This window comes from Perca flavescens, chromosome 1 (genome assembly GCF_004354835.1).
Source record: "Perca flavescens isolate YP-PL-M2 chromosome 1, PFLA_1.0, whole genome shotgun sequence".
Taxonomy (NCBI): Eukaryota; Metazoa; Chordata; class Actinopteri; order Perciformes; family Percidae; genus Perca; species Perca flavescens.
In genome coordinates this window covers 28,829,947-28,890,894 of record NC_041331.1, presented here as the reverse complement: position 1 = coordinate 28,890,894, position 60,948 = coordinate 28,829,947, and the positions used below count along the sequence as shown (strand labels likewise).

Below are 60,948 nucleotides of genomic sequence, written 5' to 3'. Positions count from 1 at the left end.
CTGTCTTCTATTGTGTATTAATAAATTATTGATTGCCTTGGACCTTGTCTCTGAACATCACCTGTCCAGAGACTTGTGTTGTGGTTCCTGTGGAAGTAAGTTGGTAATATTACCAAAACCCTGCCCATTCAAATTAAATAGAAATAATTCATGTTTTGTTAATAAAGTAAAGTAAACACTGACGGTGCTCGTAAGTTTGCCAAATAATGATACATCCATGTCTTTTAACAGATCACAGAAGACTGCAGGTTGATATTTTTTAAACTTGTACAGTTATAAATAATATCGCCTAAATGATGTATGATAGATTTTTAATTATTTTTGTGTTTGCTAAATTATTATCTGTAAAAGTAAGATGTTAATAGTTTTATTTGTGGGAAGACTTTTTGTCGGTTTGTTTGTTAAGTCTGTTTAGGCACATACAGCGTACACTAGTATTACATTGGAACATATTTAAAAACATTTAATATCTTTTTTTTATATATAAGTGAAGATACCATTTTATTACATTGTTTCATGGGGTTGGGTATAGCCATAGGATATTTTATTTATTAAAGGTTATTTTTGCTTTAAATCATCATTCCCTTACAGAGCCACTAAAAATGATGGGATAAGGAGACCCACTTACATCTCATCACTTACATCCCATTAAGATTATATTTCATAGCTTGTACCAGATCACATTTCCTCATTCAGCTTAACATACTGACATTTTCATAAAATATTCACTTTAACCCTTGTGTCCCAGTGACCCGAAGGACAACACAAGGGTTAAACACTGTTTTTGTCTCACAACTGTGTTTCCATGCAGTATGTCAGGCTGTCAGTAGGTGGCGTTGATGCTTCATGCTTTGAGTTACAGCCAGGCTCAGAAGTGTTCACTGCTCAGGTTAGTGGGATCAATGTTCAATCCATCATACCAAAATAAAACTTCTTGGTAATGATGTGAGGAATGTGTATTCAGCTGTTGGTAGGTTGTGTTGACTGTGCACTGAGCTTCTCCTGCAACTAGACTCTTCACATTGTCCCATCTGCTGGCACATAGACGGGTCATGGCCAAGCAGTAAATGAATGCAATTGATTGATTTATCATCCCTTTTAAGTATTTGTTGCTCTTGTGGGGCAGGTTGAGAGTCTATCAAGATAAATTGAGTATGTGTCATTCAACCTATTTAGATATTTAAATCATCAGCTGTATGTTTGATGTGTTCTAAAAGTGATTTAAAAGCAGTACAGGCACAAGAGGCACAGCCATGCTGTAAAATACAACTGAATAAAACTGAAATATATCTTGTGAATTATGCTCTCCCTTTAGACATGTTTATGTGTGTTCATTCTTGACCTTTGGTGGCCGTATTTGATAGGTTTTAAGCCTTTTGATTTTAGATTATTTTCACCATATTCCTTTGGACAGTGTAATCTCTCTGTGATCAGTAACTAATATCTCTTTTCTTAATGTATCGTTCTACTTAAAACTAAACAGTGGGTCAACCCCTCCAGTCGAGGCAGCAGTTGTTCTTCATAGGACAGCCCAGCTGGCTCGTGCAGCTCACCAGGTGCTGCTCAGCCCTGCGTGGGTTTCCAATTCCAGCTCCATGTGCTGCAGCTCCCCCGGCTTTTCTCTGTATCTACCCCGGGCTATTTGAGGAATTACAGGAACTAAGGTTCTGATCCTTTTTTGGCCTTACACAACAAAATATGATCATCCTTGCTTGTCACTTGAAAAGACATCACACAAAGCTTTATTTGTTCATAAGATAATAAAATAAGTCCATTAAGACTTAAGAAAAGAAGGCTGAGTCCTTGGCAGCGGCCCAGGTTTGAGTCCAACCCTTTGCTGCGTGTCATCCCCCAATCTCTCTCTCACCCCTCACCCCCTTTCCTGTCATTCTCCAGCTTGTTTATGATATAAAGGTAATAAAATGATATTATATTAGAATAACAATTCTTTTTATATAAATGACTGGGTATAAGAGATATCCCACCACTGTTCTATGAAAAAGAGAGCCCAACAATCTCACTGATCAGAGGTCATGCTCACAGTTCTGCCTCTCTGTAGTGAAATACTGCCCAGCTCTTGTTATTCCTCTCAGCAGCAGAACCCCTTCTACTACAAATTACATTAAAATGGCTTTTTAACTTTAGGAGATATTTGGATTGTGTTTGAGCAGGTTTCAGGAGATTATCAGGAGTTTTGCTTACCCTCATCAGGAGCATTAGAAAGCAGTACACGGTGCTCAGCACGGAACTAATAAATAATAAATAAAACATAATACAATTAGGCTAAACAGGAAGAAGAATGTGTCCTGACACTTCATGGGATTAAATCACACCAGTTGTACTTCTTATTAAAGGATATGTCCACGTTTTTACCAGTCTGTCTCAAAGCAAAAAATGTTTAAATGTACATTTGAACATCTGACTATTGTTAGACTAAACTTGAAAAAAAATATATCCCTAAAGCACCTTTACCTGTCAAATTACAATATCCTCAATATCAGCGGTACCAGTATGCTCAGACTTTCTTCACTGTAACACCTGACTTCTCTCCAAAATCTCCAACAAGCCTCCTGTCTGTGCTGTACTGTACACGCACCACAGAAGCCTCAGTCGTTGAGCACACTGACAAACTAAAAAAGGTAGGAGACTTGTGTACAGCAAGTGTATTGGTTCCAGTGATTGAATGCCGAGCCTTGTGCTATTCTTACACTTTCTCTGTCACTCTGACCCTCTGTGCTCCCATGAGAGAGACAGCGCGAGAGTGTGGTGACTGAAATAAAAATCTCACTGAGCAGGTAGCAAGGTAGGCGACTGAGCATGCTTTTACAAAAAAAAACAAAAAAAACATCCATTTGTCTATACCTGTCTACTAATTTACTGGCTAAAATAAACAATATACAAAAAAAAGGGTACTTCTAAAAAGCACTAATATAAAAAATATGCTCCTTGTCCAAAGTCTCTTCTTCAACTGGCTGGACACATATCTTCTGACAAACTAAACTCATCTTTTCTGCCACCTGCTGCACACACCCTTTCACCTCCCTCTTTCTCCTCCTCTTCCCCAAGTACACTTTCCAGGAGACTTCCTGGGCTCTCCGACCTCCCCTCCCCTCCCCTCCCCTCCCCTCTGTCTTTCACTCCCTGACAACTGCCAGCCCCTTTACATTTTAGGTGTTTCACAGGCCCTCGGATCTGAAATGGTTCACAACAAGTGCATAAAAGTAGCTCTACCTTGCTCTGCAGCCCCCTCCCACAACACACGCACGCAAGCATGCACAGAAACAGCATTCCCTGAAGACTTGCAGGGCCAATTAAGGCAACTTTAAATGATGGAACTTTACTAATTAAAATAAGTATCGGATTCATAAAGATTTCACTTTCTTTGCTTACCATTAACTTTTCTCTCCGTTACCATGAATTTGTGTTTACACTGTATGTTATATGCAAACACTTGCAAACCATACTGAAGCTTTCTGTTGCTGCTATAAAGAGAAGCCAGGTCAGGAAAGGTTACATGTTAACATTTCTCTTCTCCCACATGAATCCAGCTTTAGGTTATGATTTGAGAGCAGAATAATAAGTCATGTGTTTGTACCAACAATTATGACCTGCACTTATTTATTCATAATTCTATAATTGCTTTCCCTCTTATAGAATATCTTAATTTTTTTGGACAAAAATGTTGTGGATCTCTTGTTATGTACATGAAGTTCCAGAGATACTAATCCACATTGATTTGATCTTCTTTTTTACTTTGTGTCAACACATGGCATTAGCTGCTGCTGGCAAGGAATCCCCAGTTGTTCCCAGGTGTCATTAGAGTTGTTTCTCTTAGGTGCCTCTGCTCCTTCAATTGAACAAATCAAGCCTATTTGTCTCTCTACCTCTTTAAATGTATTTATGTTTCTTTTACTCTACGCTTCTCGCTGTTACCCTGTCATTCCTTACTTCCTTTGAGTTTATTATAAGCTCCTTGGCATCTCCTCTTCCACTCCTTCTGATGCCTCATGCCACAACACACAAACATACATGTGCATGCATGGCCACACACTCCATTGCTCACTCCCACATGCATACACACACACATGCAATAGCCCCCCTCCTTCAGTAGAGTTATAATTATTCCAACTGCTCCTGTGACAGAGCAGAGTAACTCCTGCAGATACAGTTTCAGCTGTTGGTTGTTCCAGGGGTTCTCTCCTTATTTATTCAATAAGACTCTGACAGACGTGTGAATATCAGGCCATGTGGTCTGCAGAACAGTATGTTTGAATTAAACCAACTGTTAATGTCTCTTAGGTGTGCAAGTGTTGCATAATTAAGAAAAGGGAGTCCAGTTTGCAATATTGCATATACAGTATAATGATTTTTAGCATAACATGTTGTACATCCATATAAGGCTGAAGAGACAAATACACTTACAATGTGTGAATGCAAAAATGCCTCCATTTTTTTACTCATGACTCCATATTGGGCACAACTTTATGCAAGCTGGAGTCAATCAGCCTGCAGCATATAATGCAATAATTACAAATAATCTATTTAAAATGTTATGGCTGAAATGGTATGATTGGAATGATGAAGCAGCACTTATTTAACAGTTCACACACCAAATATGCATCCTCAGCTTTTTTCAAATTATTTTCTGCTATCTTGTGAGTTGAACTCTTAATTGGCGCTTTCAGGTTGCAGCACAGTTTCTGGTTGATCTGTCAGTCAGTAGTTTGGGTCCTGGCTCTCACTGCGGTCTAAATCTGTTCAGATGAGGACAGCATTTTCCCATTTTAAGGGTGGATGAGGCCTACTTGACACAAATCTATAACCCTGGTTGGTAGCAACTGGCGTCTCCCCTAGAAAACCCCCACTGAACCACGCGCACCTTATACGGACCTCGAGGTGGGCTCGCGAGGCTCGATGGGAGGTCAAAGCGACAGTTCCATATATGGCGCGCGCTCTCTCCTCGTCGGGGGCGCGCAGCGTCAGACCGGACCCTCTCCTCAAACCTAATGGATGGAGCCCCCTCCTTGCTGCAACCCCACCCACTCCTCACCCTCGGCCTGTCAGCATCCTAATATGGCAGAGGGCAGGGATGGGGGGGCAGTGCTGAGGTTTGTGAATGGTGGAGGTTGGGTATATAAGGTGGACGGGCAGTAGAGAGGATTGTAGCTGGTTCAGCAACAGCATTGGTTGGGTCTTTCTCTCAAAGCCGCAGACACCCCCCCTAAGGTAAGACCCTGCTGGGACTCTGAAGCAACACATCCAGGTTGGGACACCAGACTAGGCCTAGAACAGCACTGGAGCAGAACTACCGGAGAGGAACTTAGGGAGGACTTCCAGGGACAGGACGCCTAGGACCAGATACCACTGGAGGCACAACTCCACTGGAGGATAGGATAGACTGTAGGAGAGGCCTGGTGCTGAAGGAGAAGGAAAAGATTCGTCAATAGTTGTAAACAGTAGGCTGAGAGGAAATCATAGAAATACAGTGCTGGACAGGAGAAGCTCTTATCTGAACTTTCAGGATCTGGAAATTATGGATAGATACATTGATTGATAGATAGATAAAGTAGATTGACTGACTTCAGCATCTTAATAGGTGTAACACTGAATCCTGAAAATGTGCTGATGCAGCAAGAGCAAACCTTCAAAACAATTAAAAAGTATGAATATATTTTACCTGAGAAGGGTTAATCATCACCCTTCTCAGAGAATGCTTTGTAGATTTACCTGAATTTTAGCACACCTTAGGTCTTTGCTTTAGCTTAAGGAAAATTTAGAATAATATAGGCCTAGAGGACATATCCTCAGTCGAGATTCATGCGATTCAGATTCATATCTGAAGGAAAACAGGAGTGTAGTTCCATTTTGTTCAGTTTTGATGTGATTGTATAGGTTTGTACAGGCGTATACGCCATGCGTAATGGCCTGGTGTCAGTGTGCCATGGGAACGTTTAGCGCAAGGCATATGCCTGATAATGATCATGCTCTAATAAATGTTACAACTATTTTCCAGTAATTTTCTTAGTCTTTACAATTAAGACACCTGGAGTGAGCTTGCAGGAAAGAAAAGGGTGAAACAAAGTTTTAGTAAGGGAGTCCTTTCTGTCACTCAGTTTTTATCGCCATGTGGATTTGATTTAGTGGGCTGAGCTCTTTTTCTTCCCCTCCTCTCTTACAGAAGCCAACATGTGTGACGACGAGGAAACTACCGCCCTTGTGTGCGACAACGGCTCCGGTCTTGTAAAGGCTGGCTTCGCCGGAGACGATGCCCCCAGGGCCGTCTTCCCCTCCATCGTTGGCCGCCCCCGTCACCAGGTAAACAGCAGAGAAAATCTCCACACAACAACAGGACATACTAACTGCTGCTGAGAAAAAAAAATCACAAATATTGTACAGAGAAATACATTTCACCTTACAGTAATTTTTACAAAAAAAGTTGTACAATCGTACACTATTTTGGCAGAAAAATCCTACTGGAGTGAATAACATTTAACTGAGATTTTATTATTTTAGTGTTAAAATGTAGTTGTTTTTGCAGTTATAAAATATTAGGCGAATATAACAGCGTGGCATTATGTATCTGAGCTAAATGCGCCATGTAAATGTGACTCCTTTTGCCACCAGCAATGTGGCCTATGATTCTTTGAGACTAAATTAGTCACAGATGAACTGTCACACAATTGCTCTCTGTCTGTCTCTGTGACCCACGCCGTTATTTGGCACATTTACGCAATGGTCAACATGCCTTTTGCATCACACAGTAAATACTTTAATCAAGCCAGAAGGTCATGCCTCTGTTTGGATTATTTGACGTAACCATTCCATTATCTTGCCCTCTCCTCCCCCTTTAGGGTGTCATGGTCGGTATGGGTCAGAAGGATTCCTACGTCGGCGACGAGGCCCAGAGCAAGAGGGGTATCCTGACTCTGAAGTACCCCATCGAGCACGGTATCATCACTAACTGGGACGACATGGAGAAGATCTGGCACCACACCTTCTACAACGAGCTGAGAGTTGCCCCCGAGGAGCACCCCACCCTGCTCACTGAAGCCCCCCTGAACCCCAAGGCCAACAGAGAGAAGATGACCCAGATCATGTTTGAGACCTTCAACGTCCCCGCCATGTATGTGGCCATCCAGGCTGTCCTGTCCCTGTACGCTTCCGGCCGTACCACCGGTAAGACTGACAACAACCAACAGCGGCTACTCATCACACAGACGCAGCTTCCTGAACATACATAATACAAAGAGACAGACGCATTGTTTTTCAAAATATAATGTAATTGATAAATATAACTGATAGAATTATATAAAAATTGCAACACATAATATTAACTAAACCATTAATGCGCCAATTCCCCATTGTGTCCATTTTGAGCACAACTTTTACGCACAGTCGACAAGCTACTCTGGGACTGTTTCTGTTTGTTTTTTTGTCCTTATGAAATATACAATCACTGTGTACTTGTACATCATCCTTCAATCGCCCACATTTGCCATAATTTACGCACGAAACTGGAATGTTTGAGGACTTTTTGTCGCCCGGACTTTACTAATCTCTCGCATTGCCTCTCTCCAGGTATTGTGCTGGATGCTGGTGATGGTGTGACCCACAACGTCCCAGTCTATGAGGGTTACGCCCTGCCCCACGCTATCATGCGTCTGGACCTGGCTGGTCGCGATCTGACCGACTACCTGATGAAGATCCTGACTGAGCGTGGCTACTCCTTCGTGACCACCGGTGAGGAACTTGGCCTACTCCAATAACAAATCATCTGAAAGAAAGACGCAGACCATTACTCCGGCTTTTAGGAAGCTAGAGACATAAAGTAGAATCTAGATGATTATCACAAGTTCATATTTTATTTTACCAGTTTTTGAACTTGTTGTTTGCTGTACATAACAACTTAATCTGACCAGCAACAACAACAAAAAAAGAAAAATTAGGCATACTATTTTAAATTATTAAAATGTATTAACAGACACAGATAAATGTAATGTAGCTGTTTGTTCAAGAAAAGCAAACAATTATTTTCAGCTTCAGACATTTCTGTAACTTTCGTTGTTCAGCCCACTTAATTAGTCTGTCATTACGCGCATGGTGTCTGTCTCCGCGATGTGTCACTCTGGACAAAATCTCATCAACTTGTCCCCCCACAGCTGAGCGTGAGATCGTGCGCGACATCAAGGAGAAGCTTTGCTATGTGGCTCTGGACTTCGAGAATGAGATGGCTACCGCTGCCTCCTCCTCCTCCCTGGAGAAGAGCTACGAGCTTCCCGACGGTCAGGTCATCACCATCGGAAACGAGAGGTTCCGTTGCCCCGAGACCCTCTTCCAGCCTTCCTTCATTGGTACGTCAGATAATCATTCATTTTCTCTCATTACGAACAGCACTACAGATATTGTGCAAAACTAGGTACCCCACCCCCTCCTCTTAACACTTGTCTCTCTCACCTGACCAGGTATGGAGTCTGCTGGTATTCATGAGACCGCCTACAACAGCATCATGAAGTGCGACATTGACATCCGTAAGGATCTGTACGCCAACAATGTGCTCTCCGGTGGTACCACCATGTACCCTGGTATTGCTGACCGTATGCAGAAGGAGATCACTGCTCTGGCCCCCAGCACCATGAAGATCAAGGTATACATTATGACAACAACAAAATCACAACATATCCCCAAACTTAAATATTTTACCATACATTTATAATTACCCACAGGGATCTACTGAACAAATGATGAAGTATTGGCACTTATACTGATCCTTTTTGTCTCCCTCTCTCTCCCCCAGATCATTGCCCCTCCCGAGAGGAAGTACTCCGTCTGGATCGGTGGCTCTATCCTGGCTTCCCTGTCTACCTTCCAGCAGATGTGGATCTCCAAGCAGGAGTACGACGAGGCAGGCCCCAGCATTGTCCACAGGAAGTGCTTCTAAATTCTCCATCTTTATCTCCAGCTTCTCCATCAGTTACACCACCAGCTATCTGGAGATCAAGCAACAAGGAGAATCAGCATCTGCGGCACTGCAACACTCTGCTGTCAATGGACTGTCTGCGCTGTTGACATATGCATTTTTTTTTTAATAATTTTAAAATGTGCATATTTTGTAGTTTGTTGTCTGTGTTGCACGGAGAAAGGCTGTGAATCCACCACTGAACCATGCATCCACCCAAAAAACCTTTAATAAAAAAAATAAGAACAACATGTTGCCCAACACATGTGAATGTAAGTGTATATACATATTGATAATTTATTAAAGTCCATTATTTGGTATATTTGACCCTGGCCTTGTTTTTCTATTAGAAAAGGTAGTTTTGGGGAAAATTACAAAAGAAATACTAGAATATGGACGATTTCAAGCATAATGGTATAACACGAAAATTAATATGCCAACCATATAAACATCATCTTAAAATGCAATATTAAGTAATCCCAACAAGTTATTGGGGGAGAATTAACCAAATCAAGCCCGGAAGAGACTTAATTGACTCAGCAATTAAGCATAGGCCTACCTATATGATTATGACACACAATAGGCCTATAATAAACCAATCAGCTGATCAGGTGCCAGGGGAAGTTCGGCTGTTGGCACGGCTCCCTGGATCATAGTTGGATGGGTGAGAGAGGGAGACAGGATGTCTCTCTCTGTCCCATCAGCCACTGCTGCTGGGGGCTGCTTGGTGACAGAGGTAGTGAAAGACGACGCCTGAAAGCTCCGACACTGGGAGTTTGACTTTCCAGGAATGTGCCTGGGCAGCAGCAGCAGCTCCGCTTAGACTGAGCAGATCAGTAGCATGGGACACCCGACACCCGGCTCTGAATCCCGTTGAGCTGCCTGCCTGCCCCGTCCATATGCGCAGCCCCGGCCCCCAGACCATCTTTAGGCAAAACCAGACCCCGTGTAGCCTACAGTGGGCTATGTCCGCAGCCCTACCTTATATGCATGGAAGCTCATCAGGTTATATGGGGGTGGGTGTGGGTCTGTGCTAAAAGCACAATGGTGTGTGCTGGTTGCGGCAGGCGCCCAACACCCTGGGCCCACAACATTTAGGATACATCACCCCATTGACCTATCATAGCCTTACACCCAGATTTTCATTTCTTAACCTCTTGACTACATGTAGGCTACAGGTAGGCCTATATAAGACAAACTTGTGTGCATAGGCCCACATAAATATTCAGCTGGGTAAGGTAGCCTACTTTTTGGGGCCATACGTAGCCTAATTTAACAAGCAACAATTGCTCAATAAAATCGTGTTGAATCTGTGCAAATAGTCTAAATACAATAAAACTAATTGTATTTTCATCCTCTTTTAGCCTACCATGTGACAGTAATCATTAGCCAATCGTTCATTACCGCCCCGACCGCATTCCTGGCATCTCGACCCGGGCCACCTGTTGCGGGTGTGTTTGGCTTTTTAAAAACGTCCTCAAGCGGGCGGAGCTAAGAGACGCAGCCTGTGATTAGCAGCACCGTGAAGGCCATCTGTTCTGCACTGCTTCCGTGAAATCCGACACCAGCGTAAGTATATTTACTGTAGGCCTACATATATTTAGACTCTTCAGCCCTGAATTTCTGCTGTCAAGCCTTGCACTGTTATAGATGAGAGTCGATGGATTGTCAGTGAGATTTCACGTTTAGGCTATTTTCTGCGAGCGCTGACAGGCGATTATCGGTGCTCCATGTTACCATATGATCAACAGACATCTATAAATAACAGGAGACAATATGGAGCAACGGGCAAATGTTTAACCAGTAGCCAGATATTGACACTAATACGGTGTTATAGGCTCATGTCCTAGACGACGATTTAATACACGCTTATTTTAAAGCCTTTGAATCCAAAAATATCGTATTTCAGCAATAAGGAAATCGGGTTCTGGTGATTTGTAGCACAACAGGTTATAAAACTTGAAGTGCTTTCATACAGTGATTACGGCTAACCTTTAATTTGGAATATTCAACAGTCGTGCCTGGAGTCAATCAGATGACGAGATGTCACCTACGTCATCACGTTCAAGAAACGTCTGCTTTTAGCGGCCGAATTCAAAATTCATTCAGCCAATTTTTTTTTTTTTTAATAGTAAAACGCCGATTGAATTTACAGAACGAACGTCCCAGTTTGTAAGTTTCTCAAAACTAGACTTTAATGTCCACCCTCAGCCCAGCAAGGCGAACTGAGTGAACTCTCCCCGGGATGAGGAGGAAGTAGGCGGGTTCTTTAGCCGGGGGAAGCCTCTAGCTTCTCTGCCATTGGCTTTAACTGTCTCCACGTTATGGTTTAAATGTCTGGCGGTGATACCAAAACCTCAAAGAAGTTAAGACTTACGTGTGTTGAAAACCTCGTAGCTAGCTAGCTAGCTAACTTACTACGTGCGAGGGCTTTGTTTAGGCCTATAACAGTATTTTTTTCTCCGATGTATATTACATATCTCATTAGCCTATGATTCGTGTGTAACAACGCTAGCTTTTTAGTGTTTTTCAGCTTGCCCTCTTTTGATTTCAGTTCAACATGGCGATCAAGAGGATCCGCTCGGAGTACATGAAGAAATTCAAAGACCCCAAATGGGAAACCTACACGAAGTGTTATGAGGAGATGCTGAAGTACAGGCTGACCCGCAGGCTGCTGGAGCAAACACACAACCCCTGGTTCTGGAGTGGCCCCGACAGTGATTCAGAGTCTGGAGAAAGAAGCCCCCCTCCTCCCAGCAAGAACCAGGTAGGGTCCGAGACCAGCAGAGACAGGATGGAGCCGGAGCTGGAGGAGTGTGAGGGGGCGAGGGTGGACAGACAGCAGGAGCAGCAGCAGCAGCAGCAGGGCAGAGCCATGCGGTCGGTACCCAGGCTTCCCCTCCAAGAAGAGGATGTGTCTGCTCGACAGTCTGCAGTCCATGGTAAAAATGAGCTATACATACGTTTTAATGACTGTAAAACATATCGGGATGTATGCTTGTTACTCTACTGTACCATATGATGACATTCACTCCTCAGGCGCACAGGTTGAAGGTGCCAAAGAGACAGGAGTACTAGAGGAGGAGAGAGAAGAGCAGACTCACAGGGAACAAGACAGAGGTAATTCAAAGTTGAAAGCATAGTTAGTGTGCACATTCCTCAGTGTCTTTCAAATATGCATAAGTACTGAGATGGAGTCAGAATCATGATCAACATTAAAAGAAAGGAGAAAAAAAATGGATGTGATGGGCAGGAGGATGATGACAGAAACGATGGCTTCCCCCAGTGGAGATGAAAAGCTAAAACATAGTATAGCGAAGAGTATAGCAAAATGACTAAAGCTTAAGCTCATTTTAAGCTAAAAGGTTCCTGGCTTCATAGTGATTAGGACTGGGTGTTAATATAATACATCCATAGGACTGGGTAGGTCACTGCGATACATCAGCCAATGTGTCCCTGAGCAAGACAATTAATCCCTAGTTGCTCCCGAGACGTGCAGCCTCTGACATATAAAGCAATTGTAAGTCGCTTTGGATAAAAGCGTCAGCTAAATGACATGTAATGTAAAATGAATATCTTTGAGTTGTTACTAAAAAAAATAGTTTCAGCCCTAGTTATATACCTCCAAGTAAAAAGTCATTATAGTATCTATACTGAAACTCTGGTATTTTTGATGTGATAACATTTTTGACTGGTATTTACATAAAATTATATAGGGTGAGGTTACAAGTTGATGGATCGCCAATAAAGTAAATTAATATAATTACAAATGTACTTGCATTGATCAATATAAAACTAGCGATAAAACTCAGGTATTTTTATCAGTACTAGTATCATCGAAATTCAAACGATACTTAGCCCTAGCTAAGAACACTTCAAGTTCAGACTCATGCACATTAACAAATAAAACCGACATCAAGGCAAATTGATACAGCTGATAAAAATAAACATAACCACATTCATGAAATTCATCACAAACTTATGAAATGTCATGGATGTTTGACTAAACTGCTCCCTTATTATATAGAAATGTCACAAAATGTTGTGAAAAAGGACATTGCTAATAATGATCATATCACATTGTGAACCAAGTACCATAAAGTACAAAGTACATCACATTGTACAGGACAGCCTCACTACAAATGTATTCATAAATGTTGACAGCAACTTTATCTCTGCATTGCTTAGTTTCTTGATAATCTTTCTCCAAGGAACTTACTGTATGCACATTTGAATGTACCAGTATTATCAGGGATTTTGGCGCTGCTATTTTAACCTGTATGTCTTATCTAATTTGTAGCGAGAGACACTGGAGGATCCCGACTACAGCAAAGTAAACCCTCCAAATCCTCAAAGCAAACATGGCGCTCCCAGCGGGTCAGACCTGCACCCGCACGGCAGCCCGGGGACGACGGTAAGCAGAGCAGACATCCGTTCGCTCTGTACGCTTCAGGAGAGAAGAATTCAAACATGGCAAGCAAGAAGACACACAATGTTGGCCCTGCAGCTTCGACTACTCAGGTAATTATTCTGTCGTTCTGTGGATCTACACGTGACAAGCTGTGTTGTGACTGAGCACAACACTGACAGTTTATTATAATGTTTATTTTCCCGGTAGATCCATGAGTCGGCTCTTCGTGCAAAGACCAGGCGGGAGGTGGAGCACCAGATCCAGACCCAGAAGACCGAGCGCCGGAGAGCCAAGTCTGCCGATCTGGACAAGGCCAGAAAGTTGGTCCAACCAGAATTCAACCCCTGGCTCACTGAGTACATGCGCTCCTTCTCAGCTCGCTCCCGATAGGACACACACACACACACACACACACACACACACACACACACACACACACACACACACACACACACACACACTCACTCACACTCAGCAGAAATACTTACATCAGGTGTGATTCCGGACAAAACATAAGGCCATTATTGCCTTCCACCCCTGAAGTTTAAATACCCATAGATGTAAAATAGAGCACGGGGTGGATTGATTTATACAAACGCTCCAAAATTTGTCACTATCACATTCAGGGTGTAAACTGATACAACTTTGAAATACACTGTGTGGCTTATTCCCCCAGATGTGTACTGTCATGTTTTTAATACATACAATAAGAATCATTTTACAGGGTATAAGATACTCTTGAAAGTAAATGTAGAATAAATAGATTCATCTACCACATACAGATATTTAGACTAGAATGAAGAAGCATTTTACAGCCATACTTTGATGCAGTCCCTTTAAACATACAGCTATGTAAAATGTGTCCATGTTTTTTTATACAGGGATATCAAACCACAGTGGACTCACACAGGAGTTATGAAAACACATGGCAGCATGTCTGATTCGACCCACCCACATTTCTCAAAACACATGAAATGTGAGACCACAAACATAAAGAATACACTTATTGTATTCACATATTAACAAAACCAAACAGTCAAAATGTTTGTATTCCACAAAGGTCTGCTAAGCACAGCAAGATGGCTCAACCAACTGAAAGTTTTTTTTAAATGTATGCAGCTTTACAGTACAAAGTATTGATTGTCTTACAGAAATATCTCTGTCTGTTTATTTAAGATTTTTACAGCTTTTTGATTTTCAGATCACTTAGCGCTCTGAACTGGTTCTTGTAGATTGAATGGTTTGTTGAACGGTTAATGGATTGAGCCTCACTGACTTGGTTTAGATGAAGAGGGACTCACACTCTGTACACACAGTCAAACTTAACACATCTCTGTCTAAAATCACAGTTGTGTGATGTGGCACATTTTCCGCAACGAGGGCTCAGATGAACAGCCAGACACCGACTGGCAAGTGAACAGACGTTTATTTCACCCCAAAGTACTTCTCAAAAAAATGTTTGTGTTAATGTGCGTATACAGTAATCAATTGACCTGCTGACATTGCAGTGTGAAAATAGATGTGTGTGTGTGTGTGTGTGTGTGTGTGTGTGTGTGTGTGTGTGTGTGTGTGTGTGTGTGTGTGTGTGTGTGTGTGTGTGTGTGTGTGTGTGTGTGTGTGTGTGTGTGTGTGTGTGTGTGTGTGTGTGTGTGTGTGTGTGTGTGTGTGTGTGTGTGTGTGTGTGTGTGTGTGTGTGTGTGTGTGTGTGTGTGTGACTTTTAAAGCCATTGGATGACTGTGAAATGTGTTATGACGTACAGCTAATGTAGGTTCTTTTGTTGAGGTAAATATTTGTTTATCATTACTGTCACTGAATATGCTTTAGAACCAAAAGAGGAACCATAACAACAATGGACATTAAGCTGATGCCTAAATGAAATACATGAGTACATATTGCTGATTTACTGCTTACTTGTTAAAGTAGCATACACTCTGAAGCAGGACCAAATCAATATGCACTTTGATAATTAGTCACCTTTCTGAAATAATATTTGACCAGAATACCTGGCTACCGCTTTAGGTTTTCATGTAATTTGTTTATTTTTCGAATCTGTGTATATTTGTTTGTATGTGTGTAGTTGTATGTTTGTAATGTCACACATTGTTATTTGTAATTACACAAGAAGACAAAAATGGACTTTGAATCCTTTGTGCAATGGATCTGCCTGTCTTTTCATCATCCAAACCAAGATCAATCAGATCCCTCTTGGGTTCCTTGTGTCAGTTATGATAAAATCATCTCTGTGCCATGAAGACTTGAGAAGTTTTTTTTTTCACCTTTGCACAACTATAGTTATTGATGTTATTGATTTAAATAATTTGCAGAAAAAAAGGATGGGAGGCCTGTGCTTTACATTTGTTCATTTAACATTTTCTCAAAATCTTGGTTTTTGTTGTTGCAACTTTGAGTTCAGTATTTCTTACTATTGTAATGATTTAGTTTTTTCAGGTTTTTTTTTAAGTTAAACTTTAATATAGTTCAGACAAAAGTGTTAAACTGAGTGCAATATTATAATTCTGTGTTGAACTATTATAAGGTATCATATTTTGTCGAACAATGATTTGTTAGCGTTTTCTGGATACAACTCTTAAAAAAAGAAAAGAATTCTGCAAACCTCAAAAGTATATGTCAAATAAAAATTAAAATCTAAAAATGAAAGTCAACTCTAGGCTGGAACACCATGCTGATGTGGCTGGGTATTAAACCTCAATCAGTTTTACTACCTGAAACCCACCCAGTATGAAAAGCTGTCACTTACTGAAAGTTGGCATCAAATGTTCAGTCAGATTCCAGTCTTGTTTACTCTCTTTAATCAGATATTTACTGACTACTGATGCCAATTTTAGACAAGGTATAGTATTATATTTAATACTATACTTATACGTGTTTCTCTAGGTTTACTTAGTAATGTATCCATGAGATCCATCAAGCCTAAATATATATATATATATGTATGTATATATATATATATATATATATATGTGTATATATATGTATGTATATATATATATATATATATATATATATATATATGTTTGTATATATATATATATATATATATATATATATATATATATATATATATATATATATATATATATATATATATATATATATATATATATATATGTATGTATATATATATATGTATATATATATATATATATATATATATATATATATATATATATATATGTATATATATATATGTATATATATATATATATATATATATATATATATATATATGTGTATATATATATATATATATATATAGGCTTTATATATAATATATATTTATATTTATGTTCCTCACATATCACATTTAATTCAATTTAATTGACCTAATTTACTGATGACATAAGGGGTGTAACAATTACAAAATACTGTTGAGGTTAAATATTGTGGTGCAAAGTAGGGGTGGGGGGACAAATCAATACAGCATAGTATCGTGATATTTTCCGTGGCAATACTGTATCGATACACAGACGCCAAGTATCGATCTATTATATACTGTATGTGTTGGTCAGTTTGTCTGCTTGACGGTCCCATTTTGCGACGATAAAATTGAAGTGAGATTAACAAACGGAGAAATTTAACTTTTTAGATAAAACAGATATGGACAAAGTTTCCTTTTGGGGACATAATTTTACATTGGGACAAATTTGAAGTTTAAAAAAGGTAAATTGTGATATAGCGCAGAATATTGCAATATGTTTAAAATCGCAGTATCATATCGTGACATTAGTATTGTGATATCGCATCGTGAGGCCTCTGGTGATTCCCACCTCTAGTGCAAAGCTTTTAATAAATTACTTTTCCACCGGTCTGTTCCCTGTTATCTGTTCATCTCTACCAAACGACACGTATTATTCAGATCATTCAATTCAGATTCAATTAAATCTCTTTGAAGAAAGACATCAATTCACAAAAACTGTTTTTCAAAGACAATGCTATATTTGTTGTAGTTTTTTTTTTATTTTAAAAACATAGGCTTTTATCATACACAATAAATTAAAAATCCATGATATTCATAATGACAAGAGAAAAACAAACGTCCATAAATAAACAAAGGACGTGATGACATAAACACAACACGGCAGCCTGACGTGAAGCAGCCAAAGCCACTTTCAGATGAATTCTAATATGAAGTTTGAAGTGTGCTTGATTTCAAAGTTGGATGCATAATTGTCAAGGGGCAAACATGTAAAAAACAAACATGTTGCAACATGATGCTTGAATATACCTATGTAAAACACACCTCTAAATCTAAATATTTGAAAAATTCCCAAGTTGTAGTGTTTATTTTTGTCGAGAGCTTCATGTGGCTGAACGGAACATAAAAGTATCTTTGGAGACCAAACTCAAACACACATCAGATAGTTTCATACCATTTCTAAAACTTGAAATGCGTTAAGTTAGTATTACCCCACAGCTGGCAGAAGTCAGTGAGGTATTCATGTAAACAGGCATCATTTACAAATGAGAGGGATCAGTCATAACTGGAATCCTTTGGATCCTTTGGATTCAGGATTCATTTAACTGAATGGTGAACGCTGAATGTGCCATTGTAAATTAAAAGTTGACATGCAACTTTCAAACTCCAAATTATTTAAATTAAACATAACAGAAAGCAAAATGTATGCTCTAAATATTTCTTCTTTTTCAATCTATAAGCTTGAACATTAATAAAACAGAATTTTCCCACATAAACTTGTTAGTCTATAATGGTCTCCATATCAGCTTGTCCCATTTACAAATTAACATAACTGCTGCAAACAGTACTCCCCTTCTATATTGCTTACAAGTTGCCAGTGTATTGTAGCTTAACATGATAATAATACAGTGGAGCATGAAACAGATGCGGATATCTACTTTAATATACATATATCTCTTCATAATGTTCTCAGTTACTCTGATATTCTGTTGAGAAAACATGCGACAGTCTATGTACAGAAACACTGTACAGGGTATAAGATGCTGTAGGGAGATTCAGAGAGGCAGAGAGCTGTGTAAAGAGACAGGCAGGTAGGTAGACAGGTAAGCAGATGTGTAAGAAGGCAACAGAGAGAATGATGGGATGTAAACACCGGGTTGGATAGGTAGGAATTTGGTAGCTACATTGCCTGGGGCACTTTACTGGGAGAGAACGTGTGTAAGAACGTATACATGGAGTGCAAAATGCATGCGTAGTCGGTAGCCTGTTAGTGGTGTGAAACAGGTGAGCAGGAAGTTAACAGGCAATCAGAGCAGGTGGGTGGAGAGAGGGGGGGGATAGAGGATATATAGAGATGTGTAGAGAAAACTAAAATGTACTAAGTTGTGAGGTAAGCTGGTATGAGGGCAGATAAGTAGAAAGGTAGGAGAGGGAAGTTACATACATGTCAGTAATTCACATACTGATTGAAGGGCTGGGGAAGGTTTGGTCCAATAGTAGAGCAGAATGTTGCAGGGTGGGCGGTCTCTGGTTACTTTGGAGATGGTCAGAGAGGTCTGAGTGGGGGCGTGGCTGGGAGGTCTTTTGAGCTCTCTGCAGGTGCAGTCATGACAACAAAGGTTCAAAAGGTTCCGAAGGTTTTCCGTGCGAAAGGTCAAAAGGTCAGAGAGGAGTCACCAGCATAGCAACCTGAACCCTGGGTCCCCCGCGGCTGTTCTTCTCCTGGTCTTCACAAACCCGCCTGAAACACACACAAAGAGAGACATAAAACATTATAACATCGCTGTAAGCAGCCATGTTTGGGGAATGAGCAGAGGCGTATCAACAATTTGGAAGTATTGACCCAATAACAAACTCACAACTCTTATCATATTGGGGGAAGAATTGGAGAGGCACGACCTACTTCCGGTTTGCAAGCAAAAGGCAGGCTGAACCAATATCACGTAAGTGAAGTCAACTTCAATAAAGAGTAATTCTGGTGATGTTCTATATTTTTATTGTCAATAAATCCCGTAAAAAAGACCAGAAATAACAATGAATTGATCCAACTAACAAGTATCACAAGTGTAACCAAGGCCTGATATACTGTAGATTATTGCTCTCTCCGCAGACTTCCATTGTTGTTCAAAAACTATTAAAGCACACAAGTAAGCCACAGCGTTGCACTGGGTGTCAAAAATCTTCATAATGATGGAAACGGGCATTGTAGTTTACCTTGAGTCAATCCCACATTCATCCTGCTGCCGGAAATGCACATTTACTCCTGTTTGAGTAACGTTTCCTAAAAACTACAGTGCTCGCTGTTTTAGGAAATTATTCTGCCTTTTTTAATATGTGTGAAACTTATGTCTTTATGTCTAAAACAGCAAAAATATAATGTTATGATGCACACACAGTACAAACCCACTGGCTCTTTCACCTTGTCGGTGTACTGTGTGTTACTGGGTGCGTCCACTAGCAGCCACACTCCTGGGTGCCCTGCGCCTGAGCACGACGAGGCGAACGGAGCTGTCGTAACGCAGCGTCGCCATACTGGATACCTGAACCCATCCTCTCTGGATCCAGCTCACCTGAAAATAAGAGAGAAGATGTGAGAGAGTGGGCTTCATGTTGGGATCTCCACCAACTATGAAAACATGGCACTTTTTTTTATTGATTTTTAGCATTAAATTTGAAAGTTAACAACACGGTGCCCTTTGCATTTTCAGAAATAACAAACAATACAATAAATAAATAATAAAAGACACCATCTGTGCTAAAATAAGCTTGCATAGCCCATGGCTGTCACCTTACCTTTTTTGCTGAATCCCAAAATCCTGCCTCTGTATCCCTTTACTGCCCAAACATACCACCAAATATGAAGGGGCCTGCCCTGGATATATTTCTTACCCAATTCCTGTGCTATATTACTCCCAACACTTTGACATCCAGGACACTCCCAGAAATGTTGTCCCAACGTCTCTCTTACATTTAATACAAAGAGGAGAGGTCTGGTTATTCATTTTATCAAGTATAAATAGCATTATGTGGGATCTGTGGAGTATTTTAAATTGAGTATTTAATTGTTTTTTAATAATTAAGTTAAGTTGTTTCTGACTTTAACTATGACAATTCTCCATGAGACCTGTGACAGTGCTGGGTCTGGAGTCTTAACTAAGCCTTCCTTGTTGATCCTGTCAGGAAACGAAGCGATTTAGAGTCGGGGGTTAGGGTTATAAGAGAGGGTCGCAGTTCCTACCTGACTCTATCTTGTTGAGGATTTTCCGAGCGCACTGGACAAAGGCCTCTTCAACGTTCTCCCCAGTTAGAGCACTTGTCTCCAGGAACATCAGCTCTGACACACACACACACACACACACACACACACACACACACACACACACACACACACACACACACACACACACACACACACACACACACACACACACACACACACACACACACACACACACACACACACACACACACACACACACACACACACACACACACACACGTTATTTTAGCCCTTAGTCTTAACAATGCAATACATTTACTTTGAGCAGCATACTTCTTATCGGAACCCAAGTAAATGCTATCATTTCATAAAATTTCAAATTTAGGTGTTAATGACACGCCAAAAAAGTCCTTCCTCTAACAATAATAGGTCAATGCCTGGAGCTCTGTTCTAATGAGAGATACATTCCCCAACTATTATTAAGAGGTTATGAGTAGAACTATCAAAGCATCCCACTATATGACAAACTGTTGAGCCTACCATTCTCCTGAGCGAAGCGGGAAGCCTCCAGAAACGTGACCTCTCTGTCTGCGTCCAGGTCCTTCTTGTTTCCACATAGAATGATGACGATATTCTGACTGGCCAGCATCCTGGCATCACTCAGCCACGTGGTCAGAGCGTTGTATGTCTCTCGACTGCAGTGTACAGAGACAGACAGGTTACATTTTTAAAAAGAGAGGCGAATTTAAATCTTGTTTTGCGATTGGCTGATTTACCTGGTGATATCATAGACCAGCAGAGCTCCTGCAGCTCCTCTGTAGTAACTCCTGGTCACAGACCTGACACACACACACACACACACACACACACACACACACACACACACACACACACACACACACACACACACACACACACACACACACACACACACACACACACACACACACACACACACACACACACACACACACACACACACACACAAATTGATTATAAATTTGTTGAAAAAAAGAACCTGCAGAGGTCTTGTTAATAGTTAGTCCACCCTTGCTTTTGGGATAAAAACAAACATCGGTAATAACAGCACAAAACCTCACAGGAAATCAATGCGATCTGCCATCTTGCTACTACTGTTTACTTACGTTGTGCATACAAACTGTTGAAAAATCTGACTTAGATTCAAACACTATGCATGTGGTAGAAATAAATGACATATGAGCACAGGGTCCAAAATGTGTTGAGAAAGAGGGTGAGGGGATTACATTTGCCCTTAACCATAGGCAGTTATTTTGGGATTTTTCCCTACCTGAACCTTTCTTGTCCTGCAGTGTCCCAAATCTGCAGTTTGACCATTTTATTGACAACATTGATGATCTTGGAGCCAAACTCCACTCCAATCGTGTGGTTGGATTCATCCTTAACTGGAAAACAAAATAAAAAAGGGGTTCATAATTAGATAATTGCAACACATAGTGATGGTCTACATTGTATCTTTTCAGTGAAGAAAATGCACTGTACAAGACAAAGACTAAAATCATCTGGACTTTCTCTGACCTACATTTAAAAAAGCTGATCAAATTTTCACATGCTTATATGTGTTGATTTTTCATTACAACTACATTGCTGTTCATTAGAGGTCAGAGCAACTGTCTGTTAACAGTAAACAATGAACAGTATGTTGAATATTTATGACTTACATCTCTTCTCTATGAACTGGTGCAGCAGACAGGATTTGCCCGTTCCAGCATTTCCAATAACCAGGAATTTAAACAGGAAATCTGATGTAAGAAAACACAGAAATAGTGGTGCATACCAAACAAGCAAGCATGATTGTCATAACTAGAGCCAAAGCTGTGCCGATATTATCATACAATATTAGCTCATCACAGTTATATTGGTATCAACATAATAAATGCCATTTGATATCTTAAGAAGTTGCAGGACAGAAATGTCAAATATATGTTTTGCGATCATTTAGTGTAACTCACTATACACCATCATATAGTTTGTCTAAGAGAGGAATTGCCAGTTATTTGTAACTGTAAAATTTTCTGCTCAGTACACATCTTAGTCGCTTTAATAATTTTGTTTAATTGTATGCGTTTGTGTTAAATTACAAATAGCAGCAAACAATCATGATTTGATACCTCTTAAATATTGATATCAGTATTGCATACACACAGGAACAGAATACAGCATAGTAGTATATAACTTTGGGGTTTACAGAACACAGCACAGCTATCTATGCTTTACACATATAGCAGTAGTCTATGAGTAGCACTCACGTATGTGGTGAGACTATGTAACATCACAGTAGTATCCCAGCTCCACTTCAAAATCTTGATCATCCTAATGTAAAATGGTGAAGCTAGGACATCAATCCCTCACAAACATGGTTGTCACCTAAATAGGTATCCCATACAATCATTGTATTGTGTCTATTGTACATGATACACAGCTCAGTCAAGTCTTCAGACCAGCTCCATCACCCTAGCCCTGTCCCCCCTGGCGTCAGCTTCCTGTCCATTCCGCTAACCTCTGTGTGGATTTGTAACCTCACAACCTCAATACATTTTGCTCGCACAGCCACAGTAAAATACACTGTATAACCTCTGTGCCATTGTGTACGCTGACATGGCATTTTTAAGGCCAGCAGCCTTCGGTTAGCCTGTCAGCTATCTCTGTTTACGATGAGAAAAAAGCTCCCTCGGCACACCTGCCTCATCCTATCTCTGTGCCTAGCTACGTGAAGATGCTAACGGTGGCTACTTGTCAAAACAGCCTCCTTACCGTATGACTCAGACATCGCCTGTGTGGAGTTTTGACAGCAAAAAGGAAGGAAAGGAGAAATAGAAGTTGGATAGGGATAGCTAGCTAAGTAGTGAAAAATAGTCCTGCTGATGTTTTCCGCGGATTTCAGCTGATTTCCCCTCCGACTTCCCGTACGTGGCTTGTTGTTTTTTCAAAATAAAAGCAATCCAAACGGGCCGAGCATTGTAACTGCTTAAGACTGCCGTAGGGCGGTGCTGTTTAACCAGCTATCGTTACCGTAACAGTGTTTAGAGGCTTTTGAGACAGACTTTTTTGAAGATCATTTATAGCCTTAGCTAACATAATATTTAAATTACCAAATAATATAATTATTGTGTATAGAATTGAAACACCAATCCCAGTTAAGATGAAGCGAGAAAATAGCTAGTCCATTCACAACCTACCCTCTAGCCCAGGAGGTGGCGGACCTTAATGTTTGCCAACTGCCTGGCTGCCACAAAACTGTACAAGAAGAAGAAAACGAAGAAGCGGCTAGTGAGCTAGCCTAGCTGCAGGCTTGATTTAGAGAAATATGGCGGCTGTGCTTCCCGTCAGACCGCCCTGCGACAGCAACCCCGCTACTCCTGGAGCACAATCGATAAAGGTGAAATTTATATTCCGCACGAACAACACGAATAATAAATAACGTTAGCTCTGTCCGCGGAGCTCTGCACTCTTGCTTGCTCAGCTAACGGCTAGCTAGCTATCCAACGGCTACCTGCGTCCATGAATGACAACTGATGGCGATGTTAGCATCACCCCTTTGTTTTCAAGTGTGTGCTGAATGTTAGTGATGGTTTATATCTTCTGTGTCGTGCCACAAAACGTGTTATATGATTTATGTCCATATAAGAATTATAACGTCAAATTCTATTGATATGAGTGGTATGACAGCGATAACGCCAGCCCTTCTATGCGCCTCTGTTATCACTTTGCCAATACATGAATTACATGGTGTTTGTGCGCAATAAATGTCTCCTTGTGGAAAGACAGATATCCCCTCATTCTGCTGTAAAAGGACCACACTAGGACAGCACCTAACGTTAAATCTCCAAAAGTGAACACATTAATATAGACTATATAGCTTATAGTTATTTTTGAGTTTTCTTTTTCCCCTTTCCTCCTCGCAGACGAAGTATAAGGTAACTAGATTTTAAATGCACAATGTGGTTTTAGGAATGATGCCATTATGATGACAGAAGTGATGCTGAGGTTAAAAATGTACACACTTAGAGTAGTGTACAAATGTGTGCAACTGTGACAAACACCACCAACTGTACAGTATGTTCCTGTCAATTGTTTGGGTGATAATTATTTAGGAATCAAGGGCTGTGCTTGGATGGGTTGTAGGTCGAAATGATAAAGATTTTTAAGAGACACAAGCCAGATTTTGTTAAAGAAATAAATCAATGTGTCCGCTCAGAAGGAGCTACAGCGACATTAACATTATCCTGGGTTTATTAATAAACTCCCTGTGAACCCAGTTGCCCAAATGAAAACAAAGTGATTTTCTATACCTGTGGAAATGTCGAACCACAAATTAGATAGCTAAATACAAAGTGCCCCCTAAAGAGCAGTAGGTATTTATGTGAGTAAACACAGGCATGCTCTGTGGAATTTGCCAACATCATCACATTATATAATTGTTAAAGTCATAAACTGTGTTTTTATTTTCCTCTGTAGGAGGATGTTATAGAAGAAGAGTCCAATGATGGCAGCCAGCCTCCCAAGAGAAGGAGAATGGGTTCAGGGGACAGCTCTCGAAGTTGCGACACCTTCATTCAAGACCTTGGGTAGGTTGGCTTGATGCTTGGCATGGAGCAACGAATTAGCATTGCCAGGATTTGTTTAGGCAGTCTTGATAACTTAAGGGCTGACAAGGTTTTGGTTATAATTTAATATATTTGATGATGTATAATGTATTTTTACTGTTAACATGTATGTGATCCAACTGAAATACATAACTGTATCCCTCTTCAGTTTCATGTGTTCCCCCTCTACATACTTTATTTTAAAATACAATTTCCACATTATCTACATTGTGGTTTTTGGTTGAATTTGCCATGCTAGCTGGGAACCTGTTAGTCTCACCCATCTCCCTTTTTATATTCTCCATGCTTGTTAAGCAAAACCACCAAAGACTGATCTTTTATTTTTATTTTTTTTAAGAGTTTTAAATATCATCTCCTGTTGTCCCTCCAATCCCCTTCCAGCCCGACATATTTCCCAGCAGAGAACCTGACAGAGTACAAGTGGCCTCCAGATGACACAGGAGAGTATTATATGCTGCAGGAGCAGGTCAGCGAGTATCTGGGAGTCACCTCATTCAAAAGGAAGTACCCTGGTAAGACTGAAGTAAAAATATAAAACAGTACTGTACCTTTTTTAAAGGTAAAGTGTTCAAGGATAAAGTGGTGCTCTTTTTCTTAAAAATATTATTTATTCTATACTATAATACCATTTATTTGCTAGTACTTGTAAAAATACAAGTATAGGCATTGACTAGTAGCTGTGCTTAGTTGTTTGTCTGCTGTCATACAGCTGTAATGACACTTTTTTACATATGTTCTGACCTGAATGAAGAAGGAAGCTGTTCCTCGACCAGTGATGTTGTTGCTTTTTCACGCTGTAGATATGGAGAGAAGAGACTTGTCCCACAAAGAGAAGCTTTACCTGCGTGAACAGAACGTCATTACTGAAACACAGTGCACTCTGGGTAGGAGCCACACCTGACACTCTCAGACCAGAGAGAATTGTTTCACTTTGTTGAAATCCTAATGTTCTCTTAATACAGTGCATTTGGAGCGCAAATATCCTGGTGCCTTGTTTATGAGACTTACTCTGGAAATAATATTTTTTCTGTGCAAGTCATCCGTGTGCTTGATGCAGTCCAAGTGTGCACAGAGTGTGTCTTTTGTTTGTTTCCAGGTCTGACAGCTCTGCGGAGTGACGAGGTGATAGATCTGATGATAAAGGAGTATCCCACCAAACATTCAGAGTATTCAGTCATACTGCAGGAGAGAGAGCGGCAGAGAATAGCTAAAGAGTACTCTGTAAGTATACAAACAAGTAAAAAAAGAAATATCCTGGGGCTGATGGTTACTGTCTTTTTTTATTTTGGAGTAATGCATTTAATGAAAGTCCTCCACTGCTGTAAATATGTTACAATTGTAACATTGTTTTCCTGCCTGAAGATGTATATGCGTGAACCAACCTGAACCAATCCTCCTGTCTATTCTTATTCTTTATTTATAAAGGACAACACACATTAATCAACATTTCTGTAAATGTGCCAGTGTTAGCCAGCCGGCTAATTTTCAACTGTAGTCCTTTGGCCAGATGATTTTAGACCAGAGCAGCAGGAAGCAGCAAGACATTAGTACAGGTTAAACTATACAGATAGCAGTCAACAAGACACTATAAAGACCACTAAAACAACAGATAAGCTTTCTCAGTTGGCCATGCAGAGCTACAGGAAGCAGCAAAACATTAGCATAGCTACACATCAAAAGGTATCCACATTCAGTATAAGAAGCCATGCAAGCATCAGAACACAGCCAAGCAACATAGACCTAAGCCTTCTTCTAGCACTGTTCAACCATGCAAAGCAGTAACAAGCAATAATGAAAAGATGAAATAGGCTGCATCACTCGTGAGGGATGCGTTAATATAGCACAGGTTAATAAGAAGGTAAAATAGTTAAAATACAAATTAATTATTCATACATACCCAAGAAATGCAGGAGCCTGTCTCTTATCTTTCTATTCTCACGGCATCTAAGTGAATGGAGTGATTGTTAGAAAATGTATCCTTGTGTGTCTCATTAAACCTTTAGAACACTGTGAACTGAACACTGCTTTGTGTCACTTTGTTCTCCGAGCTCGCCAAGCCAGTAGGCGATAGGATACGAACCACAAAACAATCATGATTGTATTGTTTCCTAACATCCCTGTCCATATATGTACATATCTCTTACTGTACAGTCTTTGTCTGTTGTCTCTTGTAGCAAATGCAGCAGCAGAACCCTCAGAAGGTGGAGGCCAGCAAGGTCCCTGAGTACATTAAGAAGGCAGCTAAAAAAGCTGCAGAGTTCAATAGCAATTTCAACAGGGAGCGTATGGAAGAGAGGAGAGCGTACTTTGACCTTCAAACACATGTGAGTCCAAAGCGGTGCTTCAGCTAACTTGGTGAGATTCTACAGGGATTTAGAAAAAGAGCTTTGTGTTTTTGTGTGTTTTCTCAGATTATCCAGGTGCCCCAGGGCAGGTTCAAGGTGCTGGCTCCAGACCTGACGAGGACAGGGCCTTACCCTGTGGCTCTCATACCAGGACAGTTCCAAGAATACTACAAAAGGTACACACTTGGATAATTGCTTTGCTTACAATTGGCCTCTATGTATTTAAGATAATAAACTCAAAATGATGTTACCTTTTCCTGAGTGAAACTGTGTTTTCTGGATAGGCTTTCAGCTTGCATTATTTATCGCTGTGCTGAACGTTTTACCCTGATGCATCATTGTGTTGTGAACGACAGGTACTCTCCCAATGAGCTGCGATACTTGCCACTGAACACAGCTCTGTTTGAGCCTCCACTGGATCCAGAGCTCCCTGCGCTGGACTCAGAACCAGACTCAGACGACGCAGAGGATGGCAAGGGTGATAAAAAGAACAAGTCATCTGTAAGACATTAGGCTGTATACAACTACTCTAGTAACCTATCCGTTTCAGATCAACCGTCCATCCTAGATTAGTGGTACAGATGCTTTGTGGTAGAAGGTTATTATGCTGATGTGCAAGCAACTGCATGGTATATTCTAGGTCCCATGTCAGAATCATTTACCTTTTTACTAAACTTGACTCAGATAATTAAATACATTATTACACATCACTCTTAACCCCTTTGTCCTTCACTCTTCCTCCCTCCTCTTCTCTTTCTCTACAGGACAGTTCTTCAGGCAACACATCAGACGTCGAGAGCCAGGAAGGAGGAGGTAGACTGGGCAACAAGGCCAAGGCCAAAGACAGGACATCCACGCCGGGCAAAGATGGCAGCCAGCGCCATTCTGCCTCCCACAAAGCCACCCCAGGGTACAAGGTAGAGGACAAAAGCACCTGAACTCTTCTCCAACAACAGCAGCAGCACTTTTATACCCCCTCCTCTTCTTTCTACTGCTACCACTCCCTTACTCAATCCATTCTGCACCCATCACTTTCTTCACTTTGTTCTCCGGCTGCAACAGTTTGTCAGCTTTTCAGCTGGGACAACCTGGTACACACACACACACGCACACACAGAGTCTAACACTGGGGGTCCTGTCTTCAGTTTTTGTTTTTATGATTGCCACATGGCTTTTTTTTCTCTTCGTACCAGACTGTGAGCAATAAGAACATTTTAAAGGAACACTTCACTTGTTTCTTTTTCACTGCACTTTTTGGGGTTTTCAGCGAAGACAAATTTGAACTTTTTTAAGTTTTTCCTTTTGAATGTCTTTAATATACCTCTTGTCTGTCCTCACTTGTCAAAAAAAAAAAGATACTTCCTAGACAAGTATTTGGATGTTGGCTGCTAGTTTTTCTGTTTCATTTTTGAAAAGAAAAGTCATTTTGTTACTCTAATATAGAAAATATAAACCACATACAATTTGTGGTTGCTTTGAAAACGTAGTTGATGTTAACACTAGAGAATTTTAACATTTATATCTGAAGTGTAGAATGCACTAACCCTAATGTTTTAAGTGTTTATTGGTATGATAATATGCTTTGTTTATACACCATGTGATGTACTGTTAATCTGTTAAGTATCAAACAGTTGTTTGACATGGGGTTTACCTGTCCCTATAATGTCATCTTGGAGAGATGAGGCCATGCTGACCTTGTTCACACTGTTGCTGAGCTGAGCTGAGCTAGAAGTAGTCTATATGCTGTCTGTCTAGGTTTTTGACTCTGCTGGACAAGCCCCACACCAGCTTATCTTTCTTTAACACCCAGTCATGGCATGTCTTTGGTACTCATTTTAAATACATGCATTGAATTTAATCTAAATGTTCAAAGGACTGTATATGGGAAAATAGCATTATTTCAGTCCACTTGTTCCCTACAGCCCACTGTGCTAGTTGATTTGTGTTTTTTTTTTTGGTTTTGTTTTTTTCCCGATCCTCAGCCTTGCAGAAGAAAATTTCCAAAACATCAAATTTGCTAATACTAGTATGATGGACCTGGGTAAGTCCAGTTAGGTTCAGCTCAGCTTTGTGGTGTGGGCATGGTCCTTGCTAGTGTCTGTTTAAAACGGCTACCCATTTTAGTGGGTTTAAGTTTGACTTAACTTCAACTTGACTATTATTCATCAGATCATTTTGCATATGCTTTTGATCCCACAGACATAGCATGTTGGTAGCCAGAATTCACTAGAATTAGTCAATAACATAATGTACCTGTGCTGTATCAATTTGTGATGAGTACAAAAAGACCTAGATGTGTAATAGCTTTCAGGCATTTCTATATTGGGGGGAAAAACGCAGTATACAAAGGTCAAGTATGTAGGATCCATTATTTAGTAGCTCTGGTTAACATGACATGTTAATGATTCCAGGATATTCCAAGATTATACATAGATGAGACATTATGGAGATACAAATATTCACTGTGTAATGCAGTTGCATACAATAATATTATATTAATCACATTAACATCAGCTGCAGCAGATTATTTCTGACTATTAGTATTTTATTTTATTTTAAGAGTTTCCCTTTATTGCTTTTGGTCAACCCAAAGTGTGCGGTGCTGGTTTGATTTTCAGAAGGAGCTCAGAAAGTTTTTATGTTGAATGTCAGATATATTGAATTAAGGAATGATTGATGAGGGCCATTGTTGTCATGAGGTTGAGTAGAGTTCAGTTTCACTCGATAATGTACATCATTTGGCCGAGACAGATGGGAAGTTGTGAGGCACAGCTAACAGGTTGGCATTACCCTAACACTTATTTACATTATAGACATCTCAATTAAAGTGAAAACATGATGTTTAAACCATACGATCCACCGATCTAAAATCTGTGTGGTCAGCCAGTACAATGTTCCCACTTAATTGTGTCTCAGTATGTATGCCTCTGTGTCTGAATTATACGTAATGTTTAGAGCTATATGACTCCATTTAAAAAAAAAAAAAAAAGCTACCAGATTATATAAAGCAAACATGCCTGCAAGTGAGTTCTCTGAGAGTTTTTTCTTTTTATGTGCATAATATACAGCATTTCTTTTGTTGACCAAATTCAGTTAATTTAGAATAAAACAGGATTCAACCTCATGAACTGCTCATGTTCTATTTTTCTGTGTGGATGTTTCCACTGAAGAGACGTGTTGGCATTAAGCAGACTCATTGGACCTAATAACGTTGGCTGGACACTGCTTGTAATGTAAGCATTTCATGTGGCCACAAATACATTTTTACAGTTATAAAGAGTCAGTTTACAATAGCAGTTGGGGCGATCCTTCCACTAATGATTTCAGTAATCCAATGAGGCCAAAGGGATGAACTGTTGAATTTTAAGATAGAAATATTGGTGTGTGTATTTGCATATGTATAGTGAGTATGTATGAAAATGTACACAAGGGGCTGCGTCCAGCTCTAACTTTTTCTTATTTCCCTCTCCTGCTGCTGTCTGTCTATTAGTTTAGTTCTCTGCTTTGTTTCTAGTCCTGGATTTTCATCATCCCCAAACCATGTCCTTTATTGACCCTTAGTTTTGTTCCCACGGCTATTAAGTGTAACCTGCTCACTTCCTGTCAGAGGGGATTTTAATGAAGGTTGTCACTATCTTGAGGATTTAGTTAGTCATGTTTACCTCCTGAATAACAGGAAAGTAAAGTTAATTTTATAGATTAGATTTGGTTGATTTGGGGGATACTACTGTATCCTAAGGAATGCCGTAAAACAAACTCACCTTAGCACATACATATTATTTTATGCTCTTCAGTTGCACCAATTGTGTTAACTTGTTGAACGTTTGAGTCACATTGTTGATTTTAGTTTAAGCTAAGGCTGTTGCAGTCCAAATATAAAATATTGATCAATCATCCTTGTTTTAATTATGTGGCTTCCTGTAGAGGGGTTAGTTTTAAAGGGTTAAATGTTTTACCTTGGTGACATCCTGATTTAAATGGCCCCAATCCTCCTTATCTTCTGCTCTGGTTCTTTCCTCTCTGAACCGGTTGCACTGAAAGTTATGATGTTTAGAAAGCAACTGCCAGATCCTTAGTCAGTCAGCTATGCCAACACTACAGTGACAATAAATCTAACGTTGAGTACAGATGCCACATGCATGCAAGAGGGTCTTGTTAGACACCATACACTGTTCTTGTATTTGCACCCTGAGATAAGTTTTAATTGTCTGGTACTTTGTACACTGTTGCAGTTTATTGTGAAGAATTGGGTTTAGTGCTCTGAGGCCCAGTAACCTGGGGATGCTCCTTGCCACAAAGACTAAAAAGTAACTAGATTGGTAACATTTAAAACTATCAAACTTTGTTGGACGACAGCTTTGATGCCAAGTGATGCAATTTGTGTTTAAAGTGTTTAAACCAATCAATATAATGTAATTCATGTATTATGCCACCAAAAGTAGAAAAAGACTTCTTTATACAAGATAAAGTGCTCTTTTTATTTTTTCTCCAGGCATTGAACATTTGTTTAACTATTTTGTCCATGACTGAAGGATACACATGGTTTTTATAGCATTATTCTGCCCTTGCAGCCTAAGGTCATTCCCAATGCTATATGTGGCATTTGCCAGAAGGGTAAAGAAGCCAACAAGAGGGGCAAGCCAGAGGCTCTCATTCACTGCTCCCAATGTGATAACAGCGGTAAGTTCACACAGTTTCCTGTTTTTATATTTAGTTTTTTTATATATACATCTGCACAATTTAGCCACTTTTAACGCCATGTATTTGTTTTTGTATAAATGATCCCCAGAATAAAATGATTAACCTAAGCAGTGACCATAAATCAGTTGTCCCTCTGACTCTAATTCATCATTTAACATCAGTGGTACATACAATTAACAGATGATTGAAGTGATTATCATTGACTAATGAACCATCTCTTATCAGTGAAAGTAAATGTCCAGTTGTCCATTGTACCACAAGCCAACTTAATTTCATTGTGTATAAGCAAAGCAAGTTTTATACTTTCACGCAAATGTTTATACTGCCTTGTTTATCTGCTGTGAGCGTTGACATTTAGAAAGAAAAGCTTGTGTAATTTCAAGTAATATATAATTCACTTCAAATTATCAACACTGACTTTGTGATTACAAAGTAATTTGTGGATTAAAAGAATGTCTGTACAGCTATTCATCTAAAGACCGGATCAAACCTGACAGTTAACGACAACATGGAGAAAAAAAGCTATGCATGTCACATAATCATTAAACTAGTTTGTTTTAGGATAGTCCTGCTTAATATCAATGGGTATCTATAACTGTATATGTTTTAAGTATTTCTGACAATACTTTGAAGCTTATTTTAGAATAGATGTGAGTAGATTCTAGAGGTTTCTTTTCTAATGGTGGTGTCTTCATGTGTTGAAGTCCTCTGAAATAACAGGACAGTGAATTCACGTGTGTGGATGTGCCTGTTCACCTTATGTCTGAATTTGTGTCTTTTGTGTTTTTGTCTTCCTAATGTGTGTCTGTGTGCATGCGGTGTGTACTTATTTCTGTGTGTATGTGTGGCTGTGTTTATGCATGTTTGGTTCTGTGCATGTGAATCTGTGTCCGAACAATTTAGGCCACCCAACCTGCTTGGACATGAGCAAGGAGCTGGTGGGTGTGATCCAGACGTACTGCTGGCAGTGTATGGAGTGTAAGACGTGCACCGTTTGTCAGCAGCCCCACCATGAGGACGAGATGATGTTCTGCGACAAATGTGACCGAGGGTACCACACGTTCTGCGTAGGCATGGACTCTATACCTACTGGTGAGTGGACGCACATGCACACACACACACACACACACACACACACACACACACACACACACACACACACACACACACACACACACACACACACAGGCAGACAGATACACAACCACTTACTTGACTTGAACAACAGTCTTGATCGGCATTTCACTCGGTGACAAACAAACACTATGAGAGAGCACATTCACTTAGTGTATCTGCTTTAAAAAAAAATTGGTTTCGTCTTTGTCTCTTTTATAGCAATTCATTCATTCTCTCTGTCTCCTCAGGCCTTTGGGTATGTGAGGTTTGCGACAAAGATTTCACCACACCCAAGAAGAAGGGAGGAGCCAAAACACCTAAGAAGTCCAAGTCAGCTCAAAAATGATCAACAGCGTCATTAACCACGATACGTTGACCAAATTTCGACACAAATGCACATTAAGTCATTTGTTCAATCATTTGCAGAAGCTAAATAATGTTGACAGCCAATCTGTAAATCAAATCCATCCAAATGTACTGCACTGGATCCTGTGATCTGCTAACCACTAACAGCCAGCAAAGTCATTTCTTCAGTCAGAAATTTGTTTTAGTCTAACAAATGGTGCTTTTGATCCTGTACTGCTGAAAAAAATCACAATGTCAACGAACTCACTGATGTAATTTAGTTACTTTCAAAACATTTTTGTATGGTGTTGTATTTTTAATGAACATTTATTTAATGCGGCAGGCCAGTATAAAGCAACCAAATTTAAGTCTTGTCTTAAATGATGACATGGTGCTTGTGGTTCTGTGTGATGAAATGTATTAGACAGTGGCTGTGATCGACATCATGGCTGCAGAAGCTATTTATGCGAGTCTTGATTACTGAAACAAAGTGTCTCAATTTACATGTATTGATTTTGATGTCAACCATCCACTATTGATTTTTATACAAAAATGTAACCACTCACTGCAATTACATTGAAACTAACTACCCATCAGCTATGATTAGTCAACTGATATTTTTGCAGTCAGCTTGAAAGACATTTTTGTATTATTTTTTTTAAATGATTTTTGAATTTTGTATTGTCTCTCAGTAAGCAAGAGTTTGTTTAAGAAATGTTTGGTGCTAATGTCATAGTCACTGAATTATTAAGTCATAATTTGTAGGGTTTTTTTTCAATAAAAAAATACTTTAAAATACTCCTATTATCTCTTACCTATTGTGTACGGTGTTTAATTGAATCCCAGTTTTGATTCCAAAGAGCAAAACAATCTTTAGTGTGCTGAAAAGGTAGATGTGTACTGCTTAGTTTTTTTTTGTCACATTTTACCTATTGAACTTATTAGTGTTTGAGCCTTTAATGGTCCTTTGGATGTTTGAGCGAAAAATGTGCATGAAATTGAGTATTTTGGGAATTATTTGTGGTGATTTTAACGTTAGTAAGTTTTGATGCATTCAGTTATTGTACAGATAATTTAATTCATATTAATATCATTGTCAAGACATGTCCCATAGATCTTTTTGGTCTAACATACAGTCCAGCAAAACTGGAATGTGCAATTATTGGTATCTTAATTTTAAGTGACCTACAAATAATAAAGAATGACCTAATTCTAAAAAAGTGAAATTGTCAGAAATAAAATGGTCAAACCTGGCCTCGCTCCAGTCTAGCGCCCACTGGGTCGGCTCCTGCTCTGCGTCGAACAGCCTGTGCGGGGCGCTCCCGCTCAGATTACATCTGAACACGCGGGTGTGATGACAGTAAAAGAAGAGGCTGCCATATTGCAGTGATACAGCGAGTTTACCGGACTAACATATCTTTAACACCGTTGTTTTCCTGCAATTAAAATGCTTTCTTCTCATACGTTTGAAGACCCGGGGAAGATGAGAGATTATCATTATACTGGTCCAGTAGAGCACCGGTTCTCACCATACTCTTTCAACGGAGGGTTAGTATGAATTTCCAACCGCTGTCTGGTTAGCTAGCCTGCTAGCTAACGTTTACATCCAATTGGGCTGTGCTAACTAACGTTAGCTAACTAAATGAAACTAAACAAAGGTGAAGTTGATTAAAAGTATGCGAACAGAGCAGACTTTCTTTGTCCAGGACACAAAGCTTCCTCACTTAATCTTAATATGCAAATAGATAGAGAAAAAGATAGTGATTAGCTAGCTAATAACAGTTTCAGTTTCGAAACCGTAGCTTAGCTTTTGTTAGCAAGTGTCTGGGACAACAGTCCATTTTCCTCTCTCTGTGGTGAGGTGGTTTATAAGATTAATGAACTACTCTGTGTTGTGTTCCCTCCCTAGAACCGTACTAGCTGTTGCTGGGGAAGACTTCGCCATCGTAGCCTCAGACACCAGGCTGAGTGAAGGCTACTCAATCCACAGCCGCGACTCACCAAAATGCTACAAGCTGTAAGTTTGCACCGTCACTTAACTCCACTAACAATGAAGGGTAGATCGGCCGGTATCAAGACACCACATGTCAATCTTTAGCTGGTCCATCACCTATTACTTTCATAGTTCTGTGTGAATGTATTAAAAGCCTTTTATCAGTTACATTTGGAGTGCAACCGCTGAAGTCACTGCAGGTCTGCTCAGATACTCTTTTACGATGGGGAGTGTAGTTGGTTCCTGCTCTGTGCTCAGCGACTAGCTTTAGCAAAGCACCAGTTGGTATCTAAAATCACTTAATAGCTACATGAATCTTAAACCAGTTGAACATTTCAGTATGCTGATTGTCACTGTTTTTTTGTGTGCTTCTTCCCCTCACAGGACAGACACAACTGTCATTGGCTGCAGCGGTTTTCATGGCGACTGCTTGACTCTGACGAAAATCATTGATGCCAGACTAAAGGTGCAGAAAGGTTTTTCTCTCTTTAGTCTCATCCTGAAGGAAAACAGTGGCACATGTGTAGGCGGCTTTAAAAATGATCTAATTCTGCTGACTGTCCTGCCTCTGCTTGCACACCAGTGTCTGTTGTTCGTAATGGTATCCAAGACAGAGTTGACATAAGGCAGATATTCTGATGTGCCTTGTTGTCCTTAATGATGACATTTTATATTTTTTTGTTTTCAATCAGAATTATCCTAAAAATCTCTTACAGTAAAATATCTATCTCTAATAATGTCCAGTGTCACAATTAACAATAAGGACATCATCCTTGTTACTTTTCTTTAAGTGAATTGCGTCCTGCACCCCTACAAAAGATCTACAGTGGATGTCGCAGGTTACTTAATTGTTACTAACACCCTGCCCCTCTCTCAGATGTACAAACACTCGAACAATAAGATAATGACCAGCGGCGCCATCGCAGCCATGTTGTCCACCATCCTGTACGGCAGGAGGTTCTTCCCCTACTACGTCTACAACATCATCGGAGGACTGGATGAACATGGTATGTACTTCAATGCTGCTGACATTAAGTAAATGTGTCACTTTTGTATGCATACGCTCTGGATTGTATGCTCTGGAGCTACATGTTTAGGCTGTAGCTATGTTTCTTGTATGTGATGATTGTAGGGGACAGGGAATGTTGCCTGATATTGTGCTTCATTGTATCACACGCTAAGTTTGTGTTTTTTGGAAGTTTTTAAAGTTTTGACTATGTTCTTTGTAATAACAGTTTTTATTTGTAATCTTTCATATTTCTAATGTAGGCAAGGGAGCAGTGTACAGTTTTGACCCAGTGGGCTCCTACCAGAGAGACACCTACAAGGCCGGAGGATCGGCAAGTGCCATGCTACAGCCACTTCTGGACAACCAGGTAAATATTACCCATTGCATGCTGACCTTTTGTTTCCATAATCCCACTATGTTTATGTCATCAGTAGGGTTGGGTACCTAACTCGTCCTTATTTTTTGTAAGGTGTAGAATGTTCTAAATAACAAAATGTTCTAATTTTAACAATTTTGAAATTGAGAAGTTTGGACTTAATTTTTTACAACTGAAATTGTAAAATATATAAATAAATAAATAAATAAATAAATATAGCAAAATACTGAAAAGGGTACTGAAATCCAGGTACCAGTATCAGTTGAAATGTGAACGGTACCCAACCCTACTCATCAGGTATTCAGACAATGCAGTGCTCCAACCAAGTTTCCTTACAAAGGGATGCTTACGTCGGTCTCTCTTTCCAACACGTCCTTCCACAGATTGGTTTCAAGAACATGGAGGGTGTACAGCATGTTCCTCTGACTCAGGAAAAGGCCGTTCAGCTGGTCAAAGATGTTTTCATCTCAGCCGCAGAGAGAGATGTCTACACCGGAGATGCCCTGCGGGTCTGCATCATCACTAAGGAGGGCATCAGTGAGCAGACTGTACCACTGAGGAAGGACTGAGGAGGGATATGTTCCCCTTTCTTTGCTTTTCTCTTTGGTCTGTTCTTTCCACATTCACCTGTTGATTTTGGCCCCTTTACAACAAGTTTCTTAAAATAGGAGTGTTGATCCAGAATATGCTTCTAGTGGCCTCTTGGTCAGGCTTAATCTGGGGAGCGGATTTTCCATTTTTTTATATCCACTCACAATTTCCATCATTTGAAATCAACCCTTTTCTCCTGTTTACCACAGTTATTGCCTTCAGTTTCTGCTATTATTCCATCCTTGTATTTGTGCTCTAGCAAACTTATTCTAAATCAGCACTCCTGTTCACTCATTCTTCCTAGAGTCATCCCCTGTTTAGATTTTTCATTATGTCTAAGAAGGATACATACCTTGCTGTTCTTTTTACATTCTTAATAAATGTAAAGAATTGAAAAATTGTGTCTTTTTGTTTGTTGCATGTTCTACACACATGGACACGGGATGGACACACTCCATCTCGAGTAGCTTGAGCTTTTTACAATGTTGTCTTAAATAAATAAGACCTATTGGCATATTGAAGTATTACTATTCTCTCCTTAAAGACATTGATCTTTGTCCAGGATAGCGTTTCCTGAGTCAGTAGCATCTGCCAACACCATGCTGAGCTGAGGGAACCAAAGCCACACTGACCTAATCTACTATAATATATTATACTTGGACAAACTGTATCCATCAGGTGGACAGTTTTTTATTTTACGACGTTGAGACTGATGGACTCCACTTTCTTGATTAAAATCACTGGTGTACACACCACTGATTTGAATTAGAGCAACACTGTTGTCCTTATGTCTGAAATGAAATGTTCAAGTTTTGTGCAAGTAGTTTGTCATTATTTGGTTTGATAGTTTTTGTTCACGATTTTTGAGGACACTTTTACACATTGTTCTAGTCATTGGGAAGGTCGAGCCTTACTGATTTGTTCTCTGGTCATCTCATGAGCTGAAATGCAAGATGATTTCAGTTACAGCAATAAACCTGCTTGCATCTACCTGTTCCAGGATTGAGGACCACTGCTCTGCATTCATCCATCCATGTATGCATATCCCCAGAGGTCTAAGTGTCTTTAATTACTACCACAAGTTACAGCAGGTTACCTCACTAATAAACGCGTCTTAGTATGCACAGTGTGCTTGAAATGAACAAAAGCAGACGCATCATGCCTTTAATTAAAACACGTCATTTTCATCTAAAAGTTACTCCTATAGACTGTAGGCCTCTCCCACTACAGACACTTAGATCTGTCATAGCAGAAAAAATACAGTTAAAACTAATATGATGGCTGCATTCCATTTAGATGTCCCAGTTTCACAGTTATGTATAGTGCAAGTGGGTTCAGTGGAATGGCTTACTGGGATACTTGCTGAAGATAGGCTGTCATTGGTAAATTCAAAACATCTGCCAAGAAATAGGCCTACTGTATTACTGCTATCGTATTAACATAGCTTCATAGTTCTTAACTATTAATAACTTGTGGGTTTTGTGTATCAGGCTGCAGACTGTTTTGTTGGTTCCCTTTTTCCTGCAGTAATAATAATAATAATAATTCATTACATTTATACAGTGGGGGAAATAAGTATTTGACCCCTTGCTGATTTTGCAGGTTTGCCCACTTACAAAGAATGCAAAAATCTACAATTTTAATCATATGTACATTCTAACAGTGAAAGACAGAATCCCAAAGAAAATTCCAGAAAATCACATCATATGAATTTATTAAAATTGATAACCATCTGATGAGGAAAAACAAGTATTTGACCCCCTGGACAAACACCATGTTAATATTTTGTAGAAAAGCCATTATTGGCCAGCACAGATGTCAAACGTTTTTTATAGTTGGTGACAAGGTTTGTGCACATTTCGGCAGGGATGTTGGCCCACTCCTCCCTGCAGACAGCCTCCAAATCATTCAGGTTCCGAGGTTGTCGCCTGGCAACTCGAATTTTAAGCTCCCTCCAAAGATTTTCAATCGGATTCAGGTCTGGAGACTGGCTAGGCCACTCCAGAACCTTGATGTGCTTCTTCTTCAGCCACTCTTTTGTTGCTTTGGCGGTGTGCTTAGGGTCGTTGTCGTGCTGAAACACCCATCCTCGACCCATCTTCAGCTCTCTCACTGAGGGAAGGAGATGTCGGTCCAGAATTCCACGATACATGGCCCCGTCCATCCTCCCCTCAATACGATGGAGTTGTCCCGTCCCCTTGGCTGAAAAGCACCCCCAAAGCATGATGTTGCCACCACCATGCTTGACGGTGGGGATGGTGTTCTTTGGGTTGTACTCGGTGTTCTTTGCCCTCCAAACACGACGAGTTGAGTTGAGGCCAAAAAGTTCTATTTTGGTCTCATCTGACCACATCACCTTCTTCCAGGCCTCTTCTGAGTCGTCCAGGTGGTGAATGGCGAACTTCATGCGGGCCTGTACATGTTTCTTCTTGAGCAGGGGGACCTTGCGTGCGCTGCAGGATTTCAATCCATGACGGCGTAGTGTGTTACCAACCGTTTCTTTTGTAACTGTGGTCCCAGCTGCCTTCAGTTGATTCATCAGTTCCCCCCTTGTGGTTTTGGGATGATTCCTCACTGTTCGCATGATCAGGGACACCCCACGAGGCAAGATCTTGTGTGGAGGCCCAGACCGAGGGAGGTTGGCGATGGTGTGGTGCTTCTTCCATTTCCTGATAACTGCACCGACAGTTGATCTTTTTTCTCCAAGTTGCTTTCCGATTCTCTTGTAGCCCATCCCAGCCTTGTGCAGATCAACAATCTTGTCCCTGATGTCCATAGAAAGCTCTTTGGTCTTGCCCATGGTGGTGATGTTGGATGCTGGTTGTTTGGGTGTTCACAGGTGTCTTTTATACAGGTAACGAGGTGAGGCAGGTGTATTTGATGTAGATAATTGGTTCGGATTGGGGCTGTGTCTTAAAGAAAGACTAACTGGCTTGTAGGAGCCAGAATACTTGCTGTTTGTCCAGGGGGTCAAATACTTGTTTTTCCTCATCAGATGGTTATCAATTTTAATAAATTCATATGATGTGATTTTCTGGAATTTTCTTTGGGATTCTGTCTTTCACTGTTAGAATGTACATATGATTAAAATTGTAGATTTTTGCATTCTTTGTAAGTGGGCAAACCTGCAAAATCAGCAAGGGGTCAAATACTTATTTCCCCCACTGTATAGTGCTTTATCATTGACACTCAAAAGCGCTTCATGGGGGAGGACTACTCTTTGACACCACCAATGTGTAGCACCCCCTGGGTGATGCACGGCAGCTTTATGATACCAGACGCTCACCACACATCAGCTTGGTAGAGAGCAGGGGTGTCAAACTCATTTTCACTAAGGGCCACACTGGAAAAGAAGAATCGCACCAAGGGCCAGACATGGAGAGTTTGTTGACGTGCTTTTGTTACTGCATGTCACTTTTTTGTGGTTTTCTCAGACATTTGTCACCTTTTTGTAAATTTGTTGCTTTTTCTGACATTTGTGTACGCTTTTGGTCGCATTTTCTGTTGACCTGAAGCCCTGTAAAAGTCATCAAAGGAGTTCCTTAGCCATAGAATTTAACAAATCAAGCAAAAACAATGATACTTCTTTTTTTTTTTTACTACAACCTGTTTCACAACCTGAATATGAAAACTCTCTGCTGATTCTGGGGGAATTTCTGAGTCTCAGAGTTGGCAAATCTGCTTTGAATGTCAGTTTAAAAAACACTTTCCTGTGTTAGGAGGGCCAAAACTTAGGCCAAAATTTATTGTCACCCCAAATTGATATACGGGCAGGATTTGGCCCGCGGGCCTCGAGTTTGACACGTGGTAGAGAGGGAGGGGGAACATATTTTTTGTGGTGGGGAAAACTGGAGTACCCGGAGAAAACCCACGCAGACACGGGGAGAACATGCAAACTCAACACAGAAAGGCCCGGGACGACCAGGGTTCAAACCCGGTACCTTCTTGCTGCGAGGCCACAGTGCTAACCATCGGGCCACCGTGCTGAGTAACCTCACACTGCCTCTGCTCAGGAGTGACAAATAAAACATTTATCCAACCAATTATGTTATGTGTCTAATTAGTGTGAAGTGTCTAATTTTCTGGAAATGTTTTAATATGCTTCATGTTTTTTCTAAATAACACAAACTACACGCTTGCAAGTGGGAACCTACATTGGACTGAACGAACACTGGGCTCCAGCCCAATGAAGACTGTGCTTCTCGGTTTAATAATATACCATCTGTGAGATTATTCTGCGCCTCCTGGAAGAGTGAAAACACAAGACATTCCTATTTATGCTCAGCAGGAAGAAAACACAACACTTAATTATGACATTTTATTTCTTTTTATTAACCCAAGTAAATCAGCAACTGTAACAAGTGTTTACTCAACAACTGTTTTAATAATCAAAGACTCTCTCACACACAGACGCGGACACGCAGGCAGTGTCCTCAGGCGTAGTACTGAAGGTTGGCCTTCTTCTTGGCTTGAACCTCCAGGATTCCCTCCATGTAATCTTCATGGTTCAGCTCCGTGGCCCCGCGGCGCAGCGCGATCATGCCGGCCTCCACACACACAGCTTTGCACTGGGCTCCGTTGAAGTCGTCGGTGCAGCGAGCCAGCTCCTCGTAGTTGACGTCAGGACTGACGTTCATCTTGCGGGAGTGAATCTGCATGATGCGAGCTCTGGCCTCTTCGTTTGGCATGGGGAACTCAATCTTTCTGTCCAGACGACCTGAACGGAGCAGCGCAGGATCCAAGATGTCCACTCTGTTGGTGGCAGCAATCACCTAGAAAAAATAAATGTATGTAGTTATACTGTAGTCATCATACTGTATGGTGAGGATTAAAAAGACAGGAAAGTTGGTGCTTCATTTTGTTATAAGTACAACAATCATTTTAAACTTGGTTGTTTGAGATTAGAATCCATTACACTTTTTAATGAGTAGTTTGTAAAAGCATTTAAGTTTGAGCTGTCCTGTGTGCCCATATATACAGCTGGGCAATATATCGATATTATATCGATATTGTGATATGAGACTAGATATCGTCTTAGATTTTGGATATCGTAATATGCCATAAATGTTGTTTTTTCCTGGTTTTAAAGGCTGCATTACAGTAAAGTTAAGTAATTTTCTGAACTTACCAGACTGTTGTAACTGTTCTATGATTTGCCTTTACATACTTAGTCATTATATATCCACATTACTGATGATTATTTATCAAAAATCTCATGGTGTAAATATTTTGTGAAAGCACCAATAGTCAACTCTACTATATCGTTGCGGTTTTGATATCGAGGTATTTAAAAAGTAACACCACAGAGAAATGACCCCGATGAGTCCGATTTCTCCCATAATAATACTCGAGGATGTCAATATACTGTATGCATGGTGTATATAGACATATACGGTTATTATACAGTTTTTTTTGGTGGCAGCATATTTACCTTGACCTGCATGTTGGGCTGAAATCCGTCCAGCTGGTTGAGCAGCTCCAGCATGGTCCTCTGCACCTCTCTGTCTCCAGCCTTCTCGCTGTCAAACCTCTTGGTCCCGATGGCGTCCAGCTCGTCGATGAAGATGATGGACGGGGCTTTCTCTTTGGCCAGTGCGAAGGCGTCTCTCACCAGCTTGGCTCCATCTCCGATGAACATCTGGACCAGCTGTGGACCGGCCAGCTTCAGGAAGGTGGCCTTGGTCTGAGCGGCGCAGGCCCTGGCCAGGAGGGTCTTCCCAGTGCCGGGTGGCCCGTACATCAGGACGCCCTTGGGTGGCTGGATGCCAAGGTTTTCAAACTTCTCCTTGTGGTTCATGGGCAGGACGATGGCCTCCACCAGCTCCTGGATCTGCTTGTCCAGCCCTCCGATGTCGCTGTACTGCTCCGTGGGGCGCTCGTCCACCTCCATGGCCTTGACTCTGGAGTCATACTCGGTGGGTAAGGTCTCCAAGATCAGGTACGAGTCCTTGTTGACACCCACCAGGTCTCCGGGCTTCAGCTTCTCGGCGTCCACCAGCCCGATCACGGGCAGGAAGTAGGTCTGCCGAGTGGACGTCTTAATGACGGCGCACTTTCCTTTCCTCTGAGAGTCCAGGTCCACGTTAGCCCCGTCCTCCTCCTGGTCGTTGGGGTCCACGTCCAGCAGCTCGATCACGTTGGACACAAGGTACGGCAGGGTTTTGTTCACCTTTATCTTCTCCGTGTTTTCTTTGATTTTATCCTTCATAGCCTGCAGCTCGTGGGTCACCCTCAGCACTTCGCTCTTCATAATCTTTATCTCGCTGTCGAGGAGACGAGTTCGCTGAACTATCTCGTCTGTGGACATTTTTAACACTTCTTCGCCGATTCCATCTTCCACTTCGTCCCAAACTGATTTGTCACTCAGGGACGCCATCTTTGCTCTGTCTGTCTTTGGGTGAACTGTGACACGGCGGAACATAAAGGTTCGACTTCCGGAACAGCTGCACAACTTTTACACACACAAAACAGTCACATGAAATATATTGTAGACATTGTTAAAAAAAATAAAAATCTGTCTTTAAGCAAAATTGCGTTTTGTAAGTAATCTATTTGATGCCGACGGTTCATTGTTTAGTTATGAACTATTCAAATTGTTTTATAAACATACGATTAAAAAATGTATAAACGTGATACAAATTCAACTCAATGTATGAGGAATTTATCAAACTAGTCTTAATTGCATTCTTATTTTTAAGGTCTCTAGTTTTGTTACATTGATGCAGTTATAGATTTACTTATTGTGCATGTGGAATTTCCCTAAGAATAAAATTAACTGTACTGTTTTTTTCATCTCATTATCTTTAAAACACATAAAAATGTCTTTATCCTGAACTTGAATTATTTTCCCAGTTTCCATTTTTATAAAATGTTAAACATTAACCCAAAAATATTCTGGTATGTATACAGCGATAAAAAAACACATGACAAATTGTTTATTCTTCTAGTTCAAGTGCAAGAATATTCAATATCAAGTCTAAATCAGGGAAAAGGTTTTTGGGTTAACATGAGAGGACATCAAATGTTTACACAATATGTGTCCTACAAATCTATATTTCTCAAAATTCTTAGGTATTGAAAACAAATGTAATTTTTGCATCAAACCACAATCTGTTACACATGTATTTTACAATTGTATACATTCAATTACTTTTGGACTTGAATGACACATTATATCTTGCGTAAAACCATAGACTGTTAATATTAATATTTACAGTCAATGTGTAGAACTAATCATAATATCAACATTGGGTGTAATAATATGATTTTATATTTTAACACATGATAAATATAACATTTAATTCATTGTAAACGTATTGGTTTTATTTGGTATATTTTTTTTATGTTTTATATGTTCTCTTTGTAGAAGAATAATGTATGTTTTTTGTCACTTATTATAACTTTGTATTATTGAATTTTTTTAACACTGTTTTTATGTATTTATTAAAGTCATATTCTTGTTTCTCTGTATCGTTATCGTTATAACTTATAACGAGTATTTGTCTGAAATGGTATTTAATTAAATGTTGTGTTTTTTTAATAAAGGTGTTGAAAAAAAAAAGTTCTACTTCCGGAAGAAGCCGACGAGGACTCATGAGCGCCGAGACACAAGACTTGAGGATGAAACAAACCTGAGGCTGAAATAATTTGGTTTGTGTGGTGGTTTGAACTTCGAGAGTGTGAGTGTAAGTTGACGGGCATTGCACTGTGGTGCACTGGCAAATGTCTAAGTTATTTGCAACTACTTTTAGCACACAAAGTCACTTCTTTAACTGCAGCGACAACGCGTTTGACTTAATGTTAGCTAGTGTTGCTAATATTAGCTCTGCGGCTAACTTCAGCTAGCCAGTGTGTTGGTGTTTCATTTTGGAGGTTGTCAAAACATCCCGCTAGAAGACTACTTGGATAACGTTATAGACACATTTGTCACCCTTTTTTTCACGCTAAACTACTTAAAGTGCACATAATGCACTGGGGCCAAAATGAATGAACGAGCTAGCTCACGTTAAATGATGTTAAAGCTTAAGCAGTGAATGTGTTCGCGCCATCGCTGCAGCTGCACACGTTCAGCTTTAAGTCATTTGGAAGTTCTTCGCTTAACTTTGACAATCCACTGTGCTAAATAACTACCAGTAATACAGCGTGTCTGAGTAAACCTTGGTTCTGTCCATCATTTCAGTCACGACATAAGGGACTGCCAAAGAGAAGAAACAAGAAGAGGGTGTTTCTGCAGAGTCCAGTCCGCTGTGCTTGTTGATATTTTTCTACTGTAATATAATCTCTACACGCACAACTTTGAGGCACCTGCTGTGTGAAGTTACTTCCTGCGGTTGGGTGGCAGTGAATTAACGCGAGGAGCTAAAGAGATGGACCAGAACAACAGTATACCACCCTTCCAGGGGCTGGCCTCCCCTCAGGTAACAACACTAGTTTCAAGTATTTTATGGTTAAGACATTTTAAAATAAATGTGCCTTCTCACCAGCGCAAGCTCCTAGCTTGCTGTAGCTGCCCAGCACATCCATGTTAAAATACTTGAAAATAGCTAGCCAAACAAATTTAACATGTGGCTACAATGATTTGAAATATGTTTTAAATCCGCTCTTAATTCAGTTACTTGCTACTTTCACAGATAATAATAATAATATAATACAGCCAACGTTTTGAACCTACACCTCAACCCATATACCAGTGTTATTTAGATTAGATAGATTATTTATGTAAAGTGATGCACAGTGAAAAACATTGTGACAATGGTGAATTTTTGCATTATCATTTGTCAGTATCTTTTGCTCCTAATGTGGCTTTTCTGCTCAATTCCCCAACTCTGTTATTGTTTTGTTTTGTGTCCTTGTGCAGGGTGCCATGACCCCAGGCATGCCAATCTTCAGTCCTATGATGCCGTATGGCTCAGGTCTGACGCCCCAGCCCGTCCAGAACACCAACAGTTTGTCTATACTGGAGGAACAGCAGAGGCAGCAGCAGCAGCAGCAGCAGCAGCAGCAGCAGCAACAGGCACAGCAGACAAATGCAGGTACGACGCATACTATAGTCATAATCCATCCTTTCCCAGCGTTATGAGGTGAGATCATAATAGCCTTAGAATTGGAGTCCTCCCCATTTATATTTATTATTCTGAGGAAATAAAATGATCATCCACATCTGAACCGTGGTTTAATTATAACATTGGTTCATATGATCGAGGAAATAATACGTTCTTTATTCTCCAGGCCTTCCTGGAACGTCGGGGCAGACCCCTCAGCTTTACCACTCGCAGACAGTTGCAGGCTCGACCACCACAGCGCTACCCGGGAACACCCCGCTCTACAACAACACCCCGCTGACACCCATGACCCCTATCACACCGGCCACACCAGCCTCGGAGAGCTCTGGAATAGTACCGCAGCTACAGTATGTATCCTGTCAAATGGAAAAGTCGCCAAAGTATCAGTTTATGCCACTTGTATCAATCACACTTTGAAATTGTCTAGCTACGCGCGCACACACACACACACACACACACACACACACACACACACACACACACACACACACACACACACACACACACACACACACACACTTTCCCTTTATGTTATGTTAGTCACTGGTAACTGTCAAGTTAAGCTTGAACAATTCTTTCTTCTTTCTGTGTATCTTACTTATTTCTTTTCGCTATGCTTTTCTTATTTTCACTTCATTAGAAACATAGTTTCTACTGTAAATCTGGGCTGTAAACTGGACTTGAAGACCATCGCCCTGAGAGCCAGGAATGCAGAGTACAACCCAAAGGTGAGACTGCCACACATGAGTGATCAGCTCTGTTTCTCAACAATGGGACTTTTTAGGCAATGGTGCTTAAAAGAAAATTACTGCTCATTTCAACCTGCCGTATTTCCCATAAATGTTTCTATTGTGGCTCTTTGGGTCATGCTAACTTTGCATTCACCATCTATGTTGTAGAGTGGCAGGGACATAACAACAAATATCAGGGCAACCAATCGCATACAATCGCCAGACAGGCTAACCGCATAGGGATTATCTACATCCCGGTCTACTTGCATGTCGTTTTGTTTATATGTGTGATTCTCTCAGCCACCGTTGTAATTTTGGGTCATAATGTGTCCCACAAAATGTATAACCAGATACCAGTGTTTACAGACCTTTTTCATGGCAGACATTTGGACTTGTCATAGCAGGAAAGGAACAGGGGATACTAATTTTGTTAACGAAGGCTCTGTTCCATTAAGTCTCCTAGTAAGCATTCACAGTGAGCCAGCATGCATAATACCAGGACTCTGGAGCTAGCTCACCTAAATGGAATGCAGTCATATATAATGTTATTAATAACACCTGTGCTCTTCCTGCAACAACATGTGTGTCAAAAGGTCCATTGTGCATAGAGATGGCCCGATACCACTTTTTTGCTTCCCGATACCGATTCCGATACCTGAACTTGCGTATCGGCCGATACCGAGTACCGATCCGATACCAGTGTGTCATATATTTTATTATGTTTTAACAACTGTATACTACTATCCCTGTATGGATGTGATATGATTTCTATCTCTGTTGTCGGTCTGGCTCAGGTTAAACTCTTTGTGAAACATGAACAAATACAAACAATGAATGCCCCAGAACTTTCTTTTATTCTCCAGTTTGACAGTCGGTTATAACGGAAAAAGAACATAAATAAACTACTTTAATGTAGATTTTCTTTAGGGCTTTATTACGTGGTATCGGATCGGTGCATAAACTCCAGTACTTCCCGATACCAGCGTTTTAGGCAGTATCGGAGCCGATACTGGTATCGGTATCGGAACATCACTATCATTGTGCATGCTGGCTCACTGTCCTGTCTTGGTAGGTGGCGAGTGCAAAGTTAGCATTAGCCATAGCGTGCGTCACAATAGCTACATTTGTGGGAAATCCACAAGGTTACAAGAAATGACTAATGATTCCATGATCTTTTTTTATTTTAGTACCGTGATGCCAAAATTTCCTCAAAACTGAATGGTCGAAATGTTGCCAAACTATAAGTTATATATGTATGCTAATCCCCCACACACACACACACACACACACACACACACACACACACACACACACAACTATATTTCTGTGGAAGCACTGCTAGCTGAAATAATAATCCCGCTCCTTATTTCTTGTAGCGTTTTGCTGCGGTCATTATGAGAATACGAGAACCCAGGACCACTGCTCTCATCTTCAGCTCTGGGAAGATGGTCTGCACTGGAGCCAAGAGGTCAGAATACGAGTTATTTGCTGATCTTTCATGTGCTGAAGTTCATAATAAAAAGCCATATTTTCACAGTAGCAATCTCTGTAGTAGGGATGCTGCCTTGCCCCGTTTTTCAATAAAATGTTCTCTACCTTCTTGCCTTGTATCTTGTCTCCTTTCCTCTCCTTAATACTTGTCAAACATTTTTTTTCCCCCATAATCCGCCTCGCATCGACTCGCCTCTCTAGTGAGGAGCAATCGAGGTTAGCTGCCAGAAAATACGCCCGTGTGGTGCAGAAGCTCGGTTTTCCTGCAAAGTTCCTGGACTTCAAGATTCAGAACATGGTGGGAAGCTGTGATGTAAAGTTCCCCATTCGGCTGGAAGGATTAGTCCTCACACATCAGCAGTTTAGCAGGTACTTGTTTGTTTTATGTCTTGTGTAGGTAAAAGCCATGGTTCCACATTTCTGCTTTTTTGAAAGCACCAGCATATGACCGCTGCGTTATCACAATTTCCTGCTTGTGGCCACAAAGTGGTGCCACAGATGAGTCTAGATGGGGATTATTCTTGTTGACTTGCTCCTATAGAAACAGAGTATCATCTGAAAGCATTTATGTGGAATTGGGTGCAACTTGAAATTGATGCATTTTAAAAATCAAGCTAATACTTGTAATGATTTAAATAAAAATAATTTGTCTGTTTCAGCTATGAACCGGAGTTGTTTCCAGGACTGATTTACAGAATGATCAAACCCAGAATCGTCCTGCTCATCTTTGTTTCTGGGAAAGTTGTACTCACAGGTAAGACCTGCTCCTCCTTGCTAATGGCTTCACTTCACTCATTATTAGTTCTGATCTGAAGTTACCCCTTGCTCTAATCACAACTATGTTAGAGGTAGGGCTGTCCTCGACTAAAGATATTCTTTGTCGACTAACACTTATAGGATTTTGTTGACTAATCGATTAATTGATTTAATTGACAGAGCTGTGCGCTTTGAGAGGTGGTTAAGACTAGAAAAGCACAATATAAATGTAGTTAATTAACCATCTGTAGTTTCCTGAAATAAATAATTAAGCATGAATAAGCATAAAAAATGACTAATCTACTAAAGAAATCTTAGTCGACTAAGACCAAAACGACCGATTAGTCGCCTAATCGACTAAGAGGTGGCAGCCCTAGTTGGAGGAGAAAGTTAATGTTTGTTAGTTTGATCGAGCTTCTTATTTGTTGTCGTAACCAGCCTTGTGCTGCTCTTTCTCGGGTCACAGGATATTAAAAACTGATCATTTGAGTTTTTTGTGCACAGTTGATGTGACAGATGTAGCCCTCTTTTAATCTGCATTTATTCTTTAGTCCTTGGGAGACACTGTCAGTAATTCCCACTCTTCAGACGACACAAATAGAGCTGTACTGGTTCAGTTTTTTTTTTGATGCGGATACTAGAGGTGTGAATCTTCACTAATATCCGATACGATTACGATTACCATGTCAGCGATTCAATATCACGATGCGCCAAATACATTTTTCTATTAAAGCCATGTAAGATATTTAATTCATAGCTTTTCAAGCTTCAAAAAACATTCTGCAGTGCTCTAATACTAAATAAATTGGAGACATAAAACTATACAGAACTGAGCACATGGCACTTCCTGAATATGCAAAACATACCAGAATATGTAAACCGAAATGTTGTTAGGCCTACATTAAATTGTAAACTGAAATAATCGATTATGAGCATGCTGATTATCGATGCAGCATCGTCCATGTCCACGATTCAATGCATCGATTATTTGATTAATTTCAACACCTCTAGCGGATACTATGCGTGACGAGATCTTGCGAGATGAAGCGTTTACCTTCTTAAAGGTAAAAGGTGTCTCGCGATATCGGTATACAGGTGAGGACCAGCAGCCTTGAAATTAGCATAGAACGTCTCCCGCCCGTTCTCCAAAGCACTCTCTCTCTCGCTCTCGCTCGCCCGCGCCCGCAAAACCTTTCAGCGCTCGTTTTTATTTTGGGACTTTTCGATCTTATTTTTTCATTGCAGTTCTTTGTAAAATGGTGTTAAAATCTCGTCTCGATCTCGTGAACCCAATCTCGTGTCTCGTCTCGTGAGCTGGGTGTCTCGTCACACCCCTAGCGGATACTGAGCAATATTTTAGGGTTAACATTTGTTTTATAATTTTGAGAATTACAATAGATAAATAGTTGTAAAAAACTAACCTACAATAGAACTAGTTAGAAATGGAAAAGATATTCCATAACATGATGTCAATGGGTATAATGTTGGTCTCTGTCAGTGTTCTAGGCATTGCCGGTGTAACTCATTGTAATGAATAATATCTGTGTTTTGGTTTTTAAGGTGCCAAGGTGAGAGCAGAGATCTACGAAGCGTTTGAAAATATTTATCCCATCCTGAAAGGCTTCCGCAAGACAACGTAGAACCTGCAGCTCCTTCTTTTACCTTATCTCCCAAACCCCGACTTTTTTTTTTTTTTTTTACAGATTTTTCTTCTTTTTTTTTTTTTATTCACAAGAAGTGTCAACTATATGTTGACCTCTAAAAGTGGACTGCTGTTGTACAGGGATGCGAGTCATCATTGTTTTTCTGGGTTTTGTCCCTCCAGTTTTTTTATTTAATTTTCTTGCCGTGCTTTGATCACAAGTCGGCTTTTTCTGTTGTCTTGATCCCATCCCTGATTGTACATAAGACTGTAAAGAAATGTAAAAAGCGCTTGTTAGAAGAGAAGCAGTCTGATAAGGACTGTTTTTTGTTTTTATTTCATGCCATTTTAAATAGTTTTGTACTCGACATTTTTATAAATCGTTCACTCAGTCCCCAAATTGTATCAAGACATGTTGGGGTCTGTCAGACCCACATTCCTATTAACAGTATTTGTTAAGATTTTAGTGGAGTGGCTGTTAATCTCAAACCAAATCAGTGTCTTTTACATTCAAAACAATTGGATCTTGGTCCTAATTTCATAAGTGCTGTAAGTTGATTCCCTCTAAATTCAAACATTTTGACATGAAGTCCAGTCTGTTAAGCAGTAGCTGAAAGTGGATGCTCTTAAATTTTAAATAAGTTAAATAAGTCCTGCTGCTAAAGTTGTTGGTTAGTTCTTTGAGATGTGTGTCACTTGGTCTGGGTTCCTAAAACATTTGTACTTATGAATCAACCAGAATCGGCCTCTACTTTTACTTCTCGCTTGCATTCACGAGCACTAAAATATGGCATATTAACTGCATTGTGTTGCCATATTTTTTTTTGGACATTCAAAAATATATTATGTTTTCTTTTAAATAATTATTATAGGAAAATGTGAATCTGCTGGTTGTTGAAATTGCTGGCACTTCTTGGTGAACTGGTTCCTGGTGACCGTCCGTTTCACCATGCGTGTCTGCCACCTGACGTCTGTATGGGCAGCAGAATGGCAAAAGAGTTAAAGAATCAATACTAAACTACATCTAGTACATTTAATCCTTTGCTCTGTGATTCTGAGTTTAGCAGCGGACAAGCAGGAGACCAGGAAGCCCTGTCCCATCTCGATGCAATTCTGCTTCTGAAATTGTTAATGTGCTGCACTGTGCATTAATAAATGTGTACATACTGGCTATCTTGTTATAAGCTGCTTCTTTTTCTACAGTAATGTTTTTCTGTTGTTTCATCCAGTGAACACAGTGTGATTAGTTTGCTGTCCTAAGTCTACTGGACGAGCAGAGAGTTAGCGGGAAAGGCACAAATACGGTCATCTTGGTCACAATGTATAGTAGATATGTATAAGTTTTTTTTTTGTCGTACCACTGAGTAAATATGCTGATATTTTGGTGGCTGAGTTTTATTGAACTTGTGGGGAGACAACAAAGTCAAGGGTCAGTGTAACGCTTATCAGTTCAATTTTCTAAGCACAAATGGAAATTTGGAAAAACAGAAAAATGGGTTCAAATATCCAATTTTTCATTTTTTTTTCCACCATGACAAATTAAAAAATTGGATCTTTTAACCTGTTTTTCCAATTTTCTGTTTTTATTCAGAGGATCAGAAATTTAGAAAATTACAAAATTGCGTCTGGGCTCCAATTATTCAATACTGCCATGGTATTCTCTTCCTCTACTTTGTGGAATATGCAGGTCATTAACTTCATATGGACCAAAAAATAAATAAAAACTGATAGACTTTGGGGTCAGAGGTGCTTGCAACTGATGATTTCGAGTGTGGGGGGGTGTAGCTAAGCGGAACAACGAAATGAGCGAATACCATTGCAGTATTGAATAATTGGAGCCCAGACGCAATTTTGTAATTTTCAAAATGTCTGATCCTCTGACTAAAAACAGAAAATTGGAAAAACAATTTAAAGATCCAATTTTTTATTTGTTAAGGTGGAAAAAAATGAGAAATTGGATATTTGAACCCATTTTTTTTTTTTTTCAAATGTCCGTTTGTGCTTAGAAAATTTAACTGATAAGCGTTACACTGACCGTCAAGCTGCACATTGTATAGATTTAAGAAATGCCAGAGACGGTGATATAATAATTTGGTTACTTATTTACCACTTGCTGTACATCAAAGCTGAGTGTAATATAATTTTCAGCTTATTAAAGTAACTCAGAGCCCCATCTGTGTAGGCTTTAACCCAGTGTCTTTAGTTATTGAAACCATTTCCAGGCTCGATCAGATTTAATTGATTGTAATATTCTGGGCTGATATTGATGTTTAAAATACCAATTTGGCCAATTGCCAATACGGATTTTTATTTTGGTTGTCTACTCCTTTTGTGCCAGGGAAACAGAAAAATCATTATTAAAAAAAAACAAAAAACATTTAACTGTAACTCTATTATACTGTCTTTGAATGAGCATGGATTCAATCATACAAATGACCTTTAATATATTCTTATCTCACGTGAAAAAGATTCCTTTTATTGAAAAATAACTCCTTTAAAAGCCTTTTTCATCTATTTTTTTAGGCCTTTATTTTCACAGGACTGATGAAGACATGAAAGGGGGGGGGGGACATGCAGCAAAGGGCTGCAGGTCGGAGTCAAACCCGCAGCTGCTGCGTCAAGGAGTAAACCTCTATATATGTGCGCCTGCGCTACCAACTGAGCTAAACCGGCCACACCATCTTTCAACATAACATTCAGCGGGCGAAAAATGTATGCAACAAAATATTAAAACCCTAGCCATTATTTAAAGTGAGGCTGTGTAACTGACAAAAAAAAAAAAAAAAACATTATTCCTCTCACAACTTAAATTCCTAAGCAATAAAATGCATCCTTGTTCAATCCAATAGACTGAGTGCTGCTACAGCCTCACTGGTCTGCAATGACCGGTATCTTATAGCAGCTAATGTTAGCAAACTTTCGAGAGATATTGCTGTGTAACATTATTCGGCCAGTTTGCTGAATTAATAGGTCTTCTTTACTTGCGCTACTCATACATTGTGTTTTAGCATTTATCATTATCTTGTAATTGCCATGACTTGTTTTGCTATTCAAAAGTTACATAGTCTCTCTTTAAACTTTCTTTGCTAAATTAGTTTCATGTAGCACAAATATGATCTTTCTGAGACGTATATAACCCCTGATTTAATTTATACCTGCCAGTTAAGATGACGTGGCAATAATGTAAGTGGGGGACATAATTGACAGGTCATATTTTAACTGTACATTACCCATCTTGGACGCACTAAAAATTGCAGAAAATCTGATGAATGCTTGTTCAGATAACTTTGTTAAAAACCTTATTGTGTGATGATAAGGCACAAGGTCATATTTTATTTGTTTTGCTGGCTATAAGCTTTAATATACAGTATCTACTGTATTTTGTAGCACTGATAATGGGAATAACCCACTAACCAAATAGGCCAGAAATACCACTGATGCATTGCATACTCAGTATAACAGTATCTAAAAGTGTCATAGAAAATGTTTGGAAGTGGCAAGAAACCAGAACCAGAATTCGCATTTGACCATCTGAATTTAATTAATCCAGGCCATGAATATCCAGCCTTCATCGTTCTTGATAGTGTAGGAAAGATAAGTGTGATCATTTTCCGCTGGTTTTTAATTAGATCATGCCCAGTCCACTAAATAAGGAGTGACAATGCAGGTGTGATTACTCAGGTCAGCGAAAACCACTTTCCTCACTGCTGAGTCTGAGCTTTCATGTGCATCAGCGTGACATGTATTATGTAGATTTAATCTGTGTGTGTTGATCTGAACTGAAGTCCTGTTTCCAAATGAACTCGGGGCAATACTGGTCGTCATGGTTACAGCTGGCAGAGCACGTGTAGACAGCCAGCGTCCCCCAGTCGATACTGGCGCCTGTCGAGTCCACACACAGACAGTTTAACAGCTGTGGCATCACCTAAAGACACACAAACACACACACACAGGATTATAATATGTATATGATATACACACTGCAACAACTGGACTGTGACTTGTGTGGAGAGTCACCGACACAAACTGCCACATACTTAATCCAGCGCTCTCAATTTTTCAAACAAGCTAAGGAACTTTTTAACATCCATTACATAACTTACGTGAGTTTTGACACGTTACATAATAAGTATTTAAACACAAAAGTTCAAAACTTTTGTCAATGTGGACATGCTGTATATCATTTGATTGGTTAAATTCTCTGCAATTCAATCATTCAGTTCATTTTACTGAAATCATAAGCACCAAAGCATTATTCATAATCTTAGTGCTCATGCTATTTTCTTCTTGCCCACAATGAACTGTGGAAAGAAACCTCTGGACACAGTTTCAGATACAAGACATAAAGCGGTCCCCAGAGGGATAGTAACTGCACTTACATGTAAACTTTGACTAAATCAACCACTGCTATTGACAGTTCCTGCACCAAATGTTGGACATTTTTGAACATTCCCACAACTCAAAAACCAGTGATGGTCCACTTAGTCACTCCGAATAACAAAATACACCTTAACTTGGCTTGTTTCCCCATCACAAACATGCACACACAAAACTTGATATACTTGGCCCACAATAAAAGCATGTTGGCATGCAAGACTGTGGTGAGTGAGAAGGTGGAAGGAGAAAAAAGGACTACCTGAAACTCAAACGTCCTCTTGGCACCACAGGTGCATGCTGGGATATCCTGATCTGAAGGGATGTGCTGAGAAGAGACCCACACGGGGCAGCCCCCTCGACTGTAACGCACCACCTGAACATAACATAACAAAATACTGTGAGATGGACACAACCGTAGATCATTTTTAACTTCACATTGTCAGTGTGAGGAGTGACTCGACTTGATTGTGTTCATTCAAAGTCTTTTCCATATTAGTTTTTTTTTTTTTCCTACCTGGTGTGGTTCTGGTGCGATCCTCTTTTTAAACCGCTGGAACACTTTGTTGTCTTCAGTCTCATGCATAGCCATCTCCTCCAGGTCTGTCTCTGCCAGGGCTGAAAGAAGAAGCAACAGAAAGTCAGGAGTGAAAGGAAAAATAATGTCCGTGAATTACTTCAATAATGTGACCAGTATTGTTATAGTTATCAGACATAATTAAAAGCTTACTTTCTGCTAAGGAGGGACAATCAACACTCGCTTCCTCCTCTTCTTCTTCTTCTTCAGCCTCCTTTGTGTCTCCCTCCTTCTTATCTACTTCTTCCTCAGGTTCAGTGACCAGCTCAGACTCCGGGAAGAGGAAGGTCGAGGTTGTAACAATGGACGCTTCTATACAGACAGACAAAGACACAGCGGAGACATTAAGTCTTCCTCGTGGCAGGAGTTGACAAAAAACTCTGCAACTCTAAACTCAAAGTGCAATACGTACACGACATCGGAGTGTATTGAGGGGAAATATACGTGTCATTTCTAATCCAATACACACACCTTGGTTGCAACACTCCCTCTTGTGTGAGTGTTTCCAGTGGAGGGTCTGGTGGTGTTTGCCACAGTACGTTACGGTGTGACAGCGGGAGCAGGCTTTGTTGCCGGGGCAACCGCACACCCAGCATAGTTTAACTCCAGAGACGGACAACACACTCTGGTCCGGTTCAGGATCGCTGGGGGGTTCATCCTCTGACAAATAGAAATATATAACTTTAAAAAAATCCCCCTGAAAATTCTTCCCTACCGTGTTGTATTAGTTTTTTTTTCTTTTTTATTGCTAAACGGCAGTGGGCACAACTGAAGCCACGTGTGCGAAACTAACTACAGTCTGCACTACCAACAGTCACCTGAGCAACAGTTCACATCTCCTGCAAAACTCATACACAGCAACACAACTCCTCACACACACACACACACACACACACACACACACACACACACACACACACACACACACACACACACACACACACACACACACACACACACACACACACACACACACACACACACACACACACACACACACACACACACACACACACACACACACACACACACACACACACACGGTAAAAACACTAGCATCAAACACCAATACACAAATTACAAACTTCTCATCTGTACAGTTTGAGTGACTTCACACTACTCAATAGTTTCTTTAAAGCAAAGATATAGATTTTATAATATACCAATTTTACGTAAGGTAAACAAGAAGGAATGAAAATCAGCAGTTTGTTTCAATATAGTATTTTCTCTCTAGTAATTTATGGAATTACTGGAAAAAACTAAAGGTACATAACAGTAACAAAGAATAGTGTGACTAATCCGGTCTCTCTCCAGCATCATGTGGCGAGTTTTCTTCATCACATTAGATGTCTGCATCATCTCTAAATACAAATGAATGTGGTGTTTCCATTGCTTTCACCTCCATTACTTTCTGAAAAACAGTAAGAACGCAATAGTATATAGTAAAGATATAGTGTTTTTCATTTCTTTTTTTATAGCTGTGTACATAACCTCGGACATATTGGTATCTTTGCTCTTTTACCGGTTTCTCTCAAAAGGTACAGTGTATAATTGTTTCATTCTTATTTGGTGTTTGTATACAAAACAAAAAGGCTTTCTGAGCTTTCTCTGTATAAATACCGTATATGTTCACTAACTAGTCTAAAATAAGACACCTACTTAGGCTTTCAACTAAAATTGCAATCAGCAGTGTTTGATAGGCACCAGGTTGAAATCTAGGCTATTCTGTTTTGAATGTGTGGTTAACAGTTTTGACAGCAGTGTGTTAGCATTTGAACAAAGTGCTGTAAATCTACAGTGTTGTGCACGTTGTGGTTAAAGTCATGGGATAAGTGTGTAGAATTTTGAAAATGAACCAGAGTTTGGTCCACATGAACTGCTGCTGTGCAGACTGTAATTAGAGTTTTGCACATGTAACTCCAGTTGTGCCCAGTCTCCTTTAGCAATCGAAAAAAACTGTAATGCTTATGTATTGGCTCTCTAAACATATAAGTATTGATAAATGACACCTCTCAACTCTACTTAATGTATGTAGCATTATATATCCTTTATTTAACCAGGTAAAAGTCTCATTGAGATTAAAATCTCTTTTCCAAAAGTGACTTGGAAAAGAGGGCAGCATAAACAATAAATACAAACAATACAAACATAACAGCCACACACTACGAATGAGAGCACAATAAAAAAAAATATAAGAAAAGTTATAATGTATAAATAGGTACCATATTTAAACAATTTTGGCGAGAGATTTTACCCAATCACATTTACCCAAAGTACTATTTTCTCGATCCTTTAAAATGGCTTTAATTCCCATTGCTGACAAAGAATTATACTTTTACTGACATCCTGACAAAATACACCAACCTGGTGGAGGGTTGTAGGGGTAGAACTCATTCCTCCTCGGTAGCTGGCTTCTGAGAACTGAAAGGTATGAAGGATAGAACACAATGTGTCAGAAAACTTGACTATATAAACTATATTTCCTCTTTGAAAAAAGCCCTTGACAACAGATACAAGTGTTTCAAAGTGTGACGAGGAGAAGACGCGGGGAAGGGAGCGAATAAATCAAAGCAGATCAAAAACTAAAGAGTTAGTCAGTCCTGTTATCAACAAACATGGAACATGACAAACATTACAGGAACAATAATGTTGCAGGTACCTTTCAAACAGCGGCTGTCGTTGCACGTGTAGCACTCATGAGTTTTGCAGCAGAACAGGAAGAGCGTTCTGTGGAAACTTCTGTCCTGACCAGAAATGGGTGCGTAAACCTGCAAGGAAGATGGAAGAGGTAACTTAATACTTGATCTGGTTTTATAAGGAATAGGGCTGAGATGGGTATAAAGAAGTTAACTACTAGGTGGACACAAAAGTGAGTAGAATTGCCAGTTTGGGCTTAAGTATTATTTTCAGAGGAAATGTGCCTTATATCATATTATGTCTCTGCTTTTATATCAATTTCTAAATTTGTACAAAAGTCCCTGACAAATGTTAATACAAGTTTTTCGTGGCAAATTTACTCTTACTTGAATTGTGTGTGGGCCTGTGTTTTTCTATCTGGGTATATTGTTAAATTCAAATATTTTATTATGTTGTTCCCCGTCTTGATTGTAGGGTACTGTTTAAAACTTAAAATAAGATTAAATAAATCAAAGTAAGCAGCTGATACCTTTTGGACTGACAAGCAAACTGTCCCTAAGTTGAGCACTTAGGGACAGTTTACTTGTCAGTCCATGATGCATATCAATTTCATCAATGTAGACATTTCAGCTCTGAACAGGAAAATATCCCTAAAATATATTTTATTTTTTTTCAGCAATTGTCCTTTATTTTTCCTCTATGAAAGCAGCTCCAGAGTTTCTCTCTGCGTGACGTTATCGCTGTCCAGAGTCCAGTTGAACCCGCTGTCTCCCTCCCTTCTCCGAGACACTAACCTGCAGAAGGAAGGCCATGGGCAGGCGGCATATCTCACACTCCAGCCCGGCCGGTGAGGGCAGGCCTGTCTGGCTGAGCCACGCCGGTTTCCCCCCGACTTTACTGGGGAACTGCGGGGACAGAAGCTGCCACGGCTCCGCCTCCTCCAGGAAACCCAGAACTACCTCCGCCGAGGACAGCTTGCTATCACCGGACATTTTAGAAAGGCTATCTGTCTGTCAAGTAAACAGTTATGTTAACAAATGTCCAGAAGAAACGAAGACTTCTTCCAACCTCCCACAACACAACCATGAGTGTATTAAGAAAACACAACACATGAAACGCTGGTGCAGTTCAGAAAAACGTTCGTGAGAAAACACTGACCGTGTTTCGTTCCACAATCCTCGAGGCTCTCGTTGTAGAAATATTATTATACACTAGCTATAAAGATTCATATAGATTTGTATGGTATGTGGGGGAACATGGTATTATTAGCTTACCTTGCACTCTGAGACAAAGGTTATTGTTTTGTTTTTTTAAATAAGCTTTTAATGTGGTTTTATTATTGTGTCATTTCTTTTTTTCATCCGTCCACAAGATGGCGGTCAGTAGCATGTTAAAACCTATGGTTAAAACGTTTCTAAGGCTAATTAAATCTTTGGGTATTTAGCACTTTGAGTTTAGAAGAGCTCAGATAGACAGAAGTGGTGGAAAATAAGTAAATACAAGTACTGTACTTCATTAAAATGTTGAGTTATCTGTGTTTTGATTGAATATTTCAATTGTATGATACTTTCTATTGCACTTCATGCAAAAGGACATATTATAGGCTACTTTTTACTTCGTTAATTATTACTATCACTCTAGATAGAAAGAACAGACTGTATTTGATAAAGCTGGGCAAGTAGACTTAAACAGAAGAAAGGCAGGGGGAAAAGAGAGGAAAACTTAACTTTACGTTTATACTTGTTACAGCGAACCTTCCTAAAGGTTAGTTGAAGGTAAAAAAAAACTAACCTTAAGAGAACCTTTAGGGAACGTTCCCTGGAGGTTATTTCAAGGTTCTACAAAACTAAACTTAAGAGAACCTTTAGGGAACGTTCCCTAAAGGTTCTTTAAAAGTTCAACAAAAAGAACGTTCCAGGAAGGTTAGCTGAAGGTTCCAAAATATTTTACCTTTAGGGAACGTTGTTCCCTAAAGCCTATGTGTTTGCTGGGAATTCTGCTGATTTAGGGTATGATGGAAAATCTGAAAAA

At 40.0% G+C, this 60,948-nt stretch overlaps 8 protein-coding genes across 13 annotated transcripts; 5 read left to right on the top strand and 3 right to left on the bottom strand.

Annotated features, from left to right (window-relative positions):
* The first annotated feature begins 5,118 nt into the window (after positions 1-5,118).
* acta1b (actin alpha 1, skeletal muscle b) lies at positions 5,119-9,217 on the top strand. Its single transcript, XM_028567609.1, has 7 exons — positions 5,119-5,226; positions 6,179-6,315; positions 6,852-7,176; positions 7,579-7,740; positions 8,160-8,351; positions 8,463-8,644; positions 8,795-9,217. The coding sequence occupies exons 2-7, from the start codon at positions 6,187-6,189 to the stop codon at positions 8,936-8,938; spliced, it is 1,134 nt and encodes a 377-aa protein (XP_028423410.1). The 5' UTR covers positions 5,119-5,226; positions 6,179-6,186; the 3' UTR covers positions 8,939-9,217.
* A 968-nt stretch (positions 9,218-10,185) lies between these two features.
* On the top strand, positions 10,186-14,929 carry ccsapb (centriole, cilia and spindle-associated protein b). Of its 4 annotated transcripts, none has more exons than XM_028579299.1 (5): positions 10,186-10,525; positions 11,511-11,898; positions 11,996-12,076; positions 13,257-13,477; positions 13,575-14,929. In XM_028579299.1, exons 2-5 carry the CDS (start codon positions 11,517-11,519, stop codon positions 13,755-13,757), a joined length of 867 nt encoding a protein of 288 aa, XP_028435100.1. In that variant the 5' UTR covers positions 10,186-10,525; positions 11,511-11,516; the 3' UTR covers positions 13,758-14,929. The 4 variants fall into 4 exon arrangements, with proteins under 4 accessions (XP_028435100.1, XP_028435115.1, XP_028435109.1 ...); XM_028579314.1 differs by lacking the exon at positions 10,186-10,525 and adding an exon at positions 10,577-10,623; XM_028579308.1 differs by lacking the exon at positions 10,186-10,525 and adding an exon at positions 10,630-11,128.
* Positions 14,930-17,357: 2,428 nt separating this feature from the next.
* Positions 17,358-23,924, bottom strand: rab4a (RAB4a, member RAS oncogene family). 2 transcript variants are annotated; one of them, XR_003690983.1, is made up of 8 exons: positions 23,319-23,924; positions 22,226-22,306; positions 21,835-21,949; positions 21,302-21,364; positions 21,066-21,220; positions 20,544-20,639; positions 19,709-19,875; positions 17,358-19,046 (listed from the first exon to the last, which is right to left on the bottom strand). XR_003690983.1 is itself a non-coding variant. In XM_028564702.1 (8 exons), exons 1-7 carry the CDS (start codon positions 23,332-23,334, stop codon positions 19,760-19,762), a joined length of 642 nt encoding a protein of 213 aa, XP_028420503.1. In that variant the 5' UTR covers positions 23,335-23,923; the 3' UTR covers positions 17,358-19,046; positions 19,725-19,759. The 2 variants fall into 2 exon arrangements, 1 of the variants encoding a protein (XP_028420503.1); XM_028564702.1 differs by having other exon boundaries at positions 19,725-19,875; positions 23,319-23,923.
* phf10 (PHD finger protein 10) lies at positions 23,530-34,469 on the top strand. Its single transcript, XM_028564597.1, has 12 exons — positions 23,530-23,943; positions 25,023-25,132; positions 25,553-25,683; positions 25,972-26,055; positions 26,268-26,392; positions 27,346-27,495; positions 27,583-27,692; positions 27,873-28,017; positions 28,281-28,433; positions 32,088-32,196; positions 33,121-33,309; positions 33,582-34,469. The coding sequence occupies exons 1-12, from the start codon at positions 23,872-23,874 to the stop codon at positions 33,677-33,679; spliced, it is 1,476 nt and encodes a 491-aa protein (XP_028420398.1). The 5' UTR covers positions 23,530-23,871; the 3' UTR covers positions 33,680-34,469.
* Positions 34,470-34,959: 490 nt separating this feature from the next.
* On the top strand, positions 34,960-38,045 carry psmb1 (proteasome 20S subunit beta 1). Its single transcript, XM_028575740.1, has 6 exons — positions 34,960-35,226; positions 35,588-35,695; positions 36,056-36,137; positions 36,549-36,678; positions 36,941-37,047; positions 37,440-38,045. The coding sequence occupies exons 1-6, from the start codon at positions 35,126-35,128 to the stop codon at positions 37,623-37,625; spliced, it is 714 nt and encodes a 237-aa protein (XP_028431541.1). The 5' UTR covers positions 34,960-35,125; the 3' UTR covers positions 37,626-38,045.
* A 3,910-nt stretch (positions 38,046-41,955) lies between these two features.
* psmc3 (proteasome 26S subunit, ATPase 3) lies at positions 41,956-47,854 on the bottom strand. The gene is made up of 3 exons (XM_028574589.1): positions 47,809-47,854; positions 43,079-44,098; positions 41,956-42,419 (listed from the first exon to the last, which is right to left on the bottom strand). The coding sequence occupies exons 1-3, from the start codon at positions 47,824-47,826 to the stop codon at positions 42,081-42,083; spliced, it is 1,377 nt and encodes a 458-aa protein (XP_028430390.1). The 5' UTR covers positions 47,827-47,854; the 3' UTR covers positions 41,956-42,080.
* On the top strand, positions 45,208-52,500 carry tbp (TATA box binding protein). Of its 2 annotated transcripts, none has more exons than XM_028574609.1 (9): positions 45,208-45,326; positions 45,827-46,064; positions 46,505-46,679; positions 46,876-47,056; positions 47,350-47,437; positions 48,817-48,908; positions 49,133-49,300; positions 49,591-49,685; positions 51,248-52,500. In XM_028574609.1, the coding sequence occupies exons 2-9, from the start codon at positions 46,014-46,016 to the stop codon at positions 51,325-51,327; spliced, it is 930 nt and encodes a 309-aa protein (XP_028430410.1). In that variant the 5' UTR covers positions 45,208-45,326; positions 45,827-46,013; the 3' UTR covers positions 51,328-52,500. The 2 variants fall into 2 exon arrangements, with proteins under 2 accessions (XP_028430410.1, XP_028430400.1); XM_028574599.1 differs by having other exon boundaries at positions 45,208-45,332.
* Positions 52,501-54,845: 2,345 nt separating this feature from the next.
* On the bottom strand, positions 54,846-60,094 carry pdcd2 (programmed cell death 2). Its single transcript, XM_028573964.1, has 8 exons — positions 59,712-60,094; positions 58,940-59,048; positions 58,645-58,701; positions 56,752-56,940; positions 56,434-56,592; positions 56,221-56,321; positions 55,966-56,079; positions 54,846-55,254 (listed from the first exon to the last, which is right to left on the bottom strand). Exons 1-8 carry the CDS (start codon positions 59,907-59,909, stop codon positions 55,075-55,077), a joined length of 1,107 nt encoding a protein of 368 aa, XP_028429765.1. The 5' UTR covers positions 59,910-60,094; the 3' UTR covers positions 54,846-55,074.
* Positions 60,095-60,948: the final 854 nt, after the last annotated feature.

Excerpts from the sequence above, each read along its gene's own strand:
- acta1b (XM_028567609.1), top strand. The coding sequence starts at position 6,187 with ATGTGTGACGACGAGGAAACTACCGCCCTTGTGTGCGACAACGGCTCC. Across the intron at positions 8,352-8,462 it reads CTTCCAGCCTTCCTTCATTG|GTATGGAGTCTGCTGGTATT; the intron begins GTACGTCAGATA and ends TCACCTGACCAG. Across the intron at positions 8,645-8,794 it reads CCAGCACCATGAAGATCAAG|ATCATTGCCCCTCCCGAGAG; the intron begins GTATACATTATG and ends TCTCTCCCCCAG.
- ccsapb (XM_028579299.1), top strand. The coding sequence starts at position 11,517 with ATGGCGATCAAGAGGATCCGCTCGGAGTACATGAAGAAATTCAAAGAC. Across the intron at positions 12,077-13,256 it reads TCACAGGGAACAAGACAGAG|CGAGAGACACTGGAGGATCC; the intron begins GTAATTCAAAGT and ends TCTAATTTGTAG. Across the intron at positions 13,478-13,574 it reads CTGCAGCTTCGACTACTCAG|ATCCATGAGTCGGCTCTTCG; the intron begins GTAATTATTCTG and ends TTTTCCCGGTAG.
- rab4a (XM_028564702.1), bottom strand. Across the intron at positions 21,365-21,834 it reads GCAGGACAAGAAAGGTTCAG|GTCTGTGACCAGGAGTTACT; the intron begins GTAGGGAAAAAT and ends TGTGTGTGTCAG. Across the intron at positions 20,640-21,065 it reads CCGCTTCGCTCAGGAGAATG|AGCTGATGTTCCTGGAGACA; the intron begins GTAGGCTCAACA and ends TGTGTGTGTCAG.
- phf10 (XM_028564597.1), top strand. The coding sequence starts at position 23,872 with ATGGCGGCTGTGCTTCCCGTCAGACCGCCCTGCGACAGCAACCCCGCT. Across the intron at positions 26,056-26,267 it reads TGAAACACAGTGCACTCTGG|GTCTGACAGCTCTGCGGAGT; the intron begins GTAGGAGCCACA and ends GTTTGTTTCCAG. Across the intron at positions 32,197-33,120 it reads CTCCCAATGTGATAACAGCG|GCCACCCAACCTGCTTGGAC; the intron begins GTAAGTTCACAC and ends CGAACAATTTAG.
- psmb1 (XM_028575740.1), top strand. The coding sequence starts at position 35,126 with ATGCTTTCTTCTCATACGTTTGAAGACCCGGGGAAGATGAGAGATTAT. Across the intron at positions 35,696-36,055 it reads TCACCAAAATGCTACAAGCT|GACAGACACAACTGTCATTG; the intron begins GTAAGTTTGCAC and ends TTCCCCTCACAG. Across the intron at positions 36,138-36,548 it reads TCATTGATGCCAGACTAAAG|ATGTACAAACACTCGAACAA; the intron begins GTGCAGAAAGGT and ends CCCCTCTCTCAG.
- tbp (XM_028574609.1), top strand. The coding sequence starts at position 46,014 with ATGGACCAGAACAACAGTATACCACCCTTCCAGGGGCTGGCCTCCCCT. Across the intron at positions 47,057-47,349 it reads GGAATAGTACCGCAGCTACA|AAACATAGTTTCTACTGTAA; the intron begins GTATGTATCCTG and ends TCACTTCATTAG. Across the intron at positions 47,438-48,816 it reads ATGCAGAGTACAACCCAAAG|CGTTTTGCTGCGGTCATTAT; the intron begins GTGAGACTGCCA and ends TATTTCTTGTAG.
- psmc3 (XM_028574589.1), bottom strand. Across the intron at positions 42,420-43,078 it reads AGCCCAACATGCAGGTCAAG|GTGATTGCTGCCACCAACAG; the intron begins GTAAATATGCTG and ends TATTTTTTCTAG.
- pdcd2 (XM_028573964.1), bottom strand. The coding sequence starts at position 59,909 with ATGTCCGGTGATAGCAAGCTGTCCTCGGCGGAGGTAGTTCTGGGTTTC. Across the intron at positions 59,049-59,711 it reads CCATGGCCTTCCTTCTGCAG|GTTTACGCACCCATTTCTGG; the intron begins GTTAGTGTCTCG and ends TCTTCCTTGCAG. Across the intron at positions 55,255-55,965 it reads AGAGGACGTTTGAGTTTCAG|GTGATGCCACAGCTGTTAAA; the intron begins GTAGTCCTTTTT and ends GTGTGTCTTTAG.